Raw genomic sequence first — 72,089 nt, 5'->3', positions numbered from 1 at the left:
CCGGAGAAGAGATGAAGCAGACGCGGAGGCGCGTCCGGGTTCGTCAAAGGTGCTGCGAAAGGCCTGCAGAAACTCCTGGAGGTTCTTGGTCATAGGGTCCTCCTTCTCCCACAAGGGGTTCATCCACGCCAGTGCCTCGCCCTCTAGGTGAGACATGATGAAGGCGACCTTGGCTTGGTCGGAGGCAAACAAATGTGGCAGCTGCGTGAAATGGAGGGAGCATTGGTTTATGAATCCCCTGCAGGTCTTGGGGTCTCCGGCGTACCGGGGTGGTGAGGCCAAACGAAGTCTGGAAGTATCTGAAAATGTCGCCACGGGAGCTGGAGCCGTGGATTGACTAGTGGAAGCCCGGGATGCTGAAGACGTCACTGCCGCTTGTAGCGTGTTCAGGCGGGCGTCCACAGAAGACATGAATTGCAGCATGCGGGTCTGAGTCTCACGCTGGCGTTGGAGTTCCTCCTGTACGGCTGCTAGTGCTTCGGCGGGATCTATGGCCTGTTCTTACTGTTAGGGCCAGATGGACGGGCAGACCCGGGAGGTGGATCCACTGGGCCGAACTCCCCGATGAGGGAAAGGAGTCCGGTAGCCGGAGCACTTTAGGTAGCAGAACAGTCCGTGCACTGGAACACAATGGAGAAGTCCCTGGGACCACGAGGTTACTGATGGTGGTCCGGGTGACGGAGCTCAGGTTCGGAAGCCGAGATGATGTCAGGCGGGGTCCGGAACCGTTGGAGCAAGATGACGGGTCACCGCAGGGAACCGAGATGGTACGGACTGTCAGGATGGCAGATGGGCAGCGTTCGGGGTTCGAGACACAGCAGAACCGGATGGCGATGCAGGATCGGCTCTAGAAGACAGAGAGGTAAGTATCTCACAGAACACAAGGAGACCTGACTCCTAGCTTGGGAAAACACGAAGAACAGGCCCCGCTCCCTTGGACATTAACCCCCTTTATACCCTGTACCTGTATGCCTCATTTCCTGTCAGTGGACACTGGCCCTTTAAGAAAGGGTCAGTGACCGCGCGCGCGCCCTAATGCGCATGCGCGCGGCCCGGGTGCCAGAAGCCATGGCAGGAAGCTGAGAGGAGGACGCAGGAGAGCCGGCCAGGGACTGGGAAGCCGACGGGCGCCGGGAGCGGGGACCAGGAGGCCTGGGGAGCGCGGACACCGGAGGCTGGAGAGCGGGAAGCGTGGCAGGTGAGCCGGGGAGCGGAGCAGAGGACCCGGGGAGCGGAGCAGAGGACCCGGGGAGGGGAGCAGAGGACCCGGGGAGCGTGACACCATCATCATATGGGCTGTCCCATATTGTTTAAAGGCATAGTTGTTGTGAATGTTAGTTATGTTTTGGCTGCTGGGAGGCTCCCTCTGGTGGCCAGGAATGGTTTGGACTTGTACCAGGTGTGTTGTGCAATGGGCGTTTCCTTTGCTAACTCTCTGCTTATTTAAATCCTGGTCTGATAACAGGCTATGTCGGATGTTAGTTGTTCTTTGTTTCACCAGCCTGCTTCATTCTGCTCCACACCACATCTACCCCAGATAAGTGCTTGCTCTTTATTTATTGTTTGGTTCTTTTGCTCTTATCTGGTTTTGTCATTTGCTGTGGTTGTTTTCAGTTTATTTGCATGCAGGGATTTTCCCCCTCAGTTGCTTGGCTGGGGAACTCCCTGCAGTTCTGTTTGGAGTATAGCTCCTTTGGGTCCATGTGTTTGTGGCTTGTTGAATTTGTAATGATTCTTGTTTTCTGTTCACTGGTATGACAAGAGCACCTGGTATAGGACGGAGTTCAGATCGTGCGATCTGAGGGCCTTTTTGTACTATCAGGAATTTGGAATTTTGCAGAGTTTTACTCTGGCCACCATCAGTCCCTTTCCTGTCCTTTCCTATGTTAGTCAGTGTGGGCCTCACCTTTTGATAATCCTGTCATCTATCTGTGTATTGTGTTTTTCCTATATCACCGCAGTCTTTGAATGTGGGGGGCTTGCTATTCTTGTCTATTTTCTGAGGCAGAGAGTTATTCATCTTTCCTTCCTTTAGGATAGCTGGTGCACAGGATGTTAGTTCACCCCTCGGCTACTTCTAGTTGTGATGGTTAGTAAGGGGATGGCGGCCAGATTAGTTGCCAATGCTCTTGTCACCTTTTACCAATGATTTGTGGTGGTCTTCCATGGTTTCGGATCATAACACATAGTACTCTTAAGGCCGTTTTACACGCTGCAACATCGCTAGCGATTGCTAGCGATGTCAAGCGCGATAGCACCCGCCCCCGTCGTCCGTGCAATTTTTGGTGACCACTGCCGTAGTGAACATTATTGCTACGGCAGCATCACACGCACATACCTTGTCAGCGACGTCGCTGTGACTGCCAAACAATCCCTCCCTCAAGGGGGATGTGCGTTCGGCATCATAGCGATGTCATTGCTACGTCACTAAGCGGCCGGCCAATAGAAGCGGAGGGGCACAGATGAGCGGGATGTAACATCCCGCATACTTCCTTCCTTCTGCATTGCCGGTGGATACAGGTAAGGAGATGTTCGTCGCTCCTGCGGTGTCACACATAGTGATGTGTGCTGCCGCAGGAACGAGGAACAACATCGCTACTTACCTGACAACGATTTTTTGTAATTTAACGACCTCTCCAAAACAAATGATTTTTGTATTTTTTGCGATCGTTTTAGGTCACTCCAGCCTGTCACATACTGTGACGTCGCTAACGATGCCGGATGTGCGTCACAAACACCGTGACCCTGACGATATATCATTAGCGATGTCGCAGCATATAAAGCCCCCTTTAGTGTATGTAAACTCTTGACTTTGCAGAAAGTAATAAATATGCCTTAAAACACTCTCTCTCTCATTCTGCCATTTGGCAAATATAAATAATTTTGGTTCCTAATTGGCCTAAAACAGGAAAGGTTTATTCTGATTTCATGTAAGATAGTGAGATAAACATGTAGATGTGTCTTTTTAGATAGTGTATGCAAACTTCTGGTTTCATGTGTATAGAACATCTAATATAGGGGCTTCACAAAAATGAGAAAATGTAATACCTAATTTTTATGGGTAGTTGCAGACTCCTCGACTCCATTATGATGAGTCAGATTATGCAAAAGTAGTAAAGATCATCAAATGTAGCAAAGGTTATCACTCACCACCAGCATGATATCACAGAAAGGATTCTCACTTAAAGGGAAAGTCTAGGACTGAACTAGGATACTTGTCAATAAGATATTCAAGGGGGTGATGAGTTTTAGACCCCCACCAATCTCATATTGATGAACCATCCTTATTCTGAAGCAAAACTATGTGCTTGTCATAAGCATCTATGCCTCCGTAAATGCATCTCATGACTTCATTTACCTTGACAGTTGCTGCCTGGCTCTCGTCAGTAAAGTTGAGTTTGATGTCGACCAATACATCCAAGTGTTTCTCAGTGACAGATTTACCCAGTGTATTATTTTTTGGAATATTTTTTTCTTTCGCCAAAGAGCATTAGCCATACATTTATCTACTTTATACTTCAATTCCCACATCTGAATCCAAAACTCCAGCTTCCCCAAATCCCTCTGTAATATTAAATTATCATTTTCTAGGTTTATTGTCTTTCAGAGTTCAGTATTAATCTGCAAATATTGAAATTCCACTGTGAATGACCTCTACAAGGTCATTAATGTTAAAATGAAGAGGGCCCAATACTGACTTCTGTGGTACCCCACTATTTTTTGTGAATCAATATGAGTGTGTTTAATTAATAACCACAGTAAGTTTCCTATCAATAAGCCAGTTGTTAATCAAATTGCACATTTTTTTTTGCTCAATCCATTGCTCTTGTTTTATTTACCAATCTTTTATGTGGGACTGTATCAAACACCTTTGAAAAGTCCAGGTAGACATAGTCTAGAACTACCTTACTTGTAAAAACTTATCAGATTAGTTTCACAGACCACTGATTGATTTTGGAGAATTGTTTTAAAGGAAAAATGTGAGCAATAGTTGCCAAGTTCTATTGCCTTTGAGTTACTTGGCTCTCTAGATGGGTACTGATTCTGATATTATTGAGCTGCTTCTATTATGAGAAAGAAAGACATCAGTTGCTATCAATTTTTCATACATTCGGATCTGCTTGTATTTGAAAACACCAAAAAAATATATAACCTAGGCTCATGTTAAAGAACTGCAGGTTAAGTACTTAGGCAATGTCTTTCAATACTAATGTAAAGTCAATCTCGTCTATGGTATAGGACAATTAATTTTTCAAGGTATCATTTGTGTACTGCTTCAATTATTCATCAATATTTTTTTTGAGCGTCAACGAGAAAGCCAATTTGCAAGAAAATAAATGTATTTCTAGCTACCTAAGTCTATAAACATTTGTGTATTTTCCGCTTGGCAGGGCAGTAACATGGAATTTCATTTTGACATTCATCATCACCCCCCGTATATAGAGTAACTGTCTCACTTTGATGTTTTATATTGTTTTATGGAAAAGAGGCTCACAAGACATGACAATTAATGCCCGTCTACATATTGACCAGTAGGTGGCAGCAATATTCTTAACAATAATAACACAACTGGGAAGCTGGATCCATTGGGTTGACTGTATAATGGGAGAGAACATGATGCTTTATTCTGCTTTTATGTTGGCAGCTCAGTACAGGTCATGGCCTGAAATGTCAATGTGCTTTGTGAAAAGAAATGCACTGCAAGTCGTACATTAATGAGTAATTTAGCAGGACACTCCAGCAAGCCCTATTTGTCTTTGTTAGTTCATTCATGTTTCTTATATAGCACTTCACTGACATTAATGCCATCCATTTTTCTGGTTATACCTGACATTTCTACTCTCTCAATTATTTCTATAGTTGTAAACATAATTATTAAAAATTGATTATTTTCTTGACTTATTTTTTTTCTTTATAATCATCACTAATGTCTTCCTTAAGAAAAAAAAGCAAGAAAATACTAAAATACATACAGGTGTCTAAGAATTGGAAATCACATTCTAAAAGGGTTTTAAGCATTTCACACTTTTTCCTTTAATTTTGCATTATTCTTTTGAATCCATCTTAACTCTTTATAGCCTTCCATTTATTACATACATACAAATGCCAAACGCAAATGTATTTAATTATAATGTTATATTAACTTTGTATATCTCTCAGTGTTAACCCTCTCCTAGAAGCAAGCAGATGACATGTAGGCAGCAGACATATGGCATACAATGAATAGGATTATTAAACCCTTAACTAAGCAGGTGTATGAGATCATTAACCGAGCGCACCTGGTGTAACTATGCCAGGTGCCAGGTTACAGTAAATTGCGCTGTCAGTTACTATACCTAGGAGAAACGCTTTCTTGTTTACATTTTATAATCGTCTAGCATTTTCCTAGGACTAGGAAATAACTTACAATGCGCTACATAGAAATGTGTGAATCTGTAAAAATCAGACCCTCCATTGATTCAGGAAGATATGAATAAATCTGATTCTTCACAAATCTCAAACCTGGCAAATAGATTCTAACAGCACACAACATATTAAAAAACATCAAGAAAATTATTTTACTATTTGAATAGATAAATTAGCATGCAAACATAGATTGTATAAAATTGCAGGATTTCACACTATATTATTAGAACATCCTTAAAGGGAACCTATCAGGTGTAATATGCACCCAGAGCCATGAGCAGTTCTGGGTGCATGTTGCTAATCCCTGCCTAACCATCCCTGTATACACTAGCATAGATAAAGAGATCTTTAGAAAAAGTATTTCTAAAGATCTTATTTCATATGCTAATTAGCGCAAGGACTAGTCGCAAAGGCATTAGCTCCTGCGCTCATTCCACCCTCTAAGCATAGTAGCATGCCCACAAACATGCAACCATGTTAGTCAATGTAGCATCACCAGTGCTTACCTGTGTACCTGTGTCCGCTTTGACTGCTTATCTGAATGCCCAGCACTTCCGGTCATGTGCAGTATGAAGCCTGGTGTACGTGTCCTAACTTCAGAGAGGTCTAGTGTACATGACCGGAAGTGCTGGGACTTCAGATAAGCAGTTACAGTGACCACAGGTACCCATGTCAGCGCTGGTGATGGTGCATTGAATAGCATGTTAGTACACCTCTGTGGGTGTGTTACCATGCTAAGAGGGCAGAATGAGCACAAAAACTAATGCCCTTGCGACTAGTCCCTGGCCTCATTAGCATATGATAAAAGATCTTTAGAAATACTTTTTATAAAGATCTCTTTATCTATGCTAGTGTATACAGGGATGATTAGGCAAGGATTAGCAATATGTACCCAGAACTGTCCGTGGTTCTGGGTGAATATTACACCTGACACGTTACCTTTAATGTACCATTACTCCATATTCCAATGTACCACACCTTAGGCATAGTGTACACATATGATATATTGTCATGTAATCAACTGCATCGATTTGTCATTCTCATCTGTCTTCTTTGATAACAATCTTCAACAGTTTACAATGTTCAAAATTGCGCATTGACACAAACATAGCAAAGATTTTTTTTTTGCATATTTTTAATTTGTATAACTTTTTTTATTAATATTGTTATAACTATATAATAGAGATTAGTGGAACTGGCACAATTTGAATTCATCTGTTTGCGTGGATTTTACCAGGAAATTCAATTTGCAGAGAAGTTATTCTCCACAAATGTAATGTCCCTTTTTATGGTCTTGGGTCTCTCCAGAACCCACAGCATAATAAGCATAATATGTGAAAAATAAAAAAAATACTTATACTTACCTTACCGCTTACCTCTCTTCAGCAACAACCTTTGCTGCCTACCAGGTCAACTGCTTGTCCATCGCATCTCAGCTCCGGCCCGATCCGATATTCACTCTAAGACAAGATTTCTGTCTACTAGAAGGCACCAAAGCATGCAAAGGGAGTTCTAGGGCCTACAGATGCCTGGAAGCACCAGTGTAAAGGGAATATCAGGCCAAAGATATGACGTGATGGCAAGACAAAGAACAGAACAATGGCGAGGGAGCAGTGGAGTCTGCCAGAGTGGTGAGCAGTGAGCAGAGTAAGTATTTTTTTGCTTTTTAACTTTTTGCTGGCCCTCTGCTGTTTATAAAGATGGCAGCTGCAGCTGGCCCCAAATTGTTGAATTCAATAAGCAAATTACAACAAATACGTATTTTTCAGAATGCAGATTTTTTTTCAAAATATGAGTAGAATTCCATTCTAATCTAAATAATTTGCCATCTTTACTAGATGCATAGGTTTATATTCTAAATATTACAGTAAAACAATGCCATTCTGTAATACAAAATAAGTCATTATCACACAAAAAGCTACACAAAAAAATGAATAAATAATTTATTGAGGCCAAAATGAATGTCCCACATCTATCAAGCAGTTTATGAAAGTTTTTGGTGCAAACTAATGTCCTCCTTAGTAATAATTTGTGCAATATGTTTTATTTCTGCACCTTGATTGCCAAAAGTTAAAAAGTGGATTTGGTGATGTTGAGGTTTTGTGGCTTACAACTATTGGATCTTTTATTAGGCTTAACACTGGTAAATGTTGCAAATTTGTTAAAAGTCGGCATTTGATTATATGAGGTATTGGTTTAATCTTATATAATTTCTGTGTTAAATGTAACATCTTGAACTTTTCCTCAATTTTTTTCCTGTTTTACAATCTGTATTCTAAATAAAAAAATTGAAACCTTGTAATTGTCACACTGGCCACTGGGGCTTTATTTGACTCTATGTGGGGGATTCAGGAAACAACATATGTACATAGAAACAATTGTCAAATCCTGACCCTATATTTTGTATTGAAGTGTCCAATGAGCAAAGAGCTGTTCAAAGGTCATTGAAAAGGAAAGGGGAGCACAGTCATCTGTGACATCCCTTTTTGTGGTTGTGGATCCTGTGTTATCAGGTTGTTAGAAGTGTTATCTGTTATTGTAATGTTGCCTTTGATAATATGGAGACTGGTAAAAAAAATCCTGAAAGAACAAGAAGTCTTAAATATCCCCAGTGGCAAGTGTGAATTGGAAGATTACTAACTTTGTGGGCTTTGTTTGCTAAGGATCATGATATGAAAGAAAAAGAAGGTACAAGTAGCACAAAAAAACAGCTTTAAACAATAGGTAATTTTATGCTGATCACTTTCCTTTAAAAAAAAAAACAAAAAACAGTGACAAATGGAAGTTTGAAGTACATAATAGTTCTGGTCAGTTTTAAACAGACCGGCCCCCAAATCATGATGGGTAACTTGCAAGAATCGTTATAGCCAAATTAATTAACTTACCAAGATCAAGATTGGTAGAATCAAAAAATGTTAAAATAAAAAAAAAACAGAAATAGAGAGTATCTATTGAGAACAAAAAATCCACACAAAATGAACAGGTAATTCAAATAAACCCTTTTCTTGTGTTTTTTTTTTTTAAAGTATGTTATTTTTGTTTCGGCATTTAGGAATGTCAATTTGTTTATCAAACTTTTTGTTTGCGAATTTGTTGGAAAAAGATTCGCAAATCTCTAATTCAGCACAAGCCTCGCCCATTCGGATTCGGGTTCAGATTCCCGAGCAGTTTTCTCCAAATCAGTAACATTTAGCCTTTGTTCAGCGCCTCCAAGACACTTGTTAGTAACAATAGCAGCACAGATGGGCTGCAGTGTGTACATCGCACAGGCCAAAAACTAATACTCTAGCAGGATACAGCTAAACCCCCACTAAGTGGAGGCATCACTAAAACTTCACACTAATGGCTTGCATAGAGCTCTGTTCACACATGCAGATAACAGTCACAAGCCAGTCACAGTCACCTATTAGGTGACACCCATACTATTAGATCAGGCGGGCTGACAAGCCTTACCCCACCTGTGTACCATACAGGTACAGAAACTCTAATATGCAAGGCCTAACAGAAAGGGGCCTGGCTGTATCCTGTACAAAAAATATGAGGTTTTAGTTGGTATTTATGGCCATAAAATGGAAGCCTACAACCCTCATCGCGGGAACCTCATGCTTGTAGGTCCCTACACTAAATATAAAAATAGCAACAAAGCTGTTAACGTTTTTGACATCATGACTTAATGTATCCGGGGTTGGAAGCCTCAAATTGCGATGCACACTTTATGGCTCACTGTTGCCTTGGGGAAAACCACTATTAAAATTGTGTACAAGATAATTTCAATACTCCAATACTCTAGTGGGTGCACATCCCTTTACAGGGGGAAGCATCTGGCAAAATATTCTCTTATGCTGAGGATCTAACAAAGTGGCAACCCAATAGCCAGCACTAGTTCTAATCATAACAATACAGGCATCATGTTGCAGATATTGCAGCAAGAAGGTGCTCATGTGTCAGGCGCTTCCATGAGGTTCAAGTTCATGCTATGTTGGTGGCGGGGTAAAACTTGCTTGCTTCCTCCCTCACCTCCCATGAATTATGGACAAAAGAGAGAGGTTCAATATATTTTTTCATCTCCTGACTGTTGCACGCCCATCACCTCTTCCTCTTCATCCTCCTCTATTTGTTCTTCAGCTCCTGCAACTTCACTAAGATTTTTCCTGCTACCATGAGCCCCCCTCGATCACTGTCCTCCACCTTCCCATGCCACGTGCCTGTGCGATGACAGTCTGGACCTTAGAGATATTGATATCCCTTCCGCATCCTCCTCTGCTTCATCCTCTTCCTCTGGGACCATCACCTTCTCCCACAGACTATTCAAACTGTGCTTCAGCATGTAGATGACCAGAATAGTGATGCTGGTTATGCCATCCTAGTGCTAACCATCTTAGTAGCCATTTTGAATCTGTGCATACGGGTGCAAAAGTCCTTCATCTGTGCCCATTCTGCATGCATGATTTGCCTCATGATTGGACTGCATTGACCCAAGCTATGGGTCATGACATGCGTCAACAGTGCTTGTCGATGCAGACACAGTCTTTGCAACATGCGCAGAGTGGAATTCCACCATATTGGCACATTGCATATCAATCGGTTAACTGGTAGGCCAAAGACTTCTGTAGCAATGCACATCGATGAGCCACAGGGTGCAAACAGCAGAAGTGAGCACACAGCAACCGTGCCTTCTGAGGCAGTGAATCCAGGCCAAAATAGGGGCCTAAAAATTTGTGTGCAACCAGGTTGAGGATGTGAGCCATGTAAGGCACATGTGGAGGTTGCTTGGCATAGAACTGCCACTAGGTTCACACCATTATCGCACATGGCCTTCCCTTGCTCCCGATTTAGTGGAGAGAGTCACTGCTGAAATCGGCCCAGATAGCGGTCCACAACTCTACAGCTGTGTGACTGCGTTTTCCAATGCATTTTAATTTCAACACTGCCTGATTACAGTGAGCCCTGTCTGCACAGTTCGAAGGTGGGGGGATTTTCTCTGCACTGTTGGAAAGCATGTCACATTGAGGGAGAGGTTGTGTCACGCTCCCCGGTTCCCGTGCCCCGCTCTCCGGTTCCCGACGGCGTTCCCTGCTCACCGCTCCGGTCCCGGCTTCCTCTTCCTCACCTGCACCCTCCATGTGTCCTGCTCCCTGTTCCCGGCGCCCCTCTGCGACACGGGACTCACAGCCGGGCACTCCTGCTTCCTCTGCACCGCTCCCTGTACTGGCTTCTGGCACACGGGCCTCGCGCATGCGCATTAGGGCGCGCGCGCGGTCATTGACCCTCTCTTAAAGGGCCAGCACCTAGAAACAGGAAATTGCATAGACAGGTACAGGGTATATTGGGATTCTCTTTCCTGGTGGGCGGGGCCTGTTCTACGTGTTTAATAAGCTAGGAGTTCAGGTCCCCGTATTGCTGTGTCCAGTATTAACCCCTGTCTGTCTCGCAGAGCCTGTCCTGCCACGCCAGCCGGTCCTGACCACGTCCGCTCCGGTACTCCTGACGGTGACTTTGGCGGATGTTTCACCACCTCTTCAGCTCCGCCAGTCTCCAGTCCCTGGCTCCATTTGGTGACCCGTCCTCTCGCTCTGCAGGTTCCGGATTCCGCCTGATCCTACAACCCGGTCTCGGACCCTGAGCCTCGTCACCCGGACTACCATCTAGAACTCTGTGTTCCCAGCGACATCTACCTTCCAGCCCATACGGACTGTCTTGCTACCAATAGTGCTTCGGCTGCCGTGCATCAAGGCCCTCTGGCGGAGTGACCGGTCTGGCTGCCTCACCAGGGGAACCCGGTATACGGTCCAGTGTTTCCACCACCCGGACGTAACAGCTAGAACAGGCCATGGATCCCGCCGATGCACTAGCAACCCAGCTGGCTGGATTACAGCAGGAACTCGGACGACAACGTGAGACCCAATCCCGTATGTTGGCCTTCATGACATCCGTGGACACCCGCCTGAATACGCTGCAAGAGACTGCCACGTCTCTGGCGACTCAATCTACGTCCGCAGCCCCCGTGGCAGCCTCCTCGGATACTTCCAAACTCCATTTGGCCTCACCACCCCGGTACGCTGGAGATCCCAAGACCTGCAGGGGATTCATAAATCAGTGCTCCCTCCATTTCAAGCTGCTGTCGCATCTTTTTGCCTCTGACCAAGCCAAGGTCGCGTTCGTGATGTCCCATCTAGAGGGAGAGGCACTGGCCTGGATGAACCCCTTGTGGGAGAAGGAGGATCCGGTAACCACCAACATCCAGGAGTTCCTGCAGGCTTTTCGTATTACCTTTGATGAGCCCGGACGCGCCTCCGCGTCCGCCTCATCGCTCCACAGGCTACGTCAGGGGACTTTGACGGTGGGCCAATATGCTATCCGCTTCCGCACCTTGGCCTCAGAATTAGGGTGGAACAATGAGGCCCTAACCGCCGCCTTCTGGGAGGGACTCTCGGGCCGTATTAAGGATGAGCTGGCTGGTCGTGACGTGCCTTCCACCCTGGATGCCCTGATCGCTCTAGCGACCCGAGTGGATCTTCGCTTTCAGGAACGATCCAAAGAGGTGTCCCGCGAGAGGCGTCCGATACGGCACTCCTCCCCACCACTGAAGTCCATCGCTCCCCAGTCGGCGTCATCTGGCGCTTCTGCCCACGAGCCCATGCAGATTGACCGCCTGAGGCAGTCTGAGCAACGCAGACAGAACGACTAGCAAAGGGTCTCTGCTTCTACTGTGGAGATGGCACACACCTGCTACGCTCCTGTCCCGAGAAGCCGGGAAACTCCAAAGCCTAGGCTTGGTAGGAGAGGCCACCCTAGGTGCTGGGACTCTCTCAGACTCCGTTACATGGACTGTTCAAGTGACTACAGAAGAGAACCGGTTCACGGCAGAGGCGTATCTCGATTCCGGAGCAGCAGGCAACTTCATCCAGCAGGCTACGGTGGATAAGTACCAGGTGCCTGTTCTCCAACTAGAAAAACCGCTGGTGATCTCCTCTGTAGATGGGAGACCCCTCTCTGACACCGTCTCGTTGATCACCAGGCCTATGGAATTACGGATCGGTGCCCTGCACACCGAGAAGATCACCTTCTACGTCCTCCCGCGTATGTCTCATCAGATCCTGCTGGGACTTCCATGGTTACGGGCACACGAACCGTCAGTCAGCTGGAGTACAGGTGAAATTACCCGATGGGGCTCCTCGTGTCACGAGAGATGCCTGAAATCCATACAGCCCATCCGACGACCTCCGGTCCCAGAGTCTCTACCAGGACTGCCTTCCGCCTACTGGTCCTTCACGGACGTTTTTGATAAAAAGGAGTCAGAGATACTACCGCCTCATCGTCCCTACGACTGTGCCATAGACTTACTACCGGGAACTACGCCTCCTAGAGGAAGGATATACCCCTTGTCCCCTGCTGAAACACGAGCCATGTCTGCCTATATCACCGAGAGCCTGGCAAAGGGGTTCATTCGGAGATCTTCGTCCCCTGCCAGAGCAGGAATTTTCTTCGTCAAGAAGAAGGAAGGTGATCTGCGCCTCTGCATTGACTACCGGGGATTAAACCAGATCACCGTGAAAAATAAATACCCTCTGCCACTCATCCCCGAACTATTCGATCGGCTCCAAGGAGCTCGTGTATTCACCAAGTTGGATCTCTGTGGGGCCTATAACCTGGTTCGCATTCGCTCTGGAGACGAATGGAAGACCGCATTCAACACTCGGGATGGGCACTACGAGTATTGTGTCATGCCCTTTGGTCTGTGTAATGCTCCGGCAGTCTTTCAAGAACTGGTGAACGACGTGTTCAGAGACCTCCTCTATGTCTGTGTCGTGGTGTATCTGGACGACATCCTGGTCTTCTCTCCGGACCTACAGACCCACAGAGAGAACGTGCAGCTAGTACTCCAAAGGCTTAGAGAGAACCGCCTGTACGCCAAGTACGAGAAGTGCGTTTTTGAAAAGTCGTCTCTTCCCTTCCTGGGTTATGTAATCTCTGACACTGGCCTGCAGATGGACCCAGAGAAAGTGTCTTCCATCCTCAACTGGCCTCCTCCTTCCGGGCTGAAGGCCATCCAACGCTTTCTCGGCTTTGCAAACTATTATCGTCAATTCATCCCGCACTTCTCTGCCCTGACTGCGCCTCTCTCTGCCTTGACTAAGAAGGGAGCTAATCCTAAGGACTGGCCACCTGCGCCGGGTTCTTCTCTTTAAAACAGGCGTTTGCTTCTTCCCCGGTTCTCCATCGCCCTGAATTGAACTGACAGTTCACCTTGGAGGTGGATGCCTCCTCCTCAGGGGCCGGGGCAGTGTTAATGCAGAAATCCTCCACCGGGAAGATGGTCACTTGCGGATTCTTCTCCAAGAGCTTCTCGGCACCCGAACGCAACTACACCATCGGTGATCGAGAGCTACTGACCATCAAGCTGGCCTTGGAGGAATGGCGCTACCTCCTGGAGGGAGCAGTATACCCTGTGATCATCTACACGGACCACAAGAATCTGGAGTACCTACGGTCAGCCCAAAGACTGAACCCGCGACAAGCCCGCTGGTCCTTGTTTTTTACTCGATTTGATTTCCAACTCCATTTTCGGCCCGCGGATAAGAACGTGCGGGCAGACGCCTTGTCTAGGTCCTTCGTGCCCGTAGAGTAGGAGGAGGAGACGTTCCAGCCCATCATCAGCCCCAGTAAAGTTATTCCGGTGGCTCCTGTCACTCTGGCTCAGATTCCCCCTGGGAAGACCTATGGCTCAGATACTGACAAACAAAGAGTCCTACACTGGGGTCATGCCTCAAAAATCGCCGGCCATGCCTGTCAGAAGAAGACTTGGAGTACGATTGTCCGTCACTATTGGTGGCCGTCCCTCCGTAAAGACGTCGCAACCTTCGTCTCAGCCTGTCCATCTTGTGCCCGGAACAAGACACCCAAGCACCTGCCATATGGACGTCTTCTGCCTCTGCCCATTCCTTCCGTTCCGTGGCAACACATTGCAATGGACTTTATTACGGACTTGCCCTTGTCCTCCGGACACACGGTCATATGGGCTGTGGTGGACCGTTTCTCCAAGATGGCTCACTTCGTTCCCATGGCCGGGCTGCCCTCTGCCCAGGAGCTCGCTGACTCCTTCATACAACACATATTCCGATTGCATGGCTTTCCTACACACATTGTGTCCGACAGAGGAACTCAGTTTACCTCGCGCTTCTGGAGGGCTCTCTGCAAACATCTGGGAGTAACCTTGGACTTTTCTTCGGCCTACCATCCTCAGTTGAATGGCCAAGTGGAACGGGTCAATCAGATCCTGACCTCCTTCCTGCGCCACTACGTCAACATCCATCACGACGATTGGTCCACGCTCCTTCCTTGGGCTGAATTCTCCCATAACCAGCACATCAGCGAGTCCACCTCCAGCTCTCCCTTCCAGGTCGTTTACGGACTTCAGCCTTCTGTCCCGTTGCCAGTATCCTCGGCTTCAGATGTCCCCGCTGCAGATGCCCTGGCCCGGGACTTCTCAGCTATATGGAACTCAGTCAAGACTTCCCTAGAGCGTGCTTCCTTGCAGATGAAGAGACATGCGGACAAGAGGCGCCTGGATCCCCCGTGTTTCTCCCCAGGTGATCTGGTCTGTCTTGCATCCAAATTTGTCCGACTGAAGTTACTATCGTACAAGTTGGGTCCTCGTTACATCGGGCCGTTTAAAGTCATCAGCAAGATTAATGCTGTCTCCTACAAGCTGCAGCTCCCGGCCACGATGCGGATACCCAACTCCTTCCATGTCTCCTTGCTCAAGCCTATTGTCCTTGGTCCCTTCTCCGCTGGTTTCAGTAATTCTCCTCCTCCCATCGCTGACGATGACATCTATGCGGTAAGAGATATCGTGGCCATGAAGACCGTGCGAGGTCGCCAATTCTTCCTGGTGGACTGGGCGGGTTATGGTCCCGAGGATAGGTCCTGGGAGCCCCGGGAGAATGTTGGTACTCCTCTGATACGTGCCTTCCTGTCCCGGTTGCGGGGAGGGGGGCGTGGGGGAAGGGGTACTGTCACGCTCCCCGGTCCCCGTGGCCCGCTCTCCGGTTCCCGTGCCCCACTCTCCGGTTCCCGACGGCGTCCCCTGCTCACCGCTCCAGTCCCGGCTTCCTCTTCCTCACCTGCACCCTCCATGTGTCCTGCTCCCCGTTCCCGGCGCCCCTCTGCGACACGGGACTCACAGCTGGGCACTACTGCTTCCTCTGCACCGCTCCCTGTACTGGCTTCTGGCACACGGGCCTCGCGCATGCGCATTAGGGCGCGCGCGTGGTCATTGACCCTCTCTTAAAGGGCCAGCACCTAGAAACAGGAAATTGCATAGACAGGTACAGGGTATATTAGGATTCTCTTTCCTGGTGGGCGGGACCTGTTCTACATGTTTAATAAGCTAGAAGTTCAGGTCCCCGTATTGCTGTGTCCAGTATTAACCCCTGTCTGTCTCGCAGAGCCTGTCCTGCCACGCCAGCCGGTCCTGACCACGTTCGCTCCGGTACTCCTGACGGTGACTTTGGCGGATGTTCCACCACCTCTTCAGCTCCGCCAGTCTCCAGTCCCTGGCTCCATTTGGTGACCCGTCCTCTCGCTCTGCAGGTTCCGGATTCCGCCTGATCCTACAACCCGGTCTCGGACCCTGAGCCTCGTCAGCCGGACTACCGTCTAGAACTCTGTGTTCCCAGCGACATCTACCTTCCAGCTCATACGGACTGTCTTGCTACCAATAGTGCTTCGGCTGCCGTGCATCAAGGCCCTCTGGCGGGGTGACCGGTCTGGCTGCCTCACCAGGGGAACCCGGTATACGGTCCAGTGTTTCCACCACCCGGACGTAACAGGTTGAAAGTGCAGGTGGAGGCCCTAGAAGAAGTGGAGGAAGCAAAAGCAGTAGAGTAAGTGGTAGATACAAAGGTTTGTCACGCAAGCCTTGGGGATTACAAGACTTGTTGAGCAGCCCGTTCCCTACCTGCCCCCGCAGCCATCAGAGTCACCCATTGCCCAGTAAGCAAAATGTAATGCTCTAGCCCATGCTTTCTCATCCAGGTGTCAGTGGTGAAAGAACCCTGTCACACAGAGTTTTTTAAGGAACTTTTTAACTGCCAAAGCCAAGCGACACTACTCTGTCTTCCTCCTTCAGGACCTGTCCTCTGCCTTCGATACAGTGGACCCTTTCCTCCTACTAATGATTCTCTCATCTCTTTCTATCACAGGCTTGGCCCTATCTTGGATTTCTTCATACTTAGCAGACTGGACATTCAGAATCTCCCACTCACACACCACCTCCTCATCTCATCCCCTGTCTGTTGGTGTCCACCAAGTTTCAGCTCTTGGTTCTCCATCAACACATTCGGCTTGGGACAGCTCATAGAGTTCCACTGCTTTCAGTAACATCTCTATGCTGATGACAAGCGGATCTTCCTCTCTAGACCCTATATCACCTCCTTACTAACCAGAATCCCACAATTTTTGTCTGCTATTTTATCTTTTTTCTCTGATCAATATCTAAAACTTAATATGGGCAAAACAGGATTCATAATTTTCCCCCATCTCACTCAACCACCAACACACTTATCCAGAAGAGTCAATGGCTACTCATTCTCCCCAGTCCTGCAAGCTTGCTGCTTTGAGGTAACCCTTGTCTTTGCTCTCTCCTTCAAGCTTTATATCCAAACCCTTTCCACCTTCTGCCAGCTCCAACTCAAACATATATCCCAGATCTGTTTAACCAAGAATCTGTAAAACACTAATGAATGCCCTCATCATCACCCGTCTTCAACATCCTGCTCTGCGGCCTCCCATTTAACACTCTTGCACCCCTCCAATCTATCCTAAACTCTGTCCTAGTCTTCTGGTACTTACCTATATGCAACCTCTGATCCTCACAAGATCTTCTTCTCTACTCCCCTCATCTGATTTTACCACAAACACATGCAAGATTTCTCCTGTGCATCCCCCATACTCTGGAACTCTCCACCCCAACAGATCAGACTCTCATCTACCGTGGAAACGTTCAAAAGCCTACAAGTCCACTATACCACTGCACTACCAGTTCTACCCTCACTACTGTATCCTCACCCATCCCCTGTAGACTGTGAGCCCTCGCAGGCAGAGTCCTCTCTCTTCCTGTACCAGTCTGTGCCTTGTATTGTTCCTGATTTTTGTTCTTGTTTTTACTATGTATACTCCTTTTCCCATGTAAAGCACCATGGAATAAATGGCGCTATAATAATAATTATAGGCACTAGTTTGCTTGAAGCCACACCCCTTAATTAAGCTACACCTCCTCAGTTGTCTGTCAATTGAAAATATTTTCAGAAAATAACTAGATCTCCTTATGGAAATCCCTCTGGTATAGTCTAGAGTAATATTGTCCTAGAAAAACAGTATGTAACATATATCTCCTCCTTTAGAGAGCCTTGAAATATGAATAGGGTTTTCATCAGCAAAGCAATTATTTGTAGACAACAGTGGAGAGATTTACTAAGTTACATGAACCATAATTCTGATGCAGTTTGTGCTTTGCACCATATTCATTATGTGTTTAGACACTTTCCAGCTCCTTGTCTGACAAAATGGCATGGCATACCCGAAATATGCATTGTTTAGCTGTAAGGGGTCTAACAACGCACGGCATCATGCATCAAAATTTAGATGCAAATTTCTGGCCTAAAACCAAGTTTTTTAGTATTTCTTATAAAGACTATACAGTCTAAAGATGAACCAAACAACATAACATTAAATTGTATTGTACAATTCCTGGCAAAAATTAGGGACTCCCCTGGCTCTGAGGATGTTCATTCATTTATTTACGTCTAAGTCATTTCAAATGGCAACTTTCTGACTTTAAGAAAACTAAAAAAAATCATGAAAACATAGGCTAGGTTCGCACACTGCGTCTTTTTGACGCTGCATTTTTGTGCGTTTTTGGACGCTAAAAACGCACAAAAACGCACCTGCGTTGAAAAAACGCATCAAAAAACGCATGCGTTTTTGCCGCGATTTGGTGCATTTTTGGCTGCGTTTGCTGCGTTTTTGATCTCTGCGTTTTGCTGCGTTTTTCCAATGCATTGCATGGGGGGAAAACGCAGAAAAACGCAGGAAAGAACTGACATGTCCATTTTTTTTCTTTAACTCAAAAACGCAGGTAAAAAAAAACAGATGTGTGCGGACAGCAAAAATGAAAACTCATAGACTTTGCTGGGGAAGCAAAGTCCTGCAGTTTTGAGGCCAAAAACGCACCCGAAAAACGCGCAAAAACGCCGCGAAAAACGGAAAAACGCACTGTGCGCACATAGCCTTAATGTGCTTGCCAGTAATGGTTACTTTTCAAGACCAACCTGGGGGAAAAATTATGGAATCACTAAATTCTGAGGTAAAAATAATGGAATCACCATGTAAATTTTCATTCCCAAAACTAACACCTGTATCAAATAAGATCTGCTTGTAAGTCTGCATCTAAAAAGGAGTGATCACACCTTGGAGAGCTGTTGCACCAAGTGGACTGACATGAATCATGGCTCCAACACGAGAGATGTCAATTGAAACAAAGGAGAGCATTATCAAACTCTTAAAAGAGGGTAAATCACACAATGTTGCAAAAGATGTTGGTTGCTCACAGTCAGCTGTGTCTAAAATCTAGACCAAATTCAAACAACATGGGAAGGTTGTTAAAGGCAAACATACTGGTAGACCAAGGAAGATATCAAAGCGTCAAGACAGGACACTTAAAGCAATATGTCTCCAAAACAGGAAATGCACAACAAAACAAATGAGGAACGAATGGGAGGAAACTGGAGTCAATGTCTGTGACCGAACTGTAAGAAATTGCCTAAAGGAAATGGGATTTACATACAGAAAAGCTAAACAAAAGCCATCATTAACACTTAAACAGAAAAAACAAGGTTACAATGGGCTAAAGAAAATCAATCATGGATTGTGAATGACTGGATTAAAGTCCTATTCAGTGATAAATCGCAAATCTGCATTGGGCAAGGTGATGATGCTGGAACTTTTGTTTGGTATCGTTCCAATGAGATGTATAAAGATGACTGTCTGAAGAGAACATGTAAATTTCCACAGTCATTGATGATATGGAGCTGCATGACAGGTATAGGCACTGGGAAGATGGCTGTCATTACGTCTTCAATAAATTCCCAAGTTTACATTGAAATTTTGCACACTTTTCTTTTCCCATCAATTCAAAGGATGTTTGGGGATGATGAAATCATTTATCAAGATGATAATGCATCCTGCCATAGAGCAAAAACTGTGAAAACATTCCTTGAAAGAAGACACATAAGGTCAATGTCATGGCCTGAAAATAGTCCGAATCTCAATCCAATTGAAAATCTTTAGTGGAAGTTGAAGAAAATGGTCCATGACAAGGCTCCAACCTGCAAAGCTGATCTGGCAACAACAATCAGAGAAAGTCGGAGCCAGATTGATGAAGAGTACTGTTTGTCACTCATTAAGTCCATGCTTCAGAGACTGCAAGCTGTTATAAAAGCCAGAGGTGGTGCAACAAAATACTAGTGATGTATTGGAGTGTTCTTTTGTTTGTTTGTTTTTCATGATTCCATAATTTTTACTTCAGAATTCAGTGATTCCATAATTATTCCCCCTGTTTGGTCTTGAAAAGTAACGGTTACTGGCTAGCACATTATGTTTTCATGATTTATTTTTACTGTTTTTTAAAGCCAGAAAGTTGACATTTGAAATGACTTTAGTTTTGTGTCATGTCTGTGATCTGCTCTTTTTAAACAAAAGTAAACAACTGAATGAACATCCTCAGATCCAGGTGATTCCATCATTTTTGCCAGAGGTTGTATTGTAGTGTAGTGTACCAAAGATGAAGCAACCACATGTTCAAGTCCTGCAGGGGGACTAAAATAATAAAATAATAATAGAAAATCAAAATTAGCCTCCTTTGATAATATAAAAATCCCAAAAATATAAAAAAATAAACTTGGTATTGCTGCATTAAATTATGAAATCATTATTATTTATGTCACGTGGTGAAAATCTTTTAAAAAATGCTTGTGTAGCTATTTTTTTAGTAGCCATAGTCAAAAGTCAAAATTTTTATGTATGCCAAATTTTTTTTATGTATGCCAATATTTTGTCCACCAAAAATAATGCCCAGTGGGAAGACAGTAATGAACTTTGGGCCATTTTTTAACTAATGTTTACTCATAGCCACCATTCAGACTGTAAATCCTGTCTATATTCATTTTTAAGCTCTCCACAATTCCTAAAATGTTTAACTGTGTTAAATGATTTTCTCATTTCTGTAAAGAGAAAAGTTTATTATCATCAAATATTTTATCATTGTTTTTACAATTTGCTCACGCTGTACATGAAAATGATCTTTGGTAGGCAATAGAATACATTAATATACAACTTTTATTTATTGCAACCCTTTTAAACTAATTTAGAAACAACATATGAATAATTTAAAATAAATATAATTAGATTTGACAATTAAGGTTAACATTGAACCCTGAATCAAACATTGCTTAATTTAATTATTGAATATCAGTATTTCAAGCATAATTTTACAGTACTGTTATTAAGGCCAGCATATTCTTTTCAGTTTTCAGTTGCTGTAGATAAACAAGTAATATTCTCTTGAGACTGTAATCTGTAATGAAGAAGGAACAATACAAAAGAATGGCTGGTCAGGCTTTACTGGCTAAAATGTATATTAGTAGTACAGAATAAAATAAGTAGTAAGTGAATAATAATGATAAAAATACTGTACAGTTGGAATAAATTGGTTCTTGGAGTACTCACAAGAATTTCTCTATTAAAAAAGTATCCTTTTGTGCAAATATTAGCTATTTTAGATTTTAGCACCCAACAACTGGGTAGCAGCCAGTATAGAGTCCAACATTTTTTAGTCATACTTTTAAAGCATACAACAAAATTGATATGTAGACGGGAAAGGTCTTCCAATTAAGTTCTCTGATAGGATCTTTAGTAATCTTCCAAAACATGTGCATCACAGGGTATTGCCTTCATGTAATGATTGCTGCTTCTGCTTTTCTATCCCATAATGAATGACCTGCTGCACAATCTAGATCCCTATGCAGGTATTAAAGAGTGAAGCTCAAGGAATCCCTTAAAATTATATCCATGATCTAGCCAGGGCCAATTTGAGCATGTCACTCAAGTCATTGTGCACATTGTGATGCTAGCTATTGTCACTTCAAAGGGCACGCTATTAGACAGAGTAGTCAAGAAGTCCATTGTCAACTACTAGGAGAACACATCAAGGCAAAAGGGTAAGGAAAAAGAGTAAACAGGTCTATTTTCAGATTCAAACAGTACATAGAGTAAAAGGGGCTAGGCAAAAGAGTAGTCAAAAGGCAAGGTCCAAGCTCAGGCAGCAAAGTATCAGAAAAGCATTGAAGGGTCCATGAGATTCCAGAATAATAGAATCCCTCTAAAAGTAGCCCCAATTTTTAAATTATACCCCTCAATGAAGTCACTTATGGGTTTAGTGACCATGAGGAAAATATTTTGCAGTGTTGTAGAGCTGGAAATACAAAAAGCGCAAATATGGTCATAACTATGTGGAGGTGGAGAAAATAAAGTGCCAATGCACTCACCTGGCTTGAAAAAGGCTGCTGTAAGTCCATAGGAAATGCAATAAGTGAAGGAAGAGAACGGACGTGATCCATGCTGCCAGCAATGTGAATGAGCTCAGAAGTTGTGATGTGGAAGACATGTGGTTTATTGAGGTCCATGCATTTTGAAAGTTAGTTTTCTTCATCAGAACAAACCATGATGTAAATGACTGGCATATACATTGGCAGTGTGGCTGGACATCCAAATACCAAAATTATCACCCTGATGAAGCCGGTGGGTTTTGAAACTCGTAGACCTCATTAAACTGAATGTCTTCCATATAATATGTTTGGAGCTCATTCATATCGCTGGCAGCGTGGAACACATCCACTCTCTCCTTTCATTCCTAGGAAAATATTTTTACAGTGTAGTACATCTTTCTAGTAGGTATTGCAAAATACTCTTTGACCAGGTACTTGTTCTTCATAATAATTATTATTATTATTGTACTTTATTGTGTCCTTAATTTTAGGGTGCTGTATATGAGAAAATAAACTTAAAGGAAACATGTCAGGTCCAATATGCAGTGAGAACCACGAGCAGTTCTGGCTACATATTGCTAATCCCTGCCTAACCGTTCCTGTATACACTAGGATAGATAAAGGGATCTTTAGAAAAAGTATTTCTAAAGATCTTTTCTTATATGCTAATGAGGCCAGTGACTAGTCGCAAAGACGTAAGTTTCCTTAGCTAGTCGGCCCCCTTAGCATGTTAACATGCCCATGTAGGCGTACTAATATGCTAATGAACGCTCAGCGATCCCGCACATATCTTAGTCTTGATGGCGGACAGCAGAGGATGGATACGCACTGCGCATGATCTGGAGTCTCCAGGACTTCCGATCATGCGCACTATACCTCACTGAAGCCGGGAAGCTTACACCTGACATCAATTTAGTGCACATGATCGGAAGTCCAGGAGACTCCAGATCATGCGCAATATATATTGATCTTGCACCGGCTGCCATAAAGAGTGAGGTATGTATGGCAAAGTTGTGCATTCATTAGTATGTTAGTATACTCACAGGGGCGTGCTAACATGCTAAGGGAGCTGACTAGCCAAGGGAACTCACGCCCTTGTGACTAGTCCCTGGCCTCATTAACATATAAGAAACGATCTTTAGAATTACTTTTTCTAAAGATCTCTGTACCTATGCTAGTGTATACAGGGACGGTTAGGCAGGGATTAGAACTGCTCGTGGTTCTGGGTGCATATTACATCTGACAGGTTCCCTTTAATAGTTCATGACAATTAGCAATTCATAACACGCTAGAAAAGTAAAACTAAACAGGGCTAACTAAGTAGTAGACAGGTACTGTAGGAGAGAGGACCCTACTTGTGAGGTTTACAAACATGAGGAAGAGAGACACTATGTGAGGCTGGAGACTGCTGACAATGCAGTGTAAGATCAGCAATACAGTAGGTGAACAAAGAAGATTTCTCTAATAAAAATATTACAAATGTTATTTTCATGTTTTCATTGATTTATGAAATAAAAATTAAATGGCGTTTACTTTTTAACCAGTTCATGACTGGTCATTTACGTCCATTCCTGACTAAGTACATTTTTGTTTTTTATATATGGGTTTAAGAGTTATAAAAAATATTCTTGTTCAGTAATTTTGGGTTCTTATATCATCACAGATGGTCTTCATTTTTATGTCAGTCATTTTTTTTTCTTTTTTTTGCCGCTACTTGGTAATATTAGTGGAAAAAATAAGATAAATAAGTGTCTTTTTCTTATTTTTAATTATTTTATGACTGTACAAGACTAGTAAAATAAAGTTAAAAACTTGTTCTCCATTCCGGAACAGTTATTTTTATAAATTGGACACTTTTAATGGGGGAGGCAAGTAGCAGCGATTTTGATTGACAAGTAGCACTTTTTTTTAAAAAAAAAAATATATATATATTTTTACATGTCCTTTTTTATATTTATTTTGAATTTATTTTGCATATTCTGTCCCCAGCAAGGTCATAAAGGACCCTTGAGGGGCATTTAAATACTGAAATATTTTTATTTTGATCATAATTCATTTGTAATTTGGGCTGGTCTATTAGCTCCAATTATAAGGGATAAAGAGACTCATGCTCCATGTAATTATATGATTGCTGTGTTTGCAGGTAGAAGTGGCATCAGTGCTCTTTATTACTGTATGCACAAAACATTTTTAGTGCTTTGCATACAGCGATGCAGAAGGTACTGACAGTAGTATACAGTCTGTGCCTTCTCTACGAGTACTTAGGCTGGCTCTGACAGCCAGTTTCCCACTTCCACAGCTTCACGATCATGTGTAGATGTGCTTCTATGCAGTGACAGTGCACTGGAGGGTAGGAGCGGTACCATCAGGACATTAGTCTTTGAGCATTCAAGAGCAGTTAAGTATCGTTGGAGATTTGAACAAAGTGGTGGAAATATAATTAATTCAGGTATCCAAATTTAGATTTAAAGTTCTCCTACATATTATATGCAGAAGAACAAGGAGCCATGAAGTTGATGATATGGCTCCCACAAAGCCCTGATCTCAAAATCAATGAGTCTGGCTTGTATTATAAAAAGAGACAGAAGGATTTGCATAAGTCCATGGAAGATCTGTGGTTAGTTCTCCAGGATGATTGTAAAAACCTTCATCTTGAGTTCTTTCAAAACTGTGTGTAAAGGTCCAGTCACACTAAGCAACTTACCAGCGATCCCAACAACGATAGGGATCGCTGGTAAGTTGCTAGGAGGTTGCTGGTGAGATGTCACACTGCGACGCTCCAGCGATCCCACCAGCAACCTGACCTGGCAGGGATCGCTGGAGCGTGGCTACACAAGTTGCTGGTGAGCTCACCAGCAACCAGTGACAAGCCCCCAGCACTGTGTGGAAGCTGCTGCGCTTGGTAACTAAGGTAAATATCGGGTAACCAACCCGATATTTACCTTGGTTACCACCGCACGGAGCTACACGTGCAGAGAGCAGGGAGCAGCGCACACTGAGCGCTGGCTCCCTGCTCTCCTAGTTACAGCACACATCAGGTTAATTACACGATGTGTGCTGCAGCTAAATGTGCACAGAGCAGGGAGCAGAGCACACTGCTTAGCGCTGGCTCCTTGCTCTCCTAGTTACAGCACACATGGGGTTAATTTCCCGATGTGTGCTGTAGCTACATGTGCAGAGAGCAGGGAGCAGCGCACACTGAGCGCTGGCTCCCTGCTCTCCTAGTTACAGCACACATGGGGTTAATTTCCCGATGTGTGCTGCAGCTAAATGTGCACAGAGCAGGGAGCAGCGCACACTGCTTAGCGCTGGCTCCTTGCTCTCCTAGTTACAGCACACATCGGGTTAATTAACCCGATGTGTCCTGCAGCTACATGTGCACACAGCAGGAGCCGGCAGCACAGGCAGTGAGAGCGGCGGAGGCTGGTATCAAAGGTAAATATCGGGTAACCAAGGACAGGGCTTCTTGGTTACCCGATGTTTACATTGGTTACCAGCCTCCATAGAAGCCGGCTCCCTGCTGCCTGCACATTTAGTTGTTGCTGTCTCGCTGTCACACACAGCGATCTGTGCTTCACAGCGGGACAGCAACAACTAAAAAATGGCCCAGAACATTCAGCAACAACCAACGACCTCACAGCAGGGGCCAGGTTGTTGCTGGATGTCACACACAGCAACATCGCTAGCAACGTCACAAAAGTTGTTCGTTAGCAGCGATGTTGCTAGCGATGTTGCTTAGTGTGACGGGGCCTTTAATCTGCATAGAAGAATTTATGCTTTGATGCTGTCCTGAAGGCAAAGTTTGGTCACACCAAATATTGATTTGATTTAGATTTCGTTACTGTTCCTTAACTTAGTATATTGTTAATTGATAACAATAAACTAACACTTTTATGTTGAAAACATTCTTATTTTGCAGCATTTTTTCACATCTACCTTAAACTTTGACACAGTTCTGTTTGTGTATGGACAAATTGTCAGGAACATCTATCAGCCAAGTGAGCATTCAACCAACAACTATCAAAGCGCTATAGACATCTGTAGGACAACAATAGTATCATGACAGATGATATCGATAACATGATCTCAGATTGTAAACATTATAGTTGAATAGAACAATATAAAATAAAACTTTGTAGGCAAAGATTCCAAAATGACAGAATATTTCAATGCTCTGGAAGTACTCAGGTAGAATGGGATGCCGTTATTGGCATCGAATGCTGATGGTAAAGGCAGCCTTCTGCCAATTTGTTGTGATTTCAGGTGAGTAAGGACCTTGCCAGTGGCAAAAGCAGTTTATGGGGAAGTGATGACAAGACAAGGAAAAGCAGGAGTGACCTGTTAGGGAGATCCATATCTGCAATGTCCAGTTGCTATAGAAAAGTTGGTAGGTCTAAGTAGCAATGATTCAATGTGCAGCAATCTTCATATACAGAAAGGGATAATGGATAACCCCACCGAAAAGAGATGCCATTGTTCCAGAGAGTTTTCAGAAGAGGTTTTTTAGCGTGATTTGTTGTACCAAATATATCATGAGCGATCCAGCAATTTCCGAATTGGCATCTTGTAACATCTTGTCGACCATAAACCACGCATACAATTGTTTCCTTAATTTATAATATAAAATTTCTTGGATGATGATGAACAGTATTAGGAGGGTGTAGCACTCTATGTACACTGTCAACTTCTTTGTGGGATCCATGGGGCAAAGACAAAAAACACCCGCACTCTCCTATATTCAAAGGCTCAGATAAACAGGTGATTTCCTTCATGCACTTTAATTCATGTGACAGGCACAAAAGGTACATAAAAATATGTAAAAGTAATTGCGCCAAACAGCAAAAGACGTTTCCAGTCGAAACTTTCAACTCTTCCTGGATTCAGGTGTTGTACAATATTTGTATAACTTTTTATGGTTTTGCCCCTTATTCGAGGTTGGATGCCTGTGTGATTAAGTAGAATCTAGCTAAACTCAGTCAGATGTCTGTAAAGCTCCAAAGCTAGTCACACCTCCCACAACATATAAAACATTTTGAACAAATAAATTATCTTCAAGTTTAAACAATTCTAAGGCTACTTTCACACATCAGTTTTTTCCATCAGGCACAAACCGTAAAAAACGGATAAAACGGATACGGTGCCAGATCCGTTTTATCCCCATTGATTTGTATTAGCGCCGAATTGTGCCTGATGGCCTTGCGTTGCATCCGGCTTTTGCCGGATCCGTTGTAATTGCCTAATGCGGTGGCCGGATGGAACGTGTCTTGTAACGTTTTTTGTCTCTGACAAAAAAACGCATTGCGCCAGCATTGATCCTGCGCGATATGGCGTGATTTACAATGGAAGCCTATGAACGCCGGATCTGGCGTAATGCGGAAAAAAACAGATGTGGCCGCCTAATCCGTTTTCTTAAACAGAGGATGCTCCAATGTATTGTAAAAAAAAAACAGATCCAGCAAAAAAAAAAAACAAACGGACGAAACGGATGCAAAAACGCATGCGCCGGATCCGTTTTTTAATGGATCAGGTATACCGGATCTGTCAAAAAAAGAATCCGGCACATCCATTTTAGCATATTCTGCGCTGGATCCGTTGCATCAGGCACACGCCGGATTGTGCCTGATGCCAAAATATTGATGTGTGAAAGTAGCCTAAAAGAAACAAACATTGGGTGGTGTCACCCAATGCGATTTATGCAAATATTTGGTAAAACTGCTAATTTACATCCATCAGTACCAATAAGAAATATAAAATTAATTCATTTATTAATTGTACTGCAAAAAACTTTGTATATTTGATGGAGTGTAAAAATTACCTGTGTATCCTTTATACTCTGTTCATGCATTCATTGTAGAATAACGCAATAACACAAGACACAATTAATAATAATGGTTGGAAATGCTTAGGCTTATAAGGCTATGTTTTTTCTAATAGGATGTCTTTTTCCTTTATCATATTAAGTTTTAATCTGATGAAATAAAAGATTCAGATTTTTTTATAACTATCTTTTCTCTTAACTTTATTACTTTATTATGGAATCCATTAACCATTTAGTATCTATTGCTGTGAACCATCTACAACACCATAACATGACATGAACTATTTTGGATATTTGATTCTTGGATGATGAGCTGGAAATTTTATTTCATAAATGATTTAAAACATATATACCCACAGATTCCTTAAATTAGAGGTCAAGGTACCACTAAGAAAAGTAATACATTTATGTAAGGTATTTACTTAGAAATGAAACCTACCAAAATGGAAATCAATATGCAAATTAATAGTCTTTACTAATCAATGAAATATTATACAATAGTAATTTGAGAAAGAATAGCTAAATGTGTGAATTGCAGCCTTTAAGAATCAATCAATTGATATCTAATAAATTAGATTAAATAAATATATTACATTAAAACAATTATAAAAAGTTTAGCCAGTTAATTTAATTAATGGATTTTAGCAAAAAGGTAGATGCATGCTAAGTAATATAAATAACTACATAAATGCTTATATATTATGAATAATAAATCATCAATATGAATAATAATTGATTAAATGGCAACATATAAATATATCATGTTATACTGAAAACTATATAGAATATACAGTCATATGAAAAAGTTTGGGCACCCCTATTAATGTTAACCTTTTTTCTTTATAACAATTTGGGTTTTTGCAACAGCTATTTCAGTTTCATATATCTAATAACTGATGGACTCAGTAATATTTCTGGATTGAAATGAGGTTTATTGTACTAACAGAAAATGTGCAATCTGCATTTAAACAAAAGTTGACAGGTGCATAAGTATGGCCACCCTTATCAATTTCTTGATTTGAACACTCCTAACTACTTTTTACTGACTTACTGAAGTACTAAATTGGTTTTGTAACCTCACTGAGCTTTGAACTTCATAGGCAGGTGTATCCAATCATGAGAAAAGGTATTTAAGGTGGCCACTTGCAAGCTGTTCTCCTATTTGAATCTTCTATGAAGAGTGGCATCATGGGCTCCTCAAAACAACTCTCAAATGATCTGAAAACAAAGATTATTCAACATAGTTGTTCAGGGGAAGGATACAAAAAGTTGTCTCAGAGATTTAAACTGTCAGTTTCCACTGTGAGGAACATAGTAAGGAAATGGAAGAACACAGGTACAGTTCTTGTTAAGCCCAGAAGTGGCAGGCCAAGAAAAATATCAGAAAGGCAGAGAAGAACAATGGTGAGAACAGTCAAGGACAATCCACAGACCACCTCCAAAGACCTGCAACATCATCTTGCTGCAGATCGTGTCACTGTGCATCAGTCAACAATACAGCGCACTTTGCACAAGGAGAAGCTGTATGGGAAAGGGATGCGAAAGAAGCCGTTTCTGCAAGCACACCACAAACAGAGTCGCCTGAGGTATGCAAAAGCACATTTGGACAAGCCAGTTACATTTTGGACGAAGGTCCTATGAACTGATGAAACAAAGATTGAGTTGTTTGGTCATACAAAAAGGCGTTATGCATGGAGGCAAAAAAACACGGCATTCCAAGAAAAGCACTTGCTACCCACAGTAAAATTTGGTGGAGGTTCCATCATGCTTTGGGGCTGTGTGGCCAATGCCGGCACCGGGAATCTTGTTAAAGTTGAGGGTCGCATGGATTCAACTCAGTATCAGCAGATTCTTGACAATAATGTGCAAGAATCAGTGATGAAGTTGAGGTTACGCAGGGGATTAATATTTCAGCAAGACAATGATCCAAAACACCGCTCCAAATCTACTCAGGCATTCATGCAGAGGAACAATTACAATGTTCTGGAATGGCCATCCCAGTCCCCAGACCTGAATATCATTGAACATCTGTGGGATGTTTTGAAACGGGCTGTCCATGCTCGGCAACCATCAAACTTAACTGAACTGGAATTGTTTTGTAAACAGGAATGGTCAAAAATACCTTCATCCAGGATCCAGGAACTCATTAAAAGCGACAGGAAGCGACTAGAGGCTGTTATTTTTGCAAAAGGAGGATCTACAAAATAATAATGTCACTTTTATGTTGAGGTGCCCATACTTATGCACCTGTCAAATTTTGTTTAAATGCAGATTGCACATTTTCTGTTAGTACAATAAACCTCATTTCAATCCAGAAATATTACTGAGTCCATCATTTATTAGATATATGAAACTGAAATAGCTGTTGCAGAAACCCAAAGTGTTATAAAGAAAAAAGGTTAACATTATCAGGGGTGCCCAAACTTTTTCATATGACTGTGTATATATATATATATATATATATATATATATATATATATCACAGACCAAAAGTTTGGATACACCTTATCATTCAAAGAGTTTTCTTTTTTTTCATGACTCTGAAAATTGTAGATTCACATTGTAGGCATCAAAACTATGAATTAACACATGTGGAATGAAATATGAAAATGTCTTAAAGTAGCCACCTTTTGCTTTTATTACTGCTTTGCACACTCTTGGCATTCTCTCGATTAGCTTCAAGAGGTAGTCACCGGAAATGGTTTTCACTTCACAGGTGTGCCCTGTCAGGTTAAATAAGTGGGATTTCTTGCCTTATAAATGGGTTTGGGACCATCAGTTGTGTTGTGCAGAAGTCTGGTGGATACACAGCTGATAGTCCTACTCAATAGACTGTTAGAGTTTGTATTATGGCAAGAAAAAAGCAGCTAAGTAAAGAAAAACGAGTAGCCATCATTAATTTAAGAAATGAAAGTCAGTCAGTCAGAAAAATTGGGAAAATTTTGAAAGTGTCACAAAGTGCACTGGCAAAAAACATCAAACGCTGCAAAGAAACTGGCTCACATGAGGACCTCCCCAGGAAAGGAAGACCAAGAGTCATCTCTGCTGCGGAGGATAAGTTTATCCAAGTCACCAGCCTCAGAAATCATAGGTTAACAGCAGCTCAGATTAGAGACCAGGTCAATGCTGCACAGAGTTCTAGCAGCAGACACATCTTTAAAACAACTGTTAAGAGGAGACTTTGTGCAGCAGGCCTTCATGGTAACATAGCTGCTAGGAAACCACTGCTAAGGACAGGCAACAAGCAGAAGAGACTTGTTTGGGCTAAAGAACACAAGGAATGGACATTAGACCAGTGGAAATCTTTACTTTGGTCTGATGAGTAAAAATTTGAGATCTTTGGATCCAACCACCGTGTCTTTGTGCGACGCAGAAAAGGTGAACGAATGGACTCTACATGCCTGGTTCCCACCGTGAAGCATGGAGGCGGAGGTTTGATGGTGTGGGGGTTCAGTATGGCTTCAAAATTGAAGGCATACTGAACCAGCATGGCTACCACAGCATCTTGCAGTGGCATGCTATTCCATCCGGTTTGCGCTTAGTTGGACCATCATTTATTTTTCAACAGGACAATGATCCCAAACACACCTCCAGGCTTTGTAAGGGCTATTTGACTAAGAAGGAGAGTGATGGGGTGCTATGCCAGATGACCTGGACCTGGCCTCCACAGTCACCAGACCTGAACCCAATCAAGATTGTTTGGGGTGAGCTGGACTGCAGAGTGAAGGCAAAAGGGCCAAAAAGTGCTAAGCATCTCTGGGAACTCCTTCAAAACTGTTGGAAGACCATTTCCGGTGACTACCTCTTGAAGCTCATCAAGAGAATGCCAAGAGTGTGGAAAGCAGTAATAAAAGCAAAAGGTGGCTACTCTGAAGAACCTAGAATATAAGACATATTTTCAGTTGTTTCACACTTTTTTGTTAAGTATTTCATTCCACATGTGTTACTTCATAGTTTTGATGCCTTCCACGTGAATCCACAATTTTCAGTCATGTGTGTGTGTGTGTGTGTGTGTGTGTGTGTGAAATAAACATGCAAATCGAAGAAGTAAAGAATAAATTGTTAAGGATGAGCAAACCCAAGGTTCGATGTTCATACCATACACAGACTTTAATAAAAACATAGTTTGGGTTCGGAGTGCTTTACATATGAACTCCACTCCCACGAGGTACACTCAGGTACACTCGGTGCTCAGCCTAGTGCAAGCCACTTGTACTGAGGGGCAGGAGGCAATAACAGCATGATCAGATGTAGTGTGCACTAAAAACAAATGGAAAAACTCTGCCCACCTGCCCCCGGAAGTTCACTCTTGTATGTGGGTGGATACCTGAACTACCCAATTAGTGACTTCCATTGGTGTTCAGGTCAAGTCCTAAACCAAACTTTATCTAAAGTACGGTTGATCCCACTGAACCGAATGTCCACGGGTCCGCTCATCTCTATAAATAATTATTATACTGTATTTTACTACACTATACAAAAAAATATAACATTTTAACAAATATTTGATAAGTTCTTTTCATTGTGGCAAATTTAAAAGTTTAGTATACAAATTTTTAAAAATTGTATACTCTTTATCTGGCATAATAATTCTCCTTTATATATTCATTTAATGATAAATGAACAAAAATGCAGTATAAATTATACGCTTCTATATAAATTCAGATTTAATCTTTTTCGAAGGGAGCCACAAGGTACACAAGGTTTCTGAGGGCAGCATAATGCAAAGACAGGAACCCTAATTTCTTTGATGTGTCACTTACTTAGTGTAGTTTTGATAAAATCACTGTTTATCAGCAGGATATTATCATTAGAGAACTAGTAAACCTGATGCCATATTCATGAGCTCTACATAACACTGCCGCCACCTCTGATTCAAAGAAATAACTGTGGAGCAGAAGCGCAAAAATAGGGTCTTACCACATAAGGCAACAGATACGATAAGGCAATCACACTCACCTATTAGGGTTATGCCAGTCACAACTCCTAATTGCACATAAAAATGGCGACAGCCGCAGCCCCGGACTGAAGGATGAAGACGTAAGGAGGGGGAGATCGGGTGTATGCCGCGCTATCACCAGAGGAAACAATGTTGATTATTTCATCTCTTTATTCTTTATTCAGGTCAAACCTGAACAAAGAATAAAGAGATGAAATAATCAACACCACCACCTCTGATTGGCAGTTTGTGCCTATGCACAGTGTACACAGAGAGCTGCCAATCAGTGATGTGGTTGGAGTTATACAGAGCTCAGCATTCAGACAATTGATAGATCTGAAGCAGATAAAACAGTGATTTTATATCAAATACAACACTTAATCCTGTGAATAACACATCACTGGAATCAAAGTCTCTGCCCCAACATCATGCTGCTCACAAATAGGGTACCAAAAACTTCCCTTTAATATGATATAAAGCAGATAATAGTTGAAGATATAGTCCAATGCCTCAGATATGATATGATGGTAGGTCCAGGTCTCATACCCAAATCTAATATAGTGCTAATATTATGGTACTTTATTAGCATTATTTGGGAAAGAGTTAACTAAAATACATCATAGAAAATTCTAACATATTTTTAGTGACAATTTGCTAGAAATAATCTTCCAATTTTGCTCTTTGTCCCAATGTCATAAAATATTTCTACCAATGTCATGTCTCTGTGGACGAGAATTACCTTCTGCAGCCACTGAGAATCTACCATCTAATTAAGTTATCTTTTTGCATTGATCTCATATCACCACTTTATTTAAAAGATAAACCTTTGACAGGTGTGATCTATATTGACTGTTAAATTTCACATTGAGAGCCCTGCATTTTCAATGAGTTAGCCTTTAGTCCATGAGGATATATTTTACTTTCCAGTATACTGTCATATCTCTTAGGATAGCCTCTGGCAGTAAACCTATTAGCTTCTTTTTTTAGCTTCTGAAGAACATTCCCATCAGTGTGGTTATAAGGAATATCCTAATTAGTGCCAGAGGATGTTAAATACTTCCCTATGAAAGGTCATTAGTGGTTATAGGCTGTGTACTCCAAGCTAGAGATAAGCCTGATTAACTTCTAGGTTTATAGGATATGAGGAAACTGTTTATACATATCATCAGCTGGTTAAAAAGCTGAAAAAAACACTATATAGACAATACAGAAAATTCCTATATATATCTTGGATTATACTCATGTATACCTTAAGAATTATGGTATTTTTCGGACTATAAGACGCACCGGACCATAAGACTCACCCTGGTTTAAGAGAAGGAAAATAGGAAAATAAAATTTGAAGCAAAAAATGTGGTCATGACACTGTTATGGGGCGAGGATCTGCTGCTGACACTGTTATGGGGGTAATGTCCCCAAATTCTCTACTAAGGTACCCCATCCTGGTAATGATCCTCCTTCCTTGTATATGATCCTCATCCTTGTATACATATGTCCCTCATCCTGGTATAGCCCCCATCCTGCTATATACTGCCATCCTGGTATGTGCTCCCATCCTGCTATATACCCCTTCCTGGTATATGGCCGCATCCTGCTATATACCCCCCTCCTGCTATATGCCCTCATCCTGCTCATAATATACCTCATCCTGGTGTATGGCCGCATCCTGCTGTATACCCCATCCTGCTATATACCCCCATCCTGCTATATACCGCCATCCTGCTATATGCCCCCATCCTGCTATATACCCCCACCCTGCTATGTACCCCATCCTGCTACATACCCCCATCCTGCTATATATCCCCATCCTGCTATATACCCCCATCCTGCTATATGGCCGCATCCTGTGGCACACAAAAAAATAAACGTTCATACACACCTTTCCTTGCTCCACGTGGCATCGCTCCTCCTCCCGTCTGTGCCAGCAGCAGTGCCGCTGATTGGAGCCGGCCACGATCCCTGCAGCATTGGGATGTCCTCCTGTCTGTGCCGGCTGCGGCTGTGTGTGGACACGTGAGCACAGCGATGACGTCATCGCTGTGCGCACCGCTAGTCTCCACACACAGCCACAGCCGGCACAGACAGGAGGATGGGGCGATGCTTCAGGGATTGTGGCCGGTGAGTATACTGATTCACTGCACCCCATGCTAATGCTGATGCATGTGGGGCAGTGAATATAGCCGCACATGATCACTCCAGGCTGTAGTTGCAGGGGTGATCATGCAGACAGGCTGTTTAATATGCGCGTATTCCCCGTCTATCATCCCGCCCACCTGTCAGTGCCGGCTTCAGCGCTGAGAGATGATGGGCGGGATGATGGGCGTGCATATTAAATGAGCGGGCCCACGTGGTCACGGCAGGCTGCTGCAGCCTGCTCATGCCCCCAATGACCTGCTCCACCGCAGCACCCTCATTCCCCGCAGCCACATTCAGACTACAAGACGCACCCCCCACTTTCCCCCAACATTTTGGGGGAAAAAGTGCATCTTATAGTTCGAAAAATACGGTAACCATTTTCCTTAGGTCTCCTTCACCTCCCTCTCTCCGGTACGTGTGGTGTCCATTTTCACAAGTTTCAGAGACATATTTATAAGCATACTAATTAAAATCAATGGGGATCTTCACACCTTCATGCTTTTAACATGGATTGTGTGGTCATCTGAACCACATACATGGTCCACATGGAGACATGTCCATTTTTTTCCAGCAGAATTGATGAAATATGGTCATCACATGGATGACACCTGTGTGGCGTCCATGTGATATGTATTAGAAAAAACAGATGATACTGAAATGAATGTTTCTTTATGTGTAAAAGTTATAGATAAATGCTAGATAGATAGATAAATAGATAGATAGCTACATAGCTTATAAAGGTATTTAGGCAAATTAATAAATAATGAAAGGAAAAAATTGACATTGGGTCCATCTTCTTTTTGATAACCAGCAAAGGTAAAGCAGACAACTGCGGATGCAGCTCTCCGCTGTCTGCTGAACCTTGGCAGGTTACCAATAATATAGGGGATCCCACTCAGTGTTTTAAACATAATTTAAATACATAATAAAAAAAAAATTTGTGGGGTCCACCCTATTTTCATAGCTAGCCAAGACAGTTTGGAACTGGTATTTTTAGGGTGGGAAGGGCCATAGTTAATTGGCCATTCAGCCTGCAGCTGCCCCAGAAGAGGCGCATTACTTAGATGCACCAATTCTGACACTTTATGTGGCTCTTCCTGATTGCCCTGGTGCGGTGACAATTTGAGTAATGGTTTCTGTGATTTATGAATTGACAGCTGGCATGAAGCCCTGGTTTTAGTAATTGAGAGGCGTCTACCAAACACTCCAATTACTAACCCAGTAGATGTAAATAGAAAACAACACAAAAAAAATATTTTATTTGAAAAAACACCCCCCAACTCTAGCCATCATTCACCAAATTATTAAAAAAAAAGCCATGAAGTTCTGACATAATCCAACAAATCTGAAGTAATGCACAAAAGTGAAAATGAAAGCCATAGAAAGAGAGAATGAAAGTAATAAAGAAAGGACACAGTCCCTTGTTTACCAATTTATTCCCAAAAGAACCCCAAACAGCTCCAACGTAATCCACATGGAACTCCCCAACTCTTTAGCCCAGCCTATGAAGAACGTTCAGAGAATGAACCCCATAGGCTGGAACATCAGCCATTGCTGGATCTCATGCTGCACTCCATGAGATGTGCCAGGGGCAGGGACAAATGGTGTTGCCATTAGGTTACTGCAGTTCACAGCAGCCTGGTAATAGAGAAGGTAGCATGAGTAAGGAGTCTGACTATCGTACGTAATGCAACACCACACAATAATTATCCACTGATTATTATTATTATTATGAGGAGTGGGATGTTCCCTCATTAAGGCCACTTCATAGTGATGCCAATGTGGTCTCTGGAGCAATATCTGGCTATGATTATGTGGCGCCCTGGACTAGCCAGGTCGTCACAGGTAACACACAAACACCCCCACCCCCACCAGACAGTAACATTAGCCAAACACAAAACCCTTGTTGCCTCCCTCCAGGGTCTGATGTCCACACCAGGTGGGGCGGAGCCAAGCGGCTGGCCCCACCCACCAAGGAGTTCACAGGCCTTGAGGTGGGAAAAGTGACAGATCGAGTTTGGAGTTTGAAGCGTGAGGAGTAAACACTTGGGTGTCTGGGTTTGTGGCCCAGGCACTGACAACAAGGTTGGCAGATGGTGCTGGCCATCTGCAGGAGTGGTGAATCAACGCGGAACCATAGGACCGGGAACGGGCGACGGCCCGCCGGTACCGACCGGGGGAGCGAAGTGAAGCCAGCACACCCAGGCAAAGGGGCAGGGAAAGACACCCGCCATCACCTGTCCAGGGAGAGACACTGCAGCCGGCTGCAGGACCCGTCCATCCAGCCGTTTGGTTTACCGAGGACTTTGTGCATCTCTTACTGAGTGAGCATACCCGTGCCATCTGCGCTGTCCCTGCAACCCTGCACCTCACCAACCCTGCCTCCCCGTCACACCACCGGGCCCCGGGACCACCGACCCCTACCCACGGAGGGGGGAAAACAACATCCCAGCTGCTCCCTACCATCGCTCCCGGGATCCCCGTCACCAGCAGCGGTGGTGCCTATCTTCATCACAACCTGTGGGTGGCATCACGGACTAAATTCCCCAAACCAACTACCCCTTTCACTCACGGGCGAGGAGCGCCGCTCGAGTCCCCGGATCCGGCCCACCGCTTGAGACACCGAGCAGCAGCAGCCGCAGCAGCGCCGGACCCGAGCGTTAGAAAGCGCAGCGGCGGCGTCCTCCCCGCCCGCGACAACTTGGCGTCACGAACAGGATTGGACCCATCTACTTACCAGTAGAAGTGCGCCTTGTGATCTCCGCCGGCGGTGTCCGGCCGAAAATTTTGAAGCGCCGCCATCTTGGGCGCGAAAATCTCCCGCTCGAGCATCTTCCCCGAGCAGGAAAGGCGCAAAATCAAAGCCCCGCCCCCAACAAGCGGAAGTGCTGAAGAGAACCAAGGGGGGGGGGGGTCTGCCTGATGTAGCCGAGGCTATAAAAGCGGGGACGCCAGGTCTCTGCAAACATTTGGTTGCTGGAACACTGCTGAGCACGATGTCCCGTCCGTCCGGCACCGCTGAAATCCCAGAGCCCATGCCAGGAACAGCGGCGTGGGTGGAGGCCCGGACCACGCAAATGTGCTGCCGCCTTCAAGCCCAGGTCCGGTTTTTGATGGAGCGCTGGGTGGCCGAGATGGAGGAGTGGCGGCAGCCGTGCAGAGACGTGAGGTGGAGGCAGTGTTGGAGGAACGGGTAAGCGACACACACCCCTGTGTCCGAGAAGGACCGGCCGCTGCAGCTGAGGGCCGCGGCCTGCACCCGCTCACCCTCCTGCCTCCCCCGCCATCCCTACAGTTGCTGTTACGCCTCCGCTCGGACCGCTGCCCCCAACACCGGTAGCGGAATCAAACCCGTCCGCCCTAGAGGACCGACCTGGGGGCGTTGTCTGTGAACGGCCCGAATCCCTCCCGCTGCCATGGAAGATACCGCGGGAGGTGTCCGTCCGCGACGAGAAGCCGTCGGCCCCAGAAGTGGCCGCACCCGAGACCGTCCTGGCTCCGGCAGTCCACCCCGGCCGTGGAGGAACCGGTCGATGCAGGCCCGAAGGCCCAACCGGTGAGGCCAGGTGTTCCTGAATCCCCCGCCTCGGCTGAGGCTGCGCCGGGCCGCCACTGCAAAGCAGCAGTCCAGGCCACGTCACCGCAGGACCCCCACGGGAGAGTACCGGTAGTGGCCGGTGTGGGCGCGGTCCAGCGGGGCCCGACCCGGGCGCAGTGGTCTACCAACGCCCCTTATTGGGACAGGGAACCAAACCAGTTGGGCCAGGAGATTGCCGCCAGAGAGCAGCAGAGGGTCGAAGTAATGGCACGAGTGATTAAAGAAAAGGATGCACTCCGTCATGCCACCTTTCGGGTGTGGGGCCCGGTGTATGAAGGCCAAGTCCGGCAGTTTGACACGCGGAGGGGGTTCGGTTTCATCTACGAGCCGGGCCTGAAGGCCGAAGTGTTTGTGGCCCACAGCGATGTCAACTCACATATTCCCATGGGCCACCCAGGTCGCGATCTATTGCCGGGCGACCTGGTAACTTACACCCGCCACTGCGGGGAGAGGGGCTGGTTCGCCCTGGATGTTAAGAAAAGGAAGAGCCGCGGTGACCAGATGCGGCCCCAGCCCACTCCTCCTCCACCAAGCCGTCCGGATGTTGAGCTGGAAGAGGTCCTAGACGAGTACGACCTCAAGTAGTGGCAGCAGTCCGCCGTTGCATAAAGTTGTCCCCCGTTGGGACCCTCAGCAGAAAGAATAACAAAAATCAACCGAAGATCATCTGATTAGCTACAGTGATTATCCCGGCCGTTGCCGGCAAGTTGTCCCCGGAGGGACTCTGTGTGTTTTTACCGCCCACATGAGGAACTACTCATGAACATGGCCGAGAACTGGCAGGCCACCCACGAACTGGTGGCCTTTTGAAGTGTGGGATGGAAACCGTTGCCGCCTCCGGAGAGGCAGATTGGAGGAAGGGCCCGCAGCAGAGGAGGCTGGGGCCCAGCCACCACCAGGACCGGTGGCCATCCTCCGGGGGTCAGGGGTCCCCCTTGGACGTGGGGTCCCCTGAAGTGACAGTCGGGTGCGAGTAACCGTACCCGTTCCCGCTCGGGCAGCCTGAACCTGGACTGGGGTCAAGGGGTGCTGCCCACTTCTTAGGGGCAGCATCAGGGCTAGGTTTCTTGGGTGGGAGAGCGGAAGACATTCGTCCGTCCGTCATTATTAAAAATGTTTATATGTGCAACGTTCAAGTGACCTAACAAAAATGCTTATATTTGAAATGTTTACATGTTATTTATGTTTTTACAGTTTTGAAAAAAAATAAAACCGGTGATGGACGGGCAGCCCACGGATGGTCTGCATTTCACCAAGGGGGAATGTGGCACCCCGGACTAGCCAGGTCATCACAGGTGACACACAAACACCACCACCCCCACCAGACAGTAGCATTAGCCAAACACAAAACCCTTGTTGCCTCCCTCCAGGGTCTGATGTCCACACCAGGTGGGGCGGAGCCAAGCGGCTGGCCCCACCCACCAAGGAGTTCACAGGCCTTGAGGTGGGAAAAGTGACAGATCGAGTTTGGAGTTTGAAGCGTGAGGAGTAAACACTTGGGTGTCTGGGTTTGTGGCCCAGGCACTGACAACAAGGTTGGCAGATGGTGCTGGCCATCTGCAGGAGTGGTGAATCAACGCGGAACCGTAGGACCGGGGACGGGCGACGGCCCGCCGGTACCGACCGGGGAGCGAAGTGAAGCCAGCACACCCAGGCAGGGCCATCAGACCCCGGCTAGGCTTGGAGCCGCCTTCAACAGTCAAATCCAAGTGTGACAGGAACCCCAAGGGTTTCCTAACAGCCAAAGTCCCGTTAGAAGGCAACCGCCCACACCGTGAGGGTATACAGCTACCGCCTAAGGCTAGAGACCCAAGGGCCAGCGCCTGCGGGCAAACGGGCTCCTCCGGCATCCATACACCGGGGAGCGGACTACCGTTGGGGATCCATCGTAGTCAAACCAGTACACAAAGGTGCAGGGAAAGACAGCCGCCATCACCTGTCCGGGGAGAGACACTGCAGCCGGCTGCGGGACCCGTCCATCCAGCCGTTTGGTTTACCGAGGACTTTGTGCATCTCTTGCTGAGTGAGCACACCCGTGCCATCCGGCACCATGCTGCGGTGTCCCTGCAACCCTGCACCTCACCAACCCTGCCTCCCCGTCACACCACCGGGCCCCGGGACCACCGACCCCTACCCACGGAGGGGGGAAAACAACATCCCAGCTGCTTCCTACCATCGCTCCCGGGATCCCCGTCACCAGCAGCGGTGGTGCCTATCTTCACCACAACCCGTGGGTGGCATCACGGACTAAATCCCCCAAACCAACTACCCCTCTCACTCACGGGCGAGGAGCGCCGCTCACGTCCCCGGATCCGGCCCATCGCTCGAGCCACCGCAGCAGCAGCCGCAGTAGTGCCGGACCCGAGCGTTAGCGAGCGCAGCGGCGGCGTCCTCCCCGCCCGCGACAATTGCATCCAAGACAACGTGGGATTTATCACTGAAGAAGATAAACCTCCAATACAAAATTCATTGCTGTCTAGATCTGCATCAAGATAGCATTTGAAAGTTGTGTCATGAGGTCATTAAGATTCTTTCACGAGGGAACATCACAGTGGTCTTAAGGCCTAGTCACACTAAACAACTTACCAGCGATCCCAACAACGATACAACCTGATAGGGATCGCTGGTAAGTTGCTAGGAGGTCGCTGGTGAGATGTCACAATAAGCAACGCTCCAGCGATCCCACCAGCAACCTGACCTGGCAGGGATTGCTGGAGCGTCGCTACATGGGTTGCTGGTGAACTGTCAAACAGGCAGATCTCACCAGCAACCAGTGACCAGCCAGCAGCGACGCGTGGAAGCATGCTAAGCTTGGTAACTAAGGTAAATATCGGGTAACCAACCCGATATTTACCTTGGTTACCAGCGCACACCGCTTAGCACTGGCTCCCTGCACACCTAGCCACAGTACACATTGGGTTAATTACTCGATGTGTACTCTGCTACGTGTGCAGGGAGCAGGAAGCCGGCACTGGCAGTGTGAGAGCGGCGGACGCTGGTAACCAAGGTAAATATCGGGTAACCAAGGTAAGGGCTTCTTGGTTACCCGATATTTACATTGGTTACCAGCGTCCGCAGAAGCCGGCTCCCTGCTCACTGCACATTCAGTTGTTGCTCTCTCGCTGTCACACACAGCGATCTGTGCTTCACAGCGGGAGAGCAACAACTAAAAAATGGTCCAGGACATTCAGCAACAACCAGCGACCTCACAGCAGGGGCCAGGTTGTTGCTGGATGTCACACACAGCGACATCACTAGCAACATCGCTGCTACGTCACAAAAGTCGTTCCTTATCAGTGATTTTGCTAGCGATGTTGCTTAGTGTGACGTGGCCTTTACTCTTAGAATTATGGTGTGGGGTTGGATAATATACTATATCTTGACCCCTCTAGTCACCTTCCAGATAAACAAAAAGTTTTGACTTACACTAATTTGGTCATGGAACCAATTGTACGACCATTTCCTTAAAGCATTCAAGGACCTTTTTTCAACAAAACAAAGCCAGGTCATATTTAGCTCATGTTGCGAGGAGCCTCAATGACATATATATTTTAATAGCGCCTGCATTGTTTCTGGTTTTATTTCCCATCAATCATGTTTTGGATATTATTGTTGTGCAATTATAAAGGGAGCTGCCAGCAGGGATTCTTGATGATTTGCATGCACAAGTACCTTTAGCGTGGCAAAACATTTCTCAGGAAACCATTAATAACTTCATTAATTGCATGTCAATGCATGTATATTTGTGTATTTCTGTGCACGTTACTCATACTTGATATTGAATAAATTGAGCTGTTTTGGAAATTTCATTTTCATTTTTTCATCATTTGCATATCATTAACATGAGTGTTGATACTATGATTTCCATAATTCGACAATTTTTCCTTCTTGATCTCGTAATGTCATCATTACGGATTAACAGGTATGGAATGTTTAAAGTATGTCCCTTTGCTGGTAGTACCCTCAGAGTGCAGGTTGGGCTTACGGACTTTCTATGTTTCTGTTTTTAGGTAGCATCACCTTTGTAACTAGAGCTAAAGGTGCCCACCACTCAGCATCTTTCGGTTGCTCAAGGGCCTGGGTTATAAAATTGTACTCCAGTTACTTTATTGGTGTAAGTTATACTGAATCTGTCACTTCCAATAAGCCCCAAATACGGTACTTTTCAAAAAATTGGAATGTCCAGGAAAAATCACAAGAATTCACATTTTTGTGAAATTATGAATTGTGCAAAAATTTGTAGCTTTGAATAATTGCTTGATGAAGTATGAAATACCAATATTCAAAAAGTCTCTGCAAAAGGAGGAGGATTTGAGAGTTGCTTCCATCTGTTGCATGTAACAATCCTAAGGGTACCGTCACACTTTAGGGACACAGCAGCGATCCCACCAGCGATTTGACCTGGTCAGGATCACTGCTGCGTCGCTACATGGTCGCTGGTGAGCTGTCAAACAGACAGATCTCACCAGCGACCAGTGACCAGCCCCCAGCCAGCAGCGACATGCAAGCGACGCTGCGCTTGCACGGAGCCGGCGTCTGGAAGCTGCGGGCACTGGTAACTAAGGTAAACATCGGGTATGGTTACCCGATGTTTACCTTAGTTACCAGCGCACACCGCTTAGATAAGCGTGTGCAGGGAGCAGGAGCCGGCACTGGCAGCGTGAGAGCTGCGGAGGCTGGTAACAAAGGTAAATATCGGGTAACCACCTTGGTTACCCGATGTTTACCTTGGTTACAGCTTACCGCAGGCTGTCAGACGCTGGCTCCTGCTCCCTGCACATTCAGGATTGTTGCTCTCTCGTTGTCACACACAGCGATGTGTGCTTATCAGCGGGAGAGCAACAATAAAAAAAGAACCAGGGCTGTGTGTAACGAGCAGCGATCTCACAGCAGAGGCCAGATCGCTGCTCAGTGTCACACACAGAGAGATCGCTAATGAGGTCACTGCTGCGTCACAAAAAACGTGACTCAGCAGCGATCTCAGTAGCGATCTCGCTGTGTGTGAAGTACCCCTTAGTCAATGTGAACCCTTTACCGAGCCTTGCTAAATGACGTAAGATAAGAAGCCAAACCAGACCAATTTCACTCTTAAATGTGGATTTAAAAATGTATGCCAGTTTGATTGCCAACCGTGTTGCAGAATTTCTCCCCTGCCTTATATCACCGGAACAAACCAGATTTGTTAGAGGGCGAGAGGGAAAGGACAATGCGTTCCGTATTTTACATCTCATCCAATTTTCTAAATCACACAATTTACCTTTAGTGACGCCGAAAAGGCATTCGATAGAGTGGACAGGACGTTCCTGCAAGAAACATTAAAGATATTTAATTTCCCTCCTGACATAATACAAGCAATAATGCAAATGTACTCACATCCTACAGCCAGGATCAAAATAAACAACACCCTCACTGACCCCTTTGTAATTAAAGGTACCGTCACACATAACGAGATCGCTAGCGAGATCGCAGCTGAGTCATGGTTTCCGTGACGCAGTAGCGATCCCGTTCGCGATCTTGTTATGTGTGACACCCACCAGCAATCAGGCCCCTGCTGTGAGATCTCTAGTCCTTGCAAAATGGTCCAGGCCATTTTCTTCAAAGGCGATGTCCTGCTGGGCAGGACACATCGCTGTGTTTGACACTGTGTGACAGGGTCACAGTGACTGCTGAGATCGTTATACAGGTCGCTACTGCAACCTGTATTGTTCCTGCATCGCTGGTAAGGTCTGACTGTGTGACATCTCACCTGCGACCTCCGATCCCTATCAGGTCGCATCGTTTTCGGGATCGCTGGTAAGTCGTTGTGTGTGACTGGGCCTTAAGAATGGAACAAGGCAGGGTTGCCCCCTCTCCCCTCTCCTCTTTGTTATGGTAATGGTGCCTTTGATAAGATCCATACAACAATGCCAAGAAATTACAGGAGTTAAGTTGCAAGGGACACATCATAAATCAGTCACCTTTGCTGATTATTTATTGGTCATAATGTCCAGACCTGAGAGGGGCTTCCCTGCTTTTATGATAATTGTAGAGGTTAATGGCCAATGGTAAAACTTTAAAATAAATCTGTCAAAATCAGAGGCAATACGTCTCAAGTAAATCTATCAAATCCCTCCACACCTCATTTCCTTTGCACTGGCCAAACAGTCATATTACCTACCTTGGCATTAAAATATGCAATTCTCCCACGTCACTATTCGACCTTAACTACAAACCCATCTTGCCTAAAGTCGCAACCCAAATATCATCGTGGAGGGTGCCATTTCTATTTTGGATGGGGCAGGACAAATTTAGTTAAAAGTATTATATTACCCAAGTTTATTTATCTTTTTCAGATGTTACCCATCCCAGTCCCAAAATCCTTCCTTTCCAAAGCAAACGCCTTAATATCTAATTATGTTTGGGACAAACACAAACCGAGAATTAGCTACAAAACGTGGATTCCAAAGAGCGGGGGTGGCATGGGGTTACCCAATATTTCTACATATTATCAAGCAGCAATCCTATCTAGAGCTGTGGATTGGATAAGATACCAATCAGGCAACTTATGGATACCCGTTGAGGAATATATGTCTCCAGCACCTCTTAGGGCTTTGCTGCTTTCATCACTCAATCCCACAAATAAAAGAGTATTGCCCAATTGGTCAACAGAAGCCCTTCTAAAGTGCTGGGAAAGAAACATAGAGGTTCAAGCCCCTCCCCTAACCCCCTTAACCCAAGTCTCGGACATCCTAGACTCCAATATGAATCTCGCAAACTCTACAAAATCTTTTTGCTTGAGTGGCGCAGGGGTTCCTCTAGATGATGTATTGTCTGAGGGCTCCATGGCATCGCTACAAGAATTGTGTAAAATTCCCTCTTTGTCAAAACTTACCTGCCTCCACCATATGATGATAAAACGGCTGTTCAGCCGCTATTAATACAAGCTGCTCATACAAGACCTCTAACAATATTTGAATCTCTCTGCGCTCCGGTGAGGTCCCCGAAAAATACTTTCTCAACTAGACAATATCCTACTCATCAAAAAAATACCAGTGAAATGAGCATATCTACTGGGGAGGGAAAGGGAGTTGGGAACTTCGTTCACGGACACACAAGTTAACTATATTTATAGCGCCTCACATGGACCATCACACTGTGTTAGAGTTCAGGAGGGCTCCTATAAAGTGGTAATGAGGTGGTATATTGTTTCAGCCCTGTCTCACATCTGGAATCCATCCTCCTCAGATCAGTGCTGGAGGTGTGCGGGGCCTAAAGGAACGTATCTACATATGTGGTGGACCTGCACAAAATTACAATCCTTCTGGGGGGAGGTATCACATTTCCTATTTGAGCTCATGGGCAAGACTGTAAACCTCAATCCGAATCAAGTCCTCTTGAACATTCCAGTTTGGCCCAATGATAAAGTCAAATCAAAACTGGTGACTTTTGTGGGTTCAGCTAGCAAGATATTAATTGCCCAGTTGTGGCGTTCAACGAGTGTGCCTACCCTTTTACAACTCCTATCAAAAATTGACTAGCTCTACCGTGCTGAAGAGTTAGCGGCCTTCTTACAACACAATTTATTCTCCTTCACATGAATTTGGAGGGCGTGGCAATTATATAGGTCCAAACCTTTCTTTTTGGCAACCACAGCAGATATGTCCAGTTGACAAAATACCCTTACCAAGGGGAGCCCAGCTAGTCTTCCACATGTCACAGTTTTCATTTTTGGGTGGTAGGTGAACTATTTTCTCATCACTTGTACCTTGTCATTTACTAGTTCAGATGATTGGCTATCGGACTGATGATCTTCTCCCCGTTTCATCTTACTCTATCACTAATTTTTCATCTATAGCTGTTTCTCGAATGTAATAACCTAACCTTTATTTCTATGTACCTTTCCTTTCCTTATCCTTTATTCTAGAAAAAACGGTTACATGTTAAAGATGTTATTGTTATAAGAGCCCAGGCCGCTGTATAGAACATGAAAAAACACTTTATAATACTCACCTAGGGGGTCGCTACGGTGCATACTGGTCAAATGGGTGGTGCCGTTCTCTGGTGCTGGCATCTCCTCTTACAGCCATCTTGGTCTTCCTTCTTCTGAAACCGGCGTGCATGACGCATCCTACATGATACACACTCGCCGGCGCTGAGGTCCTGCGCTGGCGCACTTTGATCTGCCCAGCTCTGGGCAGATCAAAGTATTGTAGTGCGACTGCACAGGACCTCAATACCGGCCTGTGTGCATGACATAGGATGCGTCATGCACGCCAGCTTCAGAAGAAGGAGGACAAAGATGGCCAAAAGAGGAGGCGCTGGCATTGGAGAATGGAGACACCCATTTGACCAGTCTGCACTGGAGCGACCTCCTAGGTGAGTATTATAAAGTGTATTTTATGTTCTACCCAGTGGCCTGGGCTCTTATATACAGCATGTTACCACCACTGGTGGTGGCTGCAGCTTATAGGCCCCAAATCTAGTGACAGGTTCTCTTTAATGAGCTTAAATAGTTAAAATAAATACATTAATAAAAATGATGCATAAGCCATAGAAACAAAGTAGGCAGTGAAAATGTAAATGGCAAGAATATAAACTGCTGAATACAATAATATAGTGTAAAATATAATGCACCATTTTTTATTGAGAAGACTGAATGGTAAAATAGAAACACTAAGGACAATTGTTGGGATTTGTGTTACCTCATAAATAAATATACTGACAAAGCTACCAATTAATAGAATATAAACTCATAAAAACAATTATAGTGTAACAGTGAATGCACCATTGATAAAGGGTAAATTGAAGTAAATGCAGGGATTTGTGGCACCATATCAGTAAACAAATCCATTAACAAACATATTTATCAGAAGGCTATCTAAACTATCTCATTAAAGGGGACCTGCCACTTGCTAAAAGACTGTGTTAAATACCTTTTAACAATCCCTGATTCTGTATGATTTTCGGGTTGTACTATGTTGCTCCATTGTAGAGATATTCTCATTTGTTTCTGTTAGAGTGCACTATGTGAAATCTCTAATTTGCAGCCCAGCAGTTACAGATTTCAAATTAAGTTAAAATTAAGAGGTGGGTGTGTGACCGGTGTAGGCCTGTTGTGCTGGGAGCCTTCATACCTCATGTAACAGCTCAATCTTCTTTTCTGCTCAGCCATACTCAGGTCGCATTAATATTAGTTTCATAGACTGTTATTGCTAGACATATTTAAGGATAGTAAGAAAGGTAGATGAGTGAAATGTAGCTGCATGGCTGCCAGTCTGAGAGCTCTACTGCTACAGGCAACACACAACAAGGAGACCCAACTATGAATTTCTGGGTCAACATTTACAGCTTTCAAATTAAGTTAAAATTAAGAGGTGGGTGGGCGAGTGACCGGTATAAATGTGGTGTGCCCTGAGACCCTTAAGACTACAGGCAACAAACAATATGGAAACCCAACTTGGAGTCTCTACATTTTAAAAAATTAGGAACAGACACCACTAAAGTGGCATCAATTGCCTCAGAGTACAAGTAGTAAAATTGTGCAGGATGGATGCATGGGGCAGGGCTTGGCCTGGAGCCCACACAAGTATCAAAATCTATTTATCTTGGCTAAGATAGCGTGGCAGGACTGCATAATTATCAGTCAGTATTTATATGCTGAAATGTCTATTTGTGGCAAGCCACAGGACCACAGATTTAGCAATCAGAATTGTTATGCTGAAATTTCAATTTCTAGCAGGACCACAAAATTAGCAATCAGTATTTATTTGCTAACATTTCTATTTGTAAAGTTATGAATTAGTATTTATCTGCAGTGATATATATATATATATATATATATATATATATATGCAGCATCCTCCTCCTCAATCTGTAGCATTCTCAAAATAGCATCAACGCTGCATGTCCGCTTCTTATATGCAGAGGGATATGTGATTTAGGCAGCCTATAACACAAGCCCTTGTGTCTGAATGTTGTGGATGGTTTCTGTGCCCTGATTCATTCACACATTAAGATAAGAAAAAAAATTAAAAAACAGTCTACCCATCCTCTGACCTCTCCCCCCTCCCCCCTGCTCATAATACAGCACCACTATCCTAGCCAAAGTCATAATAAGGTAGAAGAAATGCATTAGTGCAAATGGAAAGAGTTATCAAACAAGGGACGAATTTTACCGATCTTGAGAAAAGCGATCAGGAATCCAAACCTGAATCCGAATTTGAGATTTGCAAACTTTTTTCGAACAAGTTCACTCATCTCTAGTTACTATAATAAACCTTGATTTTAATAATTACATAACATATAAAGAGGCAGTACTTTTAAAACATGTGTCTTCATGGCAACTGTACAACTACTTTTTTTTTCATTCTACAAAACCTGGGTCTCTATCCATTATTCAGTTTATTAGCATTATTTTCTTGAAAATTATGAACATTATGCTGCTACCTTGTAACATACCTTTAAAGTGAGTCCTATAGGCATCCAAGAAAGATGCCAATAGGTCAGTTTTAATAGCGATAATATATATAAAATCACTTTTTCTAATTAATGCATATTTCGGACAATTCCATAATAAATTAATTAGATAGCTTTTTGTTGTTTTATACAGTTCTGGCCAAATTATGGGACCACTGGAAAATTTTCAGTTTTTCTGACTTTTCTCTTTATAGGTATATTTTTCATTAAAATGTTTTTTGTTTTCTTTTTATTCAATAAACTACTGACAACATGTCTCTGAATTTCCAAGCAAAAAATGTTGTATTTATTTTCTGAAAATGAGAAATGATCAAAATAACAAAAAACTGCTTTGCTTTCAGACGTCAAATAATGTAAAAAAAAAAGAGTTCATAATAATTTAGAAACAACAATACTATTGTTTTAACTCAGGAAGAGTTCAGAAACCAATATTTTGTGAAATACCCATGATTTTAAATCACAGCTTCCATGCGTCTTGGCATGCTTTCCACCAGTCTTCACACTGCTTTTAGGTGACCTTATGCCACTCCTGGTGCAAAAATGTAAGCAGTTCTTCTCTGTTTGATGGCTTGTACATCTTTCTTTTCATTACATCTTCCTCTTGTTTACATTCCAGAGGTTTTCAATGGGGTTCAGGTCTGGAGATTGGGCTGGCCATGACAGGGTTTTGATGTGGTGGTCCTTCAGCCACACATTGATTGACCTAGCTGTGTGGCATGGCGCATTTTCCTGCTGGAAAAAACAGTCCTCAGAGTTGGGGAACATTGCCTGAGCAGAAGGAAGCAATTATTTTTTCAGGATAACCTTGTATGGAGCTTGAGTCATAAGTTCTTCGCAAAGTTTAATTTGCCCAATTCCAGTCTTGCTGAAGCATCTCCAGATCATAACTGATCATCCACCAAATTTCACAGTGGGAGCAAAACACTGTGGCTTGTATGCCTCTCCAGGTCTCCGTCTAACCATTAGATGACCAGGTGTTGGGCAAAGCTAAAACTTAGACTCATCAGAGAAGATTACCTTACTCTAGAAATTGGGCAGGAATTGGTCAGATTAAACTTTGCAAAGGACGTATTAATCAAGTCGCATACAAGGCTATCCTGGAAAAACAGTTGCCTTCCATAAGAGAGGTAAGGAGTAGACATGTACAGATCGATTGAAATTCAAAATCACCAGTTTGCATGGATTTTTCTGGAAAATTTCATTCGCCGTGAATTTATTTGCTGTAAATTGATTGTTCCTTCTTATGCTCTCGGGTCTCTCCAGATAATAAATGTAATATGAAAAAAAAACAAAAATAAAAACAATAGACACTTCATCACTTACCTCTCCATTCTGATGCTTGGTGCATGCTGCCTGGTCCTCACGGCCTCTTTCAGCTGTCGAGTGCCTCATCTTCCTGCACAGGTGGTTACTACATGTTGTAGAGTTGTGGCGCACAGCATGACAACATAATGTTGTAAGCTTACATCATGCTGTGACCCTAAGAGCTGGTTACAACTGGAAAATGTAACAGCTGAAAAAAAGAGGCACTGAGAACCAGATGGTGGGTAGCAAGCCATGGGCCAGACATAAAAGTCAGGTGAGTACTTTTTATTTTTTTACCACTTGCTAATCCTTTACGGTCCACCCCAAGGGGCAGTCCATAATTTTTTTTACTATGCTCACGAACGGAATTGCAAAGCATTAGAATTTGCTTGGAACCATGAATTTCAGGATATTTGACTAAAACTCGATCCTTTGCAGATCAATCCGCTCATCTTTAGTAAGGAGCATAATGTGATAACTGTATTATACTTCTATGATTTACCTTTAATAATATGTGAAATAATCTCTATCTAGTTAGTTAGTTGTTATTCTATACTGTATCACAATGGAATATTCTTTCAGAATTGTGGCTATGGAAGTTTCTCCAAATATGAGACTTAATATTTTTTCCCAGGGCTACTTGACCAAAGAATTGTTAACCTTTTTATATTTTATCATATTATTCTTCCTTTTTCTTTTATGTCTTTTATCTTTGTCTAAAAATTCAAATGACTGTGCCGACTATAAATACTCTTAGATTCAGAAATGACTGGCATAGACTGCACCATGGGGATATGAAATAAAGCTGTCATTCTCATTTGTAATAATTATATTTTCAGCTCAATGATTTTATAATGAACAGTTCACATCTCACCTTTGGTTTCTTCTTTGCTATAGAAAGAGACATTTAAAATTGAAAGCCAAATCTCTAGCAAGGTTATACTGTTCTTGTGAAGGGTTATTGACCATTAATAGCACACTGCTATTACCAATTTTTTCTGCAAAAACGGTAAAGAACAAATGTTTCACCTGTAGAATATCATGTTTTTTTCCACATTGTTACATAAATAACACAGACTATTTATATCCTATATTTAAAGGTCTTGTCAGGGACATAACAATTGATGACTTCTCCACAGGATGGGTCAATAAGAGATTGGTGGTGCAGCTGAAATTCACTCCAGCGGCAGCTTGATATAAGCAATGTCTAGAGAGGAATATACAGTATATCACAAAACTGAGTACATCCTTCTATTTTTTGTTAATATTTTATTATATCTTTTCATGGGACAAAACTGAAGATATGTCACTTTGATACAATGTAAAGTAGTCAGTGTATGGCTTGTATAAAAGTATAAATTTGATGTGTCACACACAGCCATTAATGTCTAAACCATTGGCAACAAAAGTGAGTACACCCCCTAGGAGAAAATTAAAGTGTCAATATTTTGTGTGGCCACCATTATTTTCAAACACTGCCTTAGCTCTCTTGTGCATGGAGTTCACTAGAGTATCACAGATTGCCATTGGAATCCTCCTCCACCCTTCCATGACGACATCACGGAGCTAGTGGATGCATCCGCTATGCTGACTTCTGCTCCACTGTCCCCAAACAGAGGAATTTTCTCTGTTTTGCTCTTTAGCACCACCTCTGCTGTCAGGACAAAGCGAAAATGACATGTGAAAGACAAACACACACACTGATTGTCCATCCTCACACCACCAAGGGTAAGCCGAGTTCCAGGTGATGATCCTTTTTGCTTAGGAACTGATAGACAGGCTTCAATAAAAAATACCCTCTCTTCAACAAAAAAAGCAAACTCCCTTCTTTTTGCGGATTTCCGTGGGAACATGCAAAGTAGTGGTTCCCTCTATCTGCATGGGCTCCTCCAAACCCATGAGTGATGTTTCACCCCCAGATCGCCTGTCCGACAATGGGGTACTGCTTTGAGAAAGGATCTCCAAGGAAAGTGGTATATCTATCTATCTCACAGGTGTCTGTCCACACGTATAACCAAGGGCATGACAGCCTCCAAGGACTTAGGATTTCATAAATCATCAAGGCATCTTACAACCTCTCTGAAAGGCCCTGACAGAATTGGCTTCTAAGATCCGGGTTATTCCACTTAGTGTCGGTTGCCCATCTACGAAATTCTGAACAATAATTCTCCGACAATTGACTCTCCTGCTGGAGGCGACGCATCCTGGAGTCAGCCAAGGAAACTCGGGCGGGATCATCATAGATGAGACCCAAGGCCTCAAAAAATTCATCCTCCGACCAGAGGCAACCGGAGTCATTTGGCAAAGAGAAATCCCAGGATTGCAGATCTCCTTGCAACAGTGAGAGCATATTCCCCACCCACTGTTCCTCATCTCCAGAGGACTAAGGGCGAAGCCTAAAGTACAGTTTACAAGCTTCTTTAAATGCACAAAAAAATTTTCTACCCCCTGCAAACCTGTCTGGGAGAGCAATTTTGAGCTCTGATTGGACATGAAGAATCGCAAAGACCATAGAACAAAACCCCCTAAAAAATAACTAATAACTAATTAAAAAAGTTTAAAACCAGGAAAATTCCCCAAAACAAATTAGACATATAGAAATGGATACATTACTGTAATACACAGAGTGGGATTGGCTTAAGCCCTATCACTTTCCCTTCCTTACCATGGAGTTTGGCACCAGTGAGAACCCTGTCTAGGGTCATTACATTACTTATGGATTCTGTCCCTCAGCATTTGTCATTTGACATGTCATATGCTAAATAACTGATGTATTATTTAGCATATGACTTACAAATGCTGAGGGACAGAACCCATATCTGTTGCACTGTGAAATTATATGATAATGAAGGTAATATAGTGTTCTCCCTGTCTAGCATCATTACATCACCTATCAGAGTTCTACCCCACGTGACAGTTAGGGATGCTTTTGTATCCCGATTAGGATAATTAAGTTCGTGTGAATTTGTACAGTTGATTGTCACCCCTACATTTCCAAATTAGCTGCACTTGAGACCAGCATAAGAATATGAGGGTAAGCCATCATTGAGTGGGTGTGCCATTATGCTTATAAGGTTGCCAACCTCTGCGGTAAGGAAGGGAAAGTGATAGGGCTTTGGCCAATTCCACTTTATGCATTATAGCAATTTATCCATTTCTATATGTCTAATTTGTTTTGAGGAAATTTTCTGGTATAAACTTTTTCAATAAAATATTTTTTAGGGGGTTTTGTTTTATGGTCTTTGCAGTTTTGATTACCCCTGGGTCTCTGTGCCTGCTGCTGCACAGCAAACTTTCCTCCAGGGACAGACACTGAAGCCGCTCAGCCAGAACAGTGATTGTGTCTATGTAAAGAAAAAACACTCACAATAACTAAAGAGAAAAAAAAACTTGCATGTCAGATTGATTTTTATCTACGGCTGGTGATAATGTCACGCTATGTATGGGAAAGTACCAAGCGAACATCAAAATGAAAGGGAAGGGAAACCCTGTCTCTAGAGAAGGTGGATATGGAGACCTTTGACCAACCCTACCGCTGGGCCCTAGGTTCCCTCACTGCCCTAGATAGGTTCCGCACCTATGCGCCGAGCCGAATACCCGACCCTTGGCTGACACTGATCTGGGCCTTAGGTAGGGAGTTGATGGGATGACTTCTTTGTTAACCCCACTAATCCTAAGGGACACACAGGGATAATAATCAAGGGAAAATCACAAGCAACTTATATTTAGTTGTTTCAGGGAGAAAAGCTGCAACAATCACAAAGGTTCTCCTGATATATGCAAGCTGCCTACTTACACTGAAGACTTGATAAAGATGTATCAAATATCACCAGCACCAAGGAAAAGGAAATTAAGTTATATACTGTATAGACAAGGAAAGTACTGATGAACAGCAGCTGGCAAGCTGAACAATGACCCGGGGTCCTGAAGGATGAAAACCAAGCAGAAATGATAGAAGGTCAGGGAGCAGTTTGTGCAGCCAAATGCTGTGACCTTCTATAGTCAGACACGTGTGACAGCAGCTTGGTGAGAAGGCGTGAACTGTTGGTGCAATTATTAGAAAATGGAAGAAACACAAGATGACTGTCAATCTTACTTGGTCTGGTGCTCCATACAAGATCTCACCTCGTAAGTAAGGATGATTTTGAGAAAGGTCTGGAATCAGCCCAGAACTTCACGGAAGGACCTGGTCAATGCCCTTAAAACAGCTGGGACCAGATTTTCAAGGGCTATCATTAGAAACACACTATACTGTTATTAATTGAAATCCTGCAGGACACGCAAGGTCCCCCTGCTCACATCAGCACATATGCAGGTCCACTTGAAGTTCGCCAGTGACCATCTGGATGATCCAGAGGAGGCAATGGACAAGGTCATGAGGTCAGATGAAAGCAAAATAGAACTTTTTGATATCAACTCTACTTGCCATGTTTGGAGTAAGAAAAAGGATGAGTACAACCCAAGAACACCATCCCAATCATCAAGCATGGGGGTTTAAATATCATACTTTGAGTGTACTTTCCTGCAAAGGAGACAGGATGACTGCACTATATTGAAAAGAGGATGGATGTGGTTATGTATCGCGAGATTTTGGCCAAAATCTCCTTCCCTGAGGAACAGCATTTAAGATGTGTCATGGCTGGGTCTTCCAGCATGATAATGAACCGAAACACACAGCCAGGGCAACTAAGGAGTGGCTCTGTAAGATGCATTTCAAGGTCTGGGCAACTACAGGTTGCTATTTTTAGGCTGGAAGCCTAATAACCATAGGCCTTCCCAGTCTGAGAATCCCTGCCCCAGCTGTTGGGCTTTATCTTGGCTGGGCATTAAAATTGGGGGACTGCAAGTCGGTTTTTTGAATTATTTATTTAATTTAAAAACAAAACAAAAAAAAACCAAAAACATGCAGTTCCTCTTCTTTCGATACACTACCAAGATAAGCACAGGACTGGTGCTTCAGCATGTAGCCATGAGCTTTATCTGTGCTGGGTATCATAATATGGGGGGACCTACACCAGTTGTTTTATTTACCGGTATTTATTTTTATACCATGATACTGATGGTAGATCCTAGAGTGCATGGGCTCCTTCCAGGTATCACGTCATTTCAACACACCCCTATCACATGATAGAGGCATATTCAAAATGTAGTCTGACGTTTCCAGCCAGAATAAACATTATTTTTCGAAGTCCACGTGGCCATGGAGTTGTTTATAATAGAAGCAGCGGTCTGGGGGTTAGACCCCCCTATAGAGGGGTGCAAGGGGGGGAAACCCCTCAATGCATGATTATGGTGGACCCCCCATCTGGGGGTCTTTCCCCAAGACCCCTATTTCTATTATAAACAACTCCATGCCCATGTGGACTTAGAAAAATAATGTGGCTTCCTCGTATCTCCTATGTTGGCAGAGGCTTTGCTAACATCATGCCCATGTGACCAGAAGAGGCGGCCCTTCTGGTCACATGGGCATGACATCAGCAAAAGTCCTTTTAGCTACTGGGATTTAGATGTTACCATAGCAGATGTAGACACGCAGATTCGGAAGCAACAGCATCGCTGGGGACAGCAGTGTGTGTGCAGTGACAGAAGGTTATCGGAGTATCTAATGAACTTGGATGACTTCTTGACGATAACTCCACGACACTCTGAAGCGCTGGTGTCGCTGGGTTGTTGTCAGGAGGTCATCCAAGTTAAAGGTATAAAGGCTCGGATAAAAGCTTGGGTTCAGTTCGATAAAGGCTCGTGAGCACTCCCCTTGCTCGGTGAGCCGTGGGATGTTCGCTTATTTCTATGTGTGGCACTACAAGTATCAGAGTAGCTGGTCACCATTCTACAATATACACACAGTGCAAAATATCAGTAGCTTTCTCAACACAAAAGGAGAGATGCCACTCTTCTTGCACTTGGGCCCCAAACTGTCAGTGTCCGCCTGTACCTCTGCCTCACTGTACCCCAGCTTCATATATCCTTTTCTGGTACTGCTTACACAAATATGGCAAAGGGGAAGGAGTTCTCTTTAGGGCTGGTATGCCACTGGTCCGAATCTCCATTATGTACAGTCCTGGAAGATTAATCAGAATACTCAGTGAAAAGGTCCCTTTACACACTGAGACTTTCAGCGATCCCACCAGCGATCCCAATCTGGCCGGGATCACTACAAAGTCTCTGGTGAGTCGCTGGTGAGCTGTCAAACAGGCAAACCTGGCCAACAACGCAACAGCGATCCGGACCAGCAGAACGACCTAGCTAGTCATTGGGGACGTTGTAAAGCAGCATTTTGAAAGGGAAGTCGCTAACAAAGTCGCTGTAAAGGCCCCTTTACACACTGAGACTTTCTAGCGATCATGCTGCACAGTGGGAAACAAAGGACCAAAGAATGGTCCTGAACGATTTGTAGCGATCAGCAACTTCACAGCAGGGGCCAGGTCGCTGATGTGTTTCACACACTGCAATGTCGCTGGGGAGGTCCCTATTACGTCACAAAACCGGTGACGTTACAGCGATGTCGTTTGCGATGTTGCAGTGTGTAAAGCCACCTAAAGTGAGAAGATGATTTCTATCAGTGCAGCAACTTTTGGGCTGTCTGTGTGAAAATATACCAGGTATGTGTTCAAAAAATATTCAGGACATAAAAAGTACAAGAGCAACATGCATTTATTTCATATTCTGTTTGAATTGAGTAATACACTTTAAAGATTCAGAAGTCTCCTTACAAGTGCCAAATTTATTTTATGAACTTCTTAATAATATACAGCTGCACTAAACAAGGCAAGGTCCTGCTCATCACTCTTAGGGTATGTACCCATGATCAGTATTACTTGAATTTTTTACGCTGCATTCTTTTTGCTATGTCAAAAACTCGTTCGTTTTACAGTACAAGCAAAGTGGATGGGATTAGTAATGCCATGTCCCCTGTGCTTTTTTTTACGCTGCATAAACTCACTTGCAGTGCATTTTGTTAAGGCCGGTTTCACATTTGCGTCGTTTTGCCAGAAACGGAATCCAGCACACATGCAGTACAGTTACATTCATTTACAGTGGAAGCGCGACACCATGCGGGTTGTGTGCATCATACACAATCGCATGTGTCCGCATGGTGTCACGCTTCCACTGCAAATAAATGAACTGTACTGCATCTGTGCTGGATTCTGTTTCCGTCAAAATGACGCAAATGTGAAACCGGCCTAAGCCGCAACATGTCAATTTATCTTGCGGGTGTGCTGAGGTTTCAGACTTTTTCGTTAGACTTGTATTAGATGCAGAAAGTCTATAAGTAAAAAAAAAGCATATGCATTTTTATTGTGTTTGCACAGCATAAACACACAAAAAAATGCATCTAAACAAAACATATCAATGAAGTTGGTTGAAACACAGGCAACAGAACAGACAGGAAGTTCCCAAAGCAAAGAGTTCAACATCCCAATACACACCAACAAACATATAGACACACACACACACACACACACACACACGCGCAAAAGTTATAGCTAGATAGATGATAGAAATATATGGCTTTGTTTTATAAAATGGTGAAAGTGCGCGGGAGTGGGTTTTTTTAAACTATTTTGGTGTGTTTTTTTTATTTTGACTTACTAGGTTAGTATGGAGGGTGTCTGGTAGACACCTCTTCATTACTAACAGCAGGGCTTGATGCCAGCTGGTACTACACAGCTGACATCAACCCTAACTTCCATTATCCCTATTGCCACGGCACCAGTGCAATCTGGAAGACCCAGGGAAAGCACCAGAATTTGTGTATCTAATGTGTGGTATTTTTAGGCAAGTAAGGGTCAAATAACCACGGACCTTCCCAGCCTGATAATATTAGCCTGCAGCTGTCTGATTTACCCTGGCTGGTTATCAAGAATAGGGGGATCCCATGCAGTTTTTCTTAAATTATTTATTAGGTTAAACATCCTTTAGTGCCACATGAAAGGCACTAAAGGGTCTAAGTGTATAATATGTAGGGGGTTGTGACAATATATAGCTAAAGGGTATCCATCTCTCTATCTATTCTATCAGATATATTTCTATCATCTATAAGTGCATCTAAATAATTAGAATATCATCAAAAAGTTAATTTCAGTAATTCAATACAAAAAGGGAAACACAAAAATTATATAGTGTCATTACACACAGAGTGATCTATTTCAAGTGTTCATTTCTGTTATGTTGATGATTATGGCTTACAGCCAATGAAAAAAAAGTCATTATCTCAAAAAATCAGATTATATAAGACCAACTGAAAAAAAATTATTTTAAATTCAGAAATGTTGGCCTACTGAAAAGTATGGACATTAAATACACTTAATACTTGGTTGTGGCTCCTTTTGAATGAATTACTGCATCAATAGGGCGTAGCATGGAGGCGGGCAGCCTGTGGCATTGCTGAGGTGTTATGGAAGCCAAGGTTGCTTTGATAGCAGCATTCAGCTTGTCTGCATTGTTGGTTCTGGTGTCTCTCATCTTCCTCTTGAGAATACCCCATAGGGTATAGGTCAGGCGAGTTTGCTGGCCAATCAAGCACAGTGATACTGTGGTTATTAAACCAGGTATTGGTACTTTTGGCAGTGTGGACAGGTGCCAAGTCCTGTTGGAAAATGAAATTTCCATCTCCAAAAAGCTTTTCGGCAGAGGGAAGCATGAAGTACTCTAAAACCCTGGTAGACAGCTGTGCTGATTTTGGTTTTGATAAGACACAGTGGACCTACACCAGCAGATGACATGGCTCCCCAAACCATTACTGATTGTGTAAACTTTACACTAGACCTCAAGCAGCTTGGATTGTGGCCTCCCCACTCTTCCTCCAGACTCTGGGACCTTGATTTCTAAATGAAATGCAAAATTTACTTTCACCTTAGACACCAGTGAGCAACAGTTCAGTTATTTTTCTCCTTGGCCCAGTTAAGACACTTCTGGCGTTGTCTATTGGTCATGAGTGTCTTGACACAAGGAATGTGACAGTTGTAGCTCATGTCCTGGATACCTCTGTGTGTGGTGGCTCTTGAAGCACTGACTCCAGCAGCAGTCCACTCCTTGTAATTCTCCCCCAAATTTTTGAATGGCCTTTTCTTAACAATCCTATCATGTCTGTGGTTATCCCAGTTGATTGTGCACTTTTTTTTACCACACTTTTTCCTTCTACTCAACTTTCTATTAATATGCTTGGATACAGCACTTTGTGAACAGCCAGTTTCTTTAGCAATAACCTTTTGTGGCTTACCCCCGTTGTGGAGCTTTTCAATGATTGCTTTCTGGACATCGGTCAAGTCAGCAGTCTTCTCCATGATTGTGTAGCCTACTGAACTAGACTAAAGGCTACTTTACACACTGCGATATCGGTCCCGATATCGCTAGTGTGGGTACCCGCCCCCATCTGTTGCGCGACACGGGCAAATCGCTGCCCGTGCCGCACAACATCGCCCAGACCCGTCACACATACTTACCTGCCCGGTGACGTCGCTGTGACCGGCGAACCGCCTCCTTTCTAAGGGGGAGGTTCGTGCGGCGTCACAGCGACGTCACTGAGCGGCCGCCCAATAGCAGCGGAGGGGCGGAGCTGAGCGGGACGTAACATCCCGCCCACCTCCTTCCTTCCGCATAGCGGCCAGGAGGCAGGTAAGGAGAGCTTCCTCGTTCCTGCGGCGTCACATATAGCAATGTGTGCTGCCGCAGGAGCGACGAACTACATCGTTACTGCTGCAGTAACGATAATCGAGAATGGACCCCCATGTCACCGATGAGCGATTTTGCACGTTTTTGCAACGATGCAAAATCGCTCATCGGTGTCACACGCAGCAACATCGCTAATGCGTCCGGATGTGCGTCACAAATTCCGTGACCCCAACGACTCCGCATTAGCGATGTCGCAGCGTGTAAAGCCCCCTTAAGGGAAATTTTAAGTGCTTAGGAAGCCTTTGCAGGTGTTTTGTGTAAAATTTTCTAATTTTCTGAGATAATGAGTTTTGGGTTTTCATTGGCTGTAAGCAATAATCATCAACATTAACAGAAATAAACACTTGAAATAGATCACTCTGTGTGTAATGACTCTATATAATATACCATATTGTGTGTGTCTTTATGTTTGTTTGTTTGTATTGGGACTTTGCGGTTATAATATTTCTTATGAAATGGTGAAGCTTATAATTATACATGATTTTATACCATTATAATCTGTTTAATAAACTTGTTTCTTTGTTTTGGGCACCTTCCTATTTGCTCTGCTGCCTTTGTTTCAACCAACTTTATTGAGACTCTACCGCATGCGTCAAAAACGCATAAAAAAACGCATGCGTATCAAATGCATACATAAATGCATTAAAAAATCCAAGGAAAGATGCAAGTGAACATAGGTGCAGCATTGATGCAGAAATTTGGCTGCATCAAAAAGTCAACAAACACTGATCAAGCAAAAGTAGCCTTAACTACTGTCTCAGAGTGGCAGGGAGTGCTGAGAGGTCTTATGATGCTCGTTCCCTAACTGAAGATGGTAACCAAACAGCAGGAGCAAGACGCTGCCCAATTTACTGCAGCCCACAATACAGACCTCGGGAGGACCATGTTGCAGGTTACAAATAAAAATCTCTATAAGAGTGCTTTGCAGTATATTATTTTTACCGCACTATGATCGTTTCTAAAATTGATATCTTACACCTTTTACATGTTTTTTCTTTGTTACGACAATACGAATATAAGCAAAGTGGCTAGAAAGGAAACCTTGAAATTCTTCTGAAAGCTTATCTTCTGGAAAAGATGAAGTTTACAATTCATTCTGGTATTATATTCAGTGGGAGCATCTGAGGTATGCCAATGAATGAATTCCACAAACATAAGCGGCTGTCATACAGAACAAAAGAAAGAAAAAAAATCTACCACTCACTGCTTTTAAAAAAAAACAAACTATATTGTTTAGTATTTGTATATTTTTTTTAAATATAGTTGTATTCAACAAATGGTCAAAAATGCTATTGATCGCAGTTGAGTCAAAAGGTATATCATCATGGTTTACTGACTCATCTGGTTCATCTGCCTGAGGGTACAGTTCCACTTGCGCATAGCTTCTACTGCGAGCGTCAACCGAGGGTCATGTGACTGTGATCCGATCTTGTAATCGCATCACAGCTGCGGAGAAGAGGGAAGGAGCTCTTTCTCCACATCTCCTCCTCATTTCCTCTGCTGCCTATCTCTGCGTACATCGCACTACAATCAGATGACATGCGAGTGCAGTGCGATGTTTCACACGCTCCCATAGACTTGTATTAGGGGGTGTGAGCCGAGAAACGCTGCCAAACGCAGCCTACTGCGATTCATTTCTCAATCCGACATGGCATTAAAAATCAATCGAAGATAGACACTGCCCCATAGGTTTGCACTGGTGGGAGTGCAGTCAAATGTTTTATCGGAGTGCACTCGTCCATGCAAAACGCAAGTGGAACCAAGCCCAAACAAAGATTCTTAGTAGTTGTATACATCAGGAGGATTTCTTGATATATTGTATAATCCATATGCAGTATGAACATAGCTTAATATTGCATCTTGTAATATTTTTTTTACATTTCAAGTTAGTGCTTTATCTTGTCTTTCTACCTTTAATATAAACGTACAGGAGCTATTCTTATATTGTATCCATTGAGCGCGTATATGTCTTTTTTCCTTTTTCAGATTCCAAGAAATGCTAATCCCCTGGCAAAGGAACAAGATTCACCATGGTGGGCGAGTGAGGAAAAACAAACTCTGACCTTATTATTATCAGCTACACATCATAAGCTCCGAAGTCAACTGCTGTGGCGGCTGAAGGGAAAAATCAGGCAAATTTAGGAAACAGAATAGCAGGCTGTGAAGCATATTGCATTGAACTTTGAGCCTAGTTAATATAGTTTTGAGTGCTGTGATTTCACTTTAGCAAATATGTTTGAGGAAACGTTTTGTCTCATGTTTTCATAAGATGCTCGTTTTGCATGGCAGGAAAGCATTAGGAAAATGTGGTATCTTCAAAGGCCCACATGTATTACTTGGCGGCTAGAAATCTTTACCTATTTTGCATTTTCCCACCTGAAACAGAGCTCTCTTTAGCATTGATTTTTTTTTCTTATACATCAAGCATTTCTTTGTGAATAAAAAGATCTTTTTGTTACTTTCTTTATTTTACTTTTTGCAAGCGTGGCATAAAATCTACCTTTGAAAAACAAAATGTTTCTTAAGAAATAAGTGGAGAAAAGCAAGGTTAAATGATTCAGCTTTAGAAAGACTATTATATCACAGGTTAGCAGCAAATACAATTTGCACAATATGGCATAACTTGAGAAAAGAATTTCCATTTGAAGTGACAGCTATTTGTTGCTTCATTTCTTATCTTGTTTGATTACTTCTATCTTTTAATCTTCAAAACATAATCACTGCTCATTTTCATTCCATAGAAAGTAGAGACTGCATAGAAATTTTCCATGCCTGCCTCCACTGTGACTGTCAGGTGTCTATTTCGGTTGAATTCTATGTGCCGCCACCTAATGTAAATTAGGAGATTGGTAACACCCAAGTGTCAATTTATATACATCTCCAGGGGAATAATAGATGAATGACATAAAGCAGTCTTCTAAAAAAGAAAAAGATGCTTTAGGATTGTTATTTCTTGAGCATATTCCTGTTGACGGTATTCCTTAAAGGTGTTTTCCAAAAATAGAATAAAATAATAACTAATGGAAATATGATATTAAATTCCTGAATACCTTAAAATGATCAAATAACGCTTGTTTTGTCTAGGGAAGTAATCACTGTACATAAAAAAAATGGCTTTTATAGTATTACACTGCCAGAAACATGTTTTAGATTGTCAATAGGACACGTAACAGTAAGCATGTACAGTGGGTAACTTAGCTGATGTGGAGTTAACCTCTAGGCAACATTGGCTGCCCAATATTCGGAATCACAAGATGGACAGAAGTATGAGCAGCCTCTTCTTACCACATTACTACTGGTATCTCCAGTTTTAGAAAGACAGGGGGAACAGCAGTGTTAGCAGTGTTAGCAGCCTCTTCTTACCTCAGCACTCCTGGTATCTCCAATATACGAAAAGGTAGATAGAAGTGTAAACCCTGGTATCTGTAGTATTGGATTAGAAAGACATGATGGACAGCATTGTTTGCAGCATTTTCTTATCCTTTATGCCCTGGTATCTCTAGTATTAGAAAAGAAAGGCAGGGTGGACAGCAGTGTTAGCAGCCTCTTCTTACTCGAGCATCACTGGTATCTTCAGTATTAGATCAGAAAGACATGGAGGACAGGAGTGTAAATTCCCTCTTATTTCCTTACCATCCCATGGTATTTCCATTATTAGTTCAGAGTATCCACTGGGAGTCCATCTTTTTGCACATTAATGGAGGTGGGAGAAGCTTCCTACTGCACATGCCTACAGGCACATGTTCTATTGGTCATTGAGAGGTTTTGTAACAGTGCTGCAGGATGGTGACCATCTTAGTTCTGCAGCGCTTACCTCACTAGATAAAACTAATATGATTTGCTATTTAACGATAGTTAAGAATTTATTTATAACCTTATTTCCTTTACCTATTTAATTTTTAGTACTCCAGACAAGTCAACACAGATGCTTTTGGGGGCTTTTTCACATGCTATTTTTTCAAAGGTGCTTGAGCTTGGTTCACAGAATGTTTGTGCATTGTGATGAATGGTAGTATGTTTGGGGGATTTATAATGTATATACCTCTGCTCAGTTCCATAATAAGAGGTGGGTATCTCTAGTGATGTGATGTATACAACTATATGTAATCTCGCACTTATTGTGCACCTGTCCTTTTCAATAAAATATTCACGATACCTAACAGTCACACATGCGTGTTGGCAGGTATTTGAAAAAGTGACGTCACTCCTTATATAATGTGACCTAAGATTACCCTTCTAAAACGAGTAGAGTATAATGTGATGTGTGGTTGTTTTTGTCCAGTTGCAGCCTGAATTAACCCTTTTTTATTTTCTGCACTTTTCTCCTTGCCTTTCAAGAGCCATAACATTTTATTTTTATGGCAACATAGCTAAGTGATATTTTGTTATCTGTGGAATGAGTTTTAGTTATAAATTACAATTCATTTTAACATATAATGGGAAAAATATTAAAGGGAACCTGTCAGGTCCAATATGCACCCAGTACCACGAGCAGTTCTGGGTGCATATTGCTATTCCCTGCCTAACTGTCCCTGTATACACTAGCATAGATAAGGAGAACTTTAGAAAAAGTATTTAGCGTGTTAGCTCGTCCCTGTGAGCATTCTAACATCTTAATGAATATGCAGCGTCACAGGATGATCTCACTCACCGCTCTGCCGCCATCGCGTCCGACGGGGGATTTCGGCTCAGTGAGGTGCACATGACCTTGGAGTTGGGTCATGCACAGTATGAAGTCGGGTGTATGCATCCACAGGGGCATACTAACATGCTAATGGAGGCGACTGGCCAGGGAACTAATGCCCAGGGGACTAGGGCCCTCTCTCATTAGCATACGATAGAGCTTTAGAAATACCTTTTCTAAAGATCCTCTTATCTATGCTAGTGTATACAGGGACGGTTAGGCAGGGATTAGCAATATGCATCTAGAACTGCTCATGGTTCTGTGTGCATATTGCACCTGACAGGTTCCCTTTAAGTGGGATAACATTGAAATAAAAAAACTACTACATTGTTATGATCATAGTACAGTCATAAAGTCCCCAAGGGGGACCGGTAAATTCAATAAAAAATGTAAAAAAAAAGCACTTTAAAAATTATGAAAAAAAATTAATAAACCTAAAAGTTCAAATCAACCCCCTTTTGCCCCATTGAAAATAAAACAATAAAAAAATACATATATTTGGTATTGCCACATTCAGAAATGCCCAATATATCAAAATATAAAATCATTTAATCTGATCGGTAAACAGCATAGTGAGAAAAAAAATTCCAATCATGGAAATTAAGTTTTTTTGGTCGCCACAACATTGCATTAAAACGCAATTATAGGTGATAAAAAAAAATCGCATCTACCCAAGAATAGTATATTTAAAAACATCAGCTCAAAACACAAATAATAAGCCATCACTGAGCTCCAGATTCCGAAAAATGAGAATGCTACGGGTCACGGAAAATGGTGACAAAAGCACTATTCTTTTATTGGACAAACTTCTGAATTTTTTTTTTACTCCTTAGGTAAAAGTAAAAGTATACATGTTTGGTATGTACGAACTCGTACCAATCTGAGGCATCATACTAACATGTCAGTTTTATCACATAGTGAACACGAAGAATTTAAAAAAAGACAAAAAACATTGTGGAATTTCACTTTTTTCCCTATTTCTCCACGTTTGGATTTTGTTCCCCATTTTCCAGTACATTATATGGTAAAATGAATGATGTCATTAAAAGGACAACTCATCCTGCAAAAAATAAGCCCTCATATGGCAATATTGACAGAAAAATAAAAAAGCTTTCAGAGGAAGGAGAGGAAAAATGAAAATGAAAAACGGAAAATTGCCTGTGGGTGAAGAGGTTAATAGCTGTGTGTTGAGTTATTTAGAGAACACAACAAATTTATACTATTATACAAGATGTACACTGACTACTTTACATTGTATCAAAGTGTCAGCTCTTCAGTGTTGTCCCATGCAAAGGTATAATATAATATTTACAAAAAATTTAAGGGGTGTACTCAATTTTGTGACATACTGTAACATAACTATATTCTTAAAGTGGTTTTCAACTGTAAAAATATATTCTTTATCGATCTAAGTCTGCCAATGTTCAGGTTCAAGACTGCATTGATTTTCCACTCTTGCGTAAAGACCTGTCATGGGAGCGGATTGGGCAATTAAGGACCATTTCAATTACCTGTCAAACAGTGATATCACTACAGTATGATTTGGCCTACTCTTGGGATGATCTATCCTCATGGTCAATTCTAACTTGTGGAATCTCTGTTGATCATTAGAGAAATCTTGGCATATACTATAGATTGATGAGACATCAATCAATAAACCTTCTGTATACTTTTATAAGAAACTATAAATGCAATGTACTGTATTTCTATAAAACTTTTTCAAAATGCCATGACAAACACCTAATAAAAATTAAGCTTTGTGTTAAATCTAATTCAATCTATAAAATGTCACTGCAAATATTTTTATTTACCGTAATTTAGAAATCAGAGAAAGGTCCAATGAGAAGAAATGCCGCTTAACGTATCCCCAACTGGCACTAAGATTTTTTTTATGAGAGCATTCTCCAGACATCTTGGATTAAATAAGACTATTTAATTTCCAGATTCCAAATAAGGACACTGCATCCGCCATGTTTCACTGATGGAAGCATCTATTTAGAAAAAATGCACATCTACCAAGGGCACAGAGTAATGGTAGCATCTTCTTTTTCAGTATAGAGCAGTACATCTATGATTTTATGATACCATCAATAAAATGTGGTTCCTGACACCAAGAACACTCATGCAGCCCCACATAAGGAGATGGCCACCACCATATTTCACTGTTGCCATGATGCATTTAGAAAAAATGCACATCTACCAAGCGCACAGAGTGATAGTGGCAACTTTTCATTCAATATAGAGCAGTACATCTGTATTTCATGATACCATCAATGAAATGTAGCTCCCCAAGACCAGCAGCAGTCATGTGCGGCTACTTGAATAATGCTAGTGCCAAGGAGCTAAATTTCATTGAGGGTATCATGAAATAACAGATGTACTGCTCTAAATTGAAAGAGTAGATGCTACTATCACTCCATGCCCTTGGTAGATGTGGAGTTTTCCAACATAACAATGATTAAAAACACTTGCCTAAGGCCACTGCACCATTTCTGAGGAAGAATAGGGTAAAAGTGATTCAGTGGCCAAGTATGTCTGCTGGTCTCAACCTAACCAAACCACCTATGGTGAAAAGTTGAGCATCACTCTCCATCCAGGCTCAAAAAAGAAGTCATTCTTGAAGAATGGAAAAGATAGATGATGCAATATGCCACAAATTTGTTCATTCCATCCCTAGAAGACTTGGTGCTGTCCTTAAAAATCATGCCGGTCATACAAAATACTAGATATAGTAGTCTTTGATGTGTGTTTTTGGTCATCCAATCTGAGTAAAAGTGAAGGTTTTGTAATGAAAGGTATATCACTAACCTTTCCTTCACGGCATGAGTGAAAAAAATGCTCTATGATATTTAGAGTTGGCAAAATTTGGAAATTGTTCTTGTATTTAGTAAGATATTGATTAAAACCTTACTCTTCAAAGGGGTGTAGTCATTTATGTAGAGCACTAAATATATATTTCAAATAAAGACTATAAAATAGGTTTTATTGTATATATTTTAGGGAACAGACTGAAAACATATTACATGAAACATGACATAAGGAAAGAAAACATGTTGGAAATATGTGAGAAGTATGAGATGCTGAATTCTGTCAGGACAAGAAAAGTCATGTCCAACTGTAGTATTAAGAAAACCGAATGCTAATGGCCATGGTACAATTCTCTTAAGACAGAATGTAGGACACTTCACAAGGGGCTGTCTTTTGCCTCTCTTGTTAATGGGGATCATTTTTTGATGGCTGTTGAATTATTTACATTTTTCTGCACTTAGACACAAACTTCTCCTTTGTCAAGTCACAGTATGGAACAGATCGAACTGACAGCAGATGTTTCAGCACAGGTGACTGCCCGACAGGGAAAGTCTTAATCAATACTAAAACGTTTATTTATTTTGTTTTCAGATTTAGATAACCTGTTTTATTTTTTAAAAGATAAAAGTAATGCAGATACAAGTTTGTTTTTTTTTTTTTAGGGGGGGCATAGGTATAAAGCATTTTTGAATCATAAAATTAGTATTAAGTTTCAAAATGAAGACATATAAGCCCCAATTCATCAACACTGGCCTTTGTATGTGTGGCGCCCCTGAGGCTCCAGTCGCCACGGAGTATTGCACTTTATTTAAGGTGCGATATTCGCCTTGGGTAAGGAGGGGGTTAATCACCGGTGTTCGGGGCGGGTTCCACTTGGGGTAGAAGTAGGAGCAACTCTCACAATCTTGAGACAGTCTAACCGGGACACCAGTTCTGGGACACGACACCATCACCTTTCTTCTCTTCACGGGGCCTGCGGCTTGGAGCGGAGCACTCAGTTGAGTTCCCCAAGGCTGAAAAAGCAACTCTGACAAAGAACACTCTTTTCTTCTTTCAATCACTGGTGACTGCTTCTAATCCGAGGTTGACGGGGCTCATCACAGCGAGTGACCAGTACTACCCGGGCGAGCATCACAAAGAGTGAGTAAAGATACCTGGAACCGCAACATCTGACTCGGACTCTTATTGCTGATGCCGCCGCCCCGCGCCTCGGCGCCAAAGGCCTTCGCCATCACTACTCCCCCTCATCATCCTTCCCTAGGCCCGCTCCACCTGTGGGGAGTGATACCATCATCGGCTGCTATTACCATCCGCCCCGTAGGACAGTGACAGCAGCGGCTGCTAATCTCTGGCCGCATACCACAGGTGGCGTCACAACAATCTTCCTACAACCCCCATCATCTTTCATCTTTATTGGTGTACACCTCGGGGCACAAAGCTGAGCAGGCCACCGTGACATCCCAGACCACCACACTGGCCGGTGATGAGTAAGGCAGGTAGGAGACCCATGCCTGACTACCTCCTGCCCCCTGGGTGCTACATATGCATGTGTGCATCTATTTTCTAGTTACATAACTTATGTACCATTGTGTAAGCTCTGAACTATATTCACATCCCTAGTATATTTATCACTATTGGAGACCCTGATGTGAGCTTTATCATCATGTATGTAGAATAATGATGTATACTCCCTCTTATTTCTTGTAACATGACAAGTCTCAGTATTTTCATTTGGTTTTAATCATGTTTCAAGTACTATAATAAAGATTGATTTGTATTACATTTTGTTTGTTGTTATTTTAGAGGTTTATATAATCTTCAATATTTATAGCAAGAAGCATAAATGCTGGCATGCCAGCACTTTCCCCATAAAAGTGACATCTGCCGTTTTAGAAATGTTGAAGTGGGAATATGACCAAATTCACTGTTTAGTAAATGATGTAGTATGCATATACTGGCTGTAAAAAATTGTAATGAAAGCCATATACTACCTGTATGATTTGGAAATGAAAACAAGAGCAATTATTAGACTTGTCGTTGGCTATCAATATTTAATTAATTAATATTTAGACCCAACCTTAGCTCTTGACATGACTAATCTACTTCTATGAGATTACTGACTGAGTATTTTGTGTCTGTAATGGATGCGTCACGGGTGACCTATAGTCATTTGGTGTCCGGTAATAGAAGGTCGTTGGCTGCGCAAACTGTTCCCTGACCATCTATCATTCCTGCTTGATGTATTTGGCATCCATGGTATCTCCTATGCTTTATTTTCATCCCATTCCCTTAAGGACCCTTAGGAGTTCCTCACCGTTTCAGCTGATTTTCATCAGTACTTCCTTGGTATCTATATATACACCCTCTTTTTCCCATACTCTGTGCTAAGTCCTCTACCCCTTACAAGTCTTCAGTGCAAGCAGTCAGCTCGCATTTTTCTGGTGTAACCTTGTTGTTTGCAGTTCCTCTTCGTAAAACATCTGGAGATAAGCTGTTGTTTCCTTCCCTTGTTTGTTATCCCTGTATTCTTTTAGAGCACAATGGGGTTAACAAACAGCTCATCCCATTCGCTCTCTACATTGGGCCCAGATACAGGGTCAGCTTAGGGTCAGGTATCCTGCTCGGCGCATAGGTGCAGAACCTATCTAGGGTGGTGAAGGTTTAATCAGGGGTCACCATCTCCCCCTTCACTAGAAACAGGGTTTCTGGACAAAGTCCATTGCTTATAGTTATTTTTTGACCCCTATAAAAACACTACGCTGTGGGAATCAATACTGAGGATAGGTGATCAATATGATATGAACAGAGAACTCCTTTATGGCTTAGCTCTGACAAAAATATAGTTATAGTCCATATGCTAATCCAACGCACATACAAATAGCAATCTAACCAATGTCAGTTCATTCCACAATTAAGATGAATCTTTCCACATGAATGGAAAGAAATGGAAGAAAATGGCCCACATGCACTAAACATGTCAAATTTACAGATGAAGCTCCCCCATTCAATTCAATTCAGTGGGTGTTCAATAAAAGGAGACTATATGGAAACTGTATGGCGTTCACTTGTTTTAGAAATGTTGGACCTCTTGCAAAAATGATATGGAAACTGAATTATGCCATTTTTTAGAGACGTGAAAAAACCCATTTCATATGGATGATGTAAGAATGGGAAATAATACATATGGAGCACATAATAATAATAATAATCTTTATTTCTATAGCGCCAACATATTCCGCAGCTGAATGAAAAGTTAAATATTTTTTCCAAGACCATGATTTTTATGACACTAAGAACTGAGTCTGCTATCGCTTTTAGTATTACTTAGATATGGATGATACTCAAATCCATCTCTTCGGTATGTCTTACATTACCAATTTACTATACTATAATCCAACCTGTTGGGGACCTATTTCATCTATATTTTGTTCTTAGGCCAGACATTTTCATAACATAATATTATTTCCCCACTAATTACAGCTAAGACAACAGTATCTTGTCTTAACGACTCCATACAGGTTACACGAAAACCTCACATTCATTCTATAAAAAGGTCCTTAAAAACTATTCTGCCATCTATTCCTCACTGACACTACTGTCACCTGTAAGTAAAGATGAGCAGTTCAATTTGCAGAGGATCGAGTTCGAGTCGAATTTCTTGAAATTAGTGTTTTCACCCAAAATAGAACATTTTTGAGATTTGATTCACAGTTTACAAAAAATCAACTTGTCCAGCTCCATTTCCTACACTACTGAAGAATCAGAGAGCAGGCAAAAGTAATTTTGCATTGCTGCAAGGACTTTCCCATAATGCCCTGCACCTATGTCATTTTACGGATTATCATACCTTGTATAGTAGTAAACTATGGACTATCACAGATTAGTGGTTCCCAGTGGATCACAGTTTGTATAGTAGAGTGGCTTTCCATCTTCAGAGTCAATGGGTAAAGGAGCAGTCAGACAGCCATTAACTTGGACGACAATTGCATTGCAATACTCAGACTGGCCGGCAACTATCCTGACCCAAGTATAACAGCTGCATAGAAATATATGCTGTCCAGCTCTGGTCAGGAGAGCTGCCAGCCAGTCTGAGTATTGCAGTGCAAGTTATATGGCAATCTGACTGCACCTTAAATCCCTCTCTTCTGTAGAGTGTAAACTCTTATGGTCTCTTTCTCGCCTGTGAAATATAAGTTATCATACAATCATACACTATAAAGCCATGTTCGCAAATCCATGTTTCCAGTATGTGTGGCATCAGTTTTCACACATACCGGAGACTCGTTCACACTAGGGATGAGCGAGTATACTCGTTACTACTCGGTATTCACCGAGTAGTACGGTATTCGGGCTACTCATTACTCCGTGAGTATCCTTGTAATTACTCGTTAAGAGTAGCGAGTAGGGATTGGCGATCCCAAACTATAAAGATAGATAAAACACCTTATTAAAAAACTTTTTGATCATACTTACAGGTCCCGCAACGCGTCCTGCAGACTCTGCCTCCCAGCGTTTCTGCTTCCATATATGTCCAATCATTGCTATGGTGCCCGGTAACCAGCACTGATTACTAAAGGACCTTCAATAACATCATAACCATGTGACCCAGTCACGTGTGAATTCTGTATTACCACATTGGCTACAGATTGGTCAGATAACTA

This window comes from Anomaloglossus baeobatrachus, chromosome 1 (genome assembly GCF_048569485.1).
Source record: "Anomaloglossus baeobatrachus isolate aAnoBae1 chromosome 1, aAnoBae1.hap1, whole genome shotgun sequence".
In the NCBI taxonomy this organism is placed as follows: domain Eukaryota; kingdom Metazoa; phylum Chordata; class Amphibia; order Anura; family Aromobatidae; genus Anomaloglossus; species Anomaloglossus baeobatrachus.
Note: the sequence above shows the minus strand (reverse complement) of the source record.